The following is a 61,847-nucleotide window of genomic DNA, read 5'->3' as shown; positions in this document are numbered from 1 at the left end:
AAAGTTTGCAGGTAGTGGCTTCCAACAGTAGATATAAGGAAATCTGTAAGGATTTTGGACCTGCTATAAACTGAGAAGTTGTAGAATTTTCTACAAGATATATTTCTTCTATATACACTTTTTGCATCGGAGCTACCGTGCAAAAGCTATTGGCTAGTTTTGGGATGCCGTAAGGTCACTTACAACAGAACATCTATTTGTGACAGTGACAGTGTGGCTATTGTCATTGCAGTTGATATTTTTTGGGCTTGAGTTTGGTACATTGGTGCAATGTATCCTGGTTGTTCTGTCATCCATTGCAATGTATCCTGGTTGTTCTATCATCCATTGAGAAGTTGGATGGCACAAACTTCACCTATTGGAAGGAGCAAATCTACAATGTTTTAGTGCAGAAGAAGCAAGTAAAGCCTATAAAATGCAAAGGCATAAAGCCAAAGGACTAGGAAGATAATGAAGAGTGGAAGGAATTGGATGAGCTTGCACGCTCCACGATCATGCTCTCACAGTTTCAAAATCGGTGCATTTCAATGTGAAAGATATTATAGGTGGTGCCTATGGTGTGTGGACAAAGTTGCATGATCTTTATGAGAAGCAGAGTGCCACTTGTCAAGTGTATTGGCTAAAGAAACTCATAGATCTTCGCATGGAAGAAGGGACTTCAATGTCTAGCCATTTAAATGAGTTTAACACAATTTTCAATCAACTTTCAGCTCAGAAAATTGCCTTTGATGACTCAGTTAAGGCAATGTTCTTACTGGTCACCCTGGATAAATAGTATGTGCATTGCACTGACCCAGACTCCTATGAGTCAGCAAGTAGATTAGCATCAAGCGTGGAAGAATCAAGCAAATGAATGTACATGATATGCACAAGAATTGTTATCTACTTGTTGTACCAGTGACCACTTTGTATCTCATATTGTTCTTGAAATGAATAATTTTCAGCAAAATCTATGACAGATACAATAGTGTCACGGGGAAAATTGGCAAGGCATGTCCTAAACTGCTTATCTTGCCAATTGGCCATGAAATTGTGAAGCACATATTTTGGATTGGATTGAACCACGTGACCTATAAGCTCCCTTGGCTGAGTGCTCTTATATGACAGTAGCCATCTCTTTTCATCGGATCCTTCAACATTGATATTTTCAAATCTCATCCATTTTAGAGCAACATGGTTGTCTTCCCTCATTTCATTTGGACAAATGGTGAATGTCTTCTTCTTCAGCTTCAAACTATAATGCTTGCATGTGCAACGAATGCATTCAATCCAGTGCCACTCATGGTCTCCCTTTGGACAAACCACTGGCTCCCATAGAGACCTTAGGCTACAAAACCTGCCCTCCCTTGCAACACACGATGAGGATTCGGGTGGCCTACAGGCTACACATTCAGCATGGGCATTGATCCCCGTGGAGCAATGCTCAAACACGAGCAGATCTCAAGTCATTCATAGCTTACCAGGCCAAGTCAAAGTCTATGTGTGTTTTGCACAACAACAAACATCATGTCTTTGAGTTTCTTGATGTACCAGGGCTTACAATGCTCAAAGCTCCTCTGCCCAATTGAAATGTCTAGATTCTAATCCATAAACTTGAGATACAACTCCGTCTGCTGACCCAACATGCAGGAACAATAGAATAGTGACCCATCTTTTTGCTACTACTAAAAGAAGACAAAACACTGTCTAATTAAAATATAATGAAGCAAACCAATTTTCGACCACTGCACTGGTTTAGGACAATCACAATTTCAATCACCAAGTTGGTTTAGGATACGTTTAGGACAGTCAACCACCGGGCTAGTTTAGGACACATTTAGGACAATCAACCATCGGGCTATGGTTTAGGACACACTTAGGACATTCACAATTTCAACCACCGGGATGGTTAAGGGCACTGTCACAATTTCAACCATTGGGTTGGTTTAGCCTGATGGTCTCAAATTCACATATTAGACAATAACAAGTATATTGCTTTTCTTTTCTGAATTTCACAATTAGAAAATAATAATATATTACTTTTGATTTCTGAATTTCACAATTTATGTCAGTAACTGCTTGCTGTTTGTCATGAATTGGCACCAGGCTAGTTTAGGACAATCACATTAAGTCCAAGCCATCCCAGTCTAGAAATAGTGGTATATGACCCGAATAGCAAGAAATTAAATTTAACGAATTTAAGTACTAAGAAACACAATAATCTCAACCCTCGAGCTAGTCAATAACTAATGTCTATTCAACCATGCTGGTTCAAGGCAATCACATAACCGGTGATTGAGCTGAAGTAGCCACGGTTGCATGATGTTCCAACCACCGAGCTGGTTTAGTAAAATAACAATATTGTGAAATATGTTGTTGTTTATTTCTGCTCAACCATGCCACCGGGCTGGACAACAACTAATGTCTATTCAACCACACTGGTTCAGGACAATTACATAACTAGCGATTGAGCTAAACTAGCCTATGATTGCATGATGTTCAAACCATCAAGATGGTTTAGGACAATCACATTTAGTCCAAGCCTGGTTTAAGAAATGAAATAAGTAAACTATCCCAAAGCTCAATCACAAACAACCATCGGGGTAGTTTAGGGACCACTAACTTGCATTGTATCTAGCATGTGTATGATGTGCTCCTCAAACACCTTGTGTCCTGTCTGCTTCTTACAGATGTCCTTTCTATTTGGAGAAACTCTCGTATTTTCATGCCAAAACATCATCATTGTAGCAATGACTTTTGGACTTAAGCCGTCTCTCCTTTTCTTGCATTCTGTTGAAGCCCACAGACTTCTCAAATTGCGATGATTGCTTTTGCTCTACATTCAACCCCGCTGGAGCCACGTTGGTCCTTCTGATTGACAACATCTTCGACATTGTGCACCCAAGCCGTTTCTTCTTTGTTTCATAGATTGAGTAGTTGGAACTCCAAAAATCTTTAAAGATGGTATATGAGAAGCACAGGTAGCTTCTTCCTATGAGCTATCCATATTGAGTGGTTCCATATTTTGGTGTTGTAGAACTAGATCCTATTCATCTAGCCATTGGATCTGGATATTGGAGTGACTTGGGCATGATCAAAAAGTTTAAATGCCTCCACCTTGCATGCAACATCTTTCCATATTTTACACAGTTCCTTATTGGAGAAATCATAAAGTCGCATATCTATTAGAACCAATGCATATTTTCAAAAATGTGGCAAAAAGTATATGGACACATATGATTCAAACCTTTACCCCTTGATTAAAAAATATCTTCCCCCTAGCATTTTCCATAACTACCAAGGTCCTATGCATCAATTGCTCATAATTGAAATCATCTAAGGTAATAGTGTGGGCATTGATGTGATGGTATGGCATGAATCTCCCTCCCTATGCTTTGTGAAAGGCAACATTGAGGATGCAAATGTGTAGTGCCTCCAAAGTTTGATAGGAAATAGTATGCTAATTGCAATAGATATTGCCATGAATATAGAAAATAGATAGCAGAATCATGACAATGATAAGGAAATAATAGAGAAAATGCACAGATAGATTTCAAAGAACAATAATAAGAATATATAATAGATAGCATACTAGTTCTATTGCATTAATTGTCTTGTGAAAGACCCAAGAGGGTGAATACATAATAACAACCATACAACTGTCAAAGCTGCCATGTGAGATAGTTGCACCTCCTGTGATCTCTATCAGAGTATAATAAACATGCCATACAAATGGCACTCACGGTGGATTGTGCAAACCCACCATTGCAAACAACACAATGGAAAGAAAACAATGCAACATTCTGTGCATAGTACAATCATGTCTAGATAGACCAAGGCAGAGAATTGATGCTTAAAGAAAAATTTACTAAGAGAATATTTGTAGTTGTGTTTCCACCTCATTGTGTGCAAAGGCACTGTGGTTATGACAGTTTCTCCCATAGATAGAACAGAGGAAATTCCTAATCAAAACCAAACATCCACTAACCTATAAAAAGACTATGTCCTCATCCACTTGCCACACCACTTGAACTAACACCATCCCAATCCTTGGACCTGCAACATCTCTATCTCGTGCTTGTGTCAGCAACCTTTGAAATCTCTCACATGAGTGCCCACAATTTGGTCTAGATGAGAATTCTTCTCTAACTCTTGCAATCGCTGCAATGGATGTGGTTTCATTTAATCCACCACTCTAGGTTTCGGCCACCAATGCTCTTGTGGGGTAAGCACTCCTAAATTGTTTGATTGTGATCCAGATTCATTTGCATGTGCTCTATGGTAGTTGGTTGCCATTTGTAGACTTGAGGGAGTAATTAGGCAACCCCAAAAATGGTGTATGTAGGGCATAGTGCTGCCTCAAAAGATGATTGGCCACCCTCCACCAAGGTGGGCGAGCTGGTAAGTGTAAAGCGTAAAAATGAGTGCACATTTTTAGCCAAAAGTAGAGCTTACACACCCAGGACCATAGTCTCCAATTGTGCCTCCATACTGATATCACTAGTAACCATCGTAGCATAATCTTGAGACAAACCTCATATGTATGCTGCCAATCCTCTGCAGGTACCACATTTGCCACCAACCCCTTTCCCTTGTCTTCCCCTAGAACATTGCCTCTAGCTAAACCCGCACTGTGATGCATAATAGGTCCTACTATAGTGATACCCGTGGAACTACCGAAGTTCACATCTGATCCTCCTCCCGCACACTGGCATTTGGCTTCAGTCACCATAGAGATAAGTGCTCCTAGCATGTCATCAGGAACTATTGTGCACCGCTAGTGCTCCACATGGATGGTCTAGCCTATTGCACATCCCCTTGCAATGCAACCACCAAGTCTTCTATCCGATTCATATTGATTGATACATTTCCCAAAACCATTGCTCAACCATTGTCAAGTACATGGCTAGAGCATCAAAAGTTTGGTGTTGCAGTAAGTCCACATGTAGGTCCATGCCCTATTACACATCCCCTTGGTTGCGGCCACCAACTCTTTGAGATGATCCATATTGATACACTTCCCAAAACCATTGTTAGGTGCATGGCTAGAGCATCAAAAGTTTGGCATCACAATAATTCCACATCGACAGACCTCACAAAATCTTCATGTAGCTATCTAGCCGCCTCCACAAAAGCCTCCACACCCAAAGCCCATTCTCCAAGAGATTGAGCCATCCCTCCATCTACTGCATGTGCGCCATCTATGCCCACATTGCCAGATTATCTGCCTGCATGATACTGAGTAGGAACCATTTACAAGAGTTGGCAAAATTGGGCCACATAATCCTTGACATCCTGATCACCCTATTGCAATAGCCACAATCTCTCGAGAGTCTGTGGAATCATCTACTCCTTGGAAAATTGTCTCAACAATGTAGGTTTGATGAGGTCATATGTTTAGAAATGATCCACAGCATACTCTGTGGCCTTGCCACTAGAAGTTTACTAAAAAACAACCTCCTTCTAGACCTTGTCCACTAGGGGTCCACCACACCGAAAACATTTAGCACATAGACCTTGTCAAACTGTAGAGTATGCACATCCGGGTCCTCCTTTGACTTCCTTGTGAACTTTGTGTATTTGACATGAGCTAGAGCCACCGCATCAGACTGCCACCCACACTCAGTGGAGTTAGGGTCACTAAGGGCACAAATAGACCTCATTTTGGAGAGGGAGCTGCACTAGCACCTAGTAATGGTGGTCACTTAGCACCCAATGACTAGTTGGAGAGGGAGCTACACTAGCACCTTGTGATGGTGGTGCACTTAGCACCCAATGACTAGTCATAAGAACCCACATTGGAGGGCAAGATCATGATCAACACCATGAGTCTAGTGTTGTGACCTCACCCTGCAATGCAAAGTCAAACATCATGGGGATCAAAATCCCCTAACACATGAGCATGTCAGATAAGGAACGTCGACGCCACCATGGTTAAAATGTCGTGGGCACCAGTGGATTAGAAGATCCTTGAGAATGCATGCACATGCATGACATTGGGTTGCAATGTGCGAGTGCCCCACATCAGGCCCTGACAACAAGAGTAGGAATGGGCTGACAAAGAACTATGCTAATGCGTGCACCTTAGTGGAACACCCAAAGACGAAGGTAAGAAAACATTGTGGTCGCCAATGTATACTACCTCCGAAGATCAACAGGAAACAGTACATTGGTTGCAATAGATATTGCTGTGAATACAACAAATAGATAGTAGAATCATGGGAGATGATAAGGAAACAAAGAAAATTCATGGACAAACATCAAAGAACAATAGGAAGAATGCATATCAGATAGCATACGAGCTCTATTGCATAGGCTGTCTCATGAAAGACTCGAGAAGATGCATACATAGTAACAACCATACAACCATCACAACCACCATGTGAATAGTTGCACCTCCTGAGATCTCCTCCAATGTATAATAAACAACATTTTTTATGTCATAATAGAATGAGTTTGCAAAAGAGTGCATTGAGGTCACGCTTTTAATCTTGACAATCATGCCAAGAGGTTTGTGTTCAAGCAATTTGGAATTGATAATAAGGTAGGATTCACACATGTCTAGAGGCCTAGGCTAGAAAAATATGTTTGACATTGATGTATTTCACACATGATCGGACATCGTAGTGGTTTCAACCCATTTGATTGGAAAAAACATGAGATGATACCCTCAAACTTTTACTTTTTTGGGTTGCCCACAACTTGCACTGTTGAGATTCTTTCTCCCTCAGCCCGGGTCTGACTATAATCCCATGCCCAACTGGATGGAATTGTGCTCAGCTCATTAGGAAGATGCTTGCTCTTACAGTCCTAAGGCTCGCTGTGTTGGGCTTCCTACGTGTGTGGTGTAAAAACTAGATGCCAACAGTAGAATTCTATCAGATGGGGTTTGTGCTGTGTGGGCAAACCCTATGAAGGCAGGTGATAGCTTACTCAATTGAAATATGAGAAATATGGAGATGTGAAAAATTGCATTGGATTCAAATGGTATGTTGCATAAAAGAAGCTTGTAGCTGTGAAACTAAACATTGGACATCTTACCCACTTCCTCTTGCCTCAGCTAAGGCTTGAAACTCTATGAGCACATCAACTGAGACTCTACCTTTCCTAGTCCCTACACCACACAATAAGAATAGTTCCTTACCCATTTCCTCTTACCACAACAAAGGCTCAAAACTCTATGAGCACATCAACTGAGACTTTACCTTTCCTAGTCCCTACACCACGGAACAAGACTAGTTCAAGTAAAAAGCCCATTTACAACTCACACTCTACTCCTAGATACTGAGACTCTCTCTATCTCTCTCTCTCTCTCTTTGCTTGGATTGAGGTGGTCAAGTTAACTGCCTTCCTAGCTCATTTCTAATGATCGATGGGTCAATCTTGTTGATTGGCTTGGAGCTTCTCCCTGACCCTTTGCCTCTTTGTGAAATCTATAAGCGCACCACTTTACCTATTGGTGTCGGCCAAATCTATCATCATCTACCTATACGGTCTTGGCTGGTGCAACCTGCATTATAACTTGACTCAGGTTGTTTGCTAACCCAGGGGTAATAAGGAAGGATGAAAACAAATACTCTAGGCATGACTTTCATCCAATAATTTTGTGCAACGATGTTCAAATGCACCCCTTCATCCTCCCCTTGTCTAGACATGTGTTAATTTCAATAATGTTGATGACAAAGAGAGAAGAAATGTGCTCCCTGGGTTTTTCTTCTTCAAAATTATGTCATTTATGAAATCATCTTCTTCCATGGGGTGGGATCCGTAGACAAAGAACCATGCTCTGATAGCTCGTGTCACAAAAAGATAAAACAAAAAAACTTGAGAGGCTATATTTCCCTCCAATTGCAGATTCTTAGGAGTCCTCTGGATCATAACATGAATCATGATATTGTGCCTAGATCCCTTCACTTTGCTTTTTTTAAATAATCGGCAAACAATTGCAAAAAGATATGAAGTGTATGTAAGTCACATGGGGGTAAAGAGGAAACACAACTTAAAAATGGAATTGCAAGAGAGAAAGAGAAAGAGAAAGAGATGCACAATGAATTGGAAATGTTCTTCTTCTATTTCTTAGCCAAAATGGCACTCAATATACAACTGGCTCTACAGTCACAATGTACATACAGGTGTTGCCTTAGCAACAATAAGATAAACCAAACTCCTAGGATTTTAGGACTTTATATACACAACTCTCTCTGACATTCGTGGGGGTGGTGGTACTACCAACTGCCTTTACAATCATTTGCACCTACCTGTTAGAGGGATAGGTGCCATTACATTGTATCAGTGTAGATTGACACAATTGAAATTCATAGATGCTATGCTTGCTAGATTTCTTTGAGATTCACCAAAGTCTCTGACAATTTGGCCACCCCACCCCGCCTCTATCTTGTAGTACAATAGCTATCTTGGGTTGGGTTTTATGTAGACTATGTTGATTGATGGGAGGAGTTGCTTCCTTTGCTCATATGCTCTTTAGTTGGCTATTTCCTTCATTCACCCAAGGCATTCGACCAAGGCTTAGTTAAATCCCAGATATGTCGACTAGTAGGGTTCAACAATTGTTCCTTGGTCTTTCAAGTTTTTATACAAGGCTCATTAAAAACTTGCACAAGTGGTGGAAGCTAATTTTGTATGAGATGAGAGAAAGCAAAAGGCTGTCCTAATGCTTAGAAGTTTGTTTTAAAGGCACCCATCATAAGAGTTCCAGATTGGAATGTGATATTTCATCCGCACACAAATGCTTCTAGAGTTGCTACTGGCTTGATAATGACTCAACTAGATGGGAATCTTGATTTTTTCAACTTTTATGCAAGCAAAATGTTCAGTCACCTAGAGAGAAAATATAGAAGTAGTGAAAGAAAGGATTTGGGAATGGTATTAGTGACCTTTTTGTGTTTTATGTAGATCATTAGGCCCTTATATATTTGATCAAAAACATTTTGATGTGAGGGTGATTGATGAGGTGAATGGTACTAGTTTAGGGGTTCACATGTACTGTAATTCATAAGTTGGGAAATACTCATCATGCTGTAGACTAGAAATCACTCAGTAACTGCAACAACATTTTCCAAGGAGATGAATAAGAAGCGGCATATGCTTTAATCACGGATAACTATACAGAAAGAATGCAAATGGAGTCCCTAGAAGGGTGGTAATGAAGCATGAGAAGCGGTAAATTTAAGGGAAGCTCGTTAATGCTTTCTTCAAAAATAACATAAAATAAAACCCTTCAAGCAATTTCTGGTGGTGCATGATGTTGCACGGCTATCATAGGCACACACTTTGTCATCCCTACTTTCTAGAAAGAGTCAAATAACTACTTAGAGTAGGTCAGATGGTGTGTAGTCTCAACGATGACTCATGTGTCATGGCGATCTTGAAGGAATGCTGATGGAGCCTCCACTCCAAGCTACTCCTTATGAGAGCAATGAAAAGCACGAGTTGTCCACAAGTGTCACTCAAGAGGCTACCGGATTGTTGCAATGTGTTTCCATGAGAGAAAGAGGGAAAGGGGAGAAGGGAGAAGAGAGAGAGAAGGGAAGGAGAAGAGGAGAATGAATGGGGATGGAGTGGCAAACACAAAGCCACTACAAAGGAAACAAGAGAACACCCAAAAACACTCTTGGAAGAGAAGAGGGAGCTTGTATTCCAAACTTGTGGAGGGATTCTGTTGGAACTAGCACCTCAGGGTTTGAGTGAGCCGAGTTGAGTACTTGTGACCATTCAAAGAAGGGATAAGAAAAAGAAAAAGAAAAATCTAAGAGGTAAGTTAGGAAGAAGGTGTTTGTAGGGATTGATGTAAGATCCTAGTGGTGCTAGTCTTAGCAAAGTAAATAAAGTGCATTCTCATGCTCCCCTTAAGTCCCATATTTGATTTGAGTGGGACTTCTAATGGATTATCATTAGACTATGTCTTTGATATGCCATGTTTGAATGTCCAGAGTTGTGCATGACATTTTTTCTTGCTTCTCTGCATTGAAGTTCCTTTAAAATCCATTTATGGATTATATTTCATTGAGGGCTTTGTTTGGAAGTATTTGGGCCCAATAAGGTTCTGGCACCATCTGGAGCTTTATTTGTTTAAGTCATCAAATCGAGAGGAGTCTGATATACAAACCCCTAAAATGAGGACTATGGCTGAAGAGGTTTATAAAAGGGGGATTCTAGGAAAGGCTTCTAAGCTAGAACTGAAAGAAAAGAAAAATAAAGAAAAGAGGATGAGTAGAAGTTAGATAGTTAATGGTGATGTTAGTAAAAGAAGGAATGAGGCCCAAGCCTCTAAAATCTTAATCCTCAACATCAGGGTAGCTACACAAGAATTGGCCAAACAAGTAATGCCCATCACAATGGAAGTCCCACAAGAACCTTCCAATGTGAACAACAAATTATCTTCATCCCTGACAACTTTCTCGGCTAAAACTTGGGCTCAACAAAAGCAAAAGATCCCTGAGACATTGCGATCTTACTCATCACAATTGATACATAGAACATATATCACTTTATTACAATGAGCATCATAGAAGTGGAACATGTGGGAGATCACAATGTTCAATGGTGCAACACTGACAACAAGAAACATGCCAACAATAGATCCACAAGAACCTGCTCCTAAAAATGGAGTCACTCCACAAGAACCTGCTGCTGCTGCAACCAAGGATCTGAAAGAACCTGCTGCTCCAAATATAACTGTTTCCAAGTTAATATCCTTGGGCCTCTAGTAATCTTGTAGAAACCCAATGGTATTGCACCTTCCTTGCTGGATGGCATCGTTTTGTTCTTTGATATCAGGGTTTGTTATTTGCATGATAGGGTGGCTTTTGTTGTCAAAGTTTTGCTGGAACCCAAATGTATGATTCGCCTTCAAAGTACCCTTGGGCATCAAGTAGATCCTTTTGGACCTGCTTGGTTGCTCTTCTTCTTTATTTTCTTTGCTAATGAGGCTCTTGTGGAGGTTGAGAGATGGAAGTAGACATTGATGCTGATGCTTCAATATTAGGCTGGTTGGTAGTGATCGGCACATCTTGATGGGTGGATTCATCACCAAACAACCCTTTGTAAGTGTCTTGCATCCATCTTTTAGCAAGAATCGAGGCTTCGGTTAAGGTACCTGCAGGAGTTACAAAAAACTTACAAGGCAGAACGTAATTGTCCAAGGAAACATTCAACGTTAAAGAACCAATAACCTTAATAGAGGTACCCTCTTTGGATTGAATTTCAAATTCACATACTTCAAGGTGTACCTGGCCAAGATGCTTTAATGTCTCCTAGGAGATGAGGTTGTGGCTTGCTTTGCCAATCTGCCATGGCTTGTATTCGGGCATGTTGCACCTGCTAATGTCCACTCTACCCAAAGTTGAGATGGACTCATATCTATCTCGTTAGGATCAATGGCATTGTCAATTCCTAGTTCAATTTGATGAGGTAGTACCACTTTTATGGTGTAAAAAGGTGTAATGGAGTTAAGTTGTTCATCATCAAGGTGCATCATTTGAGTGCCCTGAGCAGTTGGTAGATCTATTGCCGCCAATGTATGCATCCAATTAAGTGAGTCTTCTAGTTTTGATAAAGGAGCACACCAAGGCTCATCAAGACTCTTCTTATTGTCCTCTTTCTCATATTTTTAAACCATTTTTATCGGCACAGACCTATTGGTGGTATTTGATTCAACTGCAAATAGATTTTTGGACATAGTGTGAGCCTTCCATGTTTGGAGATCAACCCTCACGACTTGATGATCTTTCCTTAGATAAATGTTGTTGGAGCACCAATCATGGATCAATCCTGCCAAATGCAAGAAAGGTCTCCCTAGAATAGCCTCATACCTAGGGTTGTTTTCAAAATCCATTACAACAAGGCACACCCGATATGTGAGACCAAAGGTTTTGATCTTAATGTCCTTGAGTACTCCTATGGGATGAGCCGTGCCTCCGTCAACTAATTTAACTACCAAGGAAGTACTCTCTTGGTCAGGACTTCCCCACTTTTCCCAACATTGTTTCGTGAGATGATGCTAATACCTACTCCTCCGTCTAAGATTGTTGTAGCTTTTGGGTCACCAAAGGAGATGGGTAACACTGCATCCATGTCATCACTCTCAAAGGATTGGCCCAATTTGTTGACTGGCACCCTTGGAAGTTCTTGAGCTTGATTGGGAGATTCAACATTCTCAGCATTAGTGGATTGGGGTGTCACTATTTGCCCATTCCTCCAATCTGAGAGGTCTCTCCATAGAGTAGGATTACCCATAATAGTGTCTTGATGGTCATCTTGATCTCAGTGGACAGGAATGAGGTTAATCCTACAATGTCTCGAGGACTAGTGATAGGATCCATGCCTATTAAGTCCGACTCTTCTAGGCCATATAAGGACATGTTGTCATCCCCCTTTAGTTGTTGCAAGGTGGGGTCTTGTTCAAACATCTATTGCATTAGGGTGGATCCCTCTATTGAAGGGCATGACACCCCTTCTTCATCAACCCTTTCAAGTATTGGCACGGCTTTTGAGGCTTGAGTGGTTACCTCATGTCTTGGATGAATTGTATCAGCACTCTTGCTTGCCTTGAGCCACATTCCTCTTGGCACTTGTGTACCAATTTATGCACCTCGGTGAGACATTGTTTCCCCACCCATGAGTTGGGATATTCACCGTGACCCTTAGGTGTTGTGGCTTGGCCATGGGCTAAAGCCCTTATTATTCCTTCATTTGCCTCTCATGCAGGCGCTTGTTGCTGTTAGCATTTAAGAAAATATTACTAGAGGAAGATGATGTTGCCATAGGATTGTCTATCATCAAAGATTTGATACGATGGGGGTTGATTTCCATTAGGTATCGTGGGACTTGGTTCCCTGAGTATTTCTTCTGACATCGGTGGTTGGGCCAGCACTTGAGGCTCTTTTGGTGCTCTAGTCTGCCGGAGCAAATGGGTTCAGCAAGTTAGTTTGGGTCTGTCAATTCAAACCTTCCCATGATGTTGGAAAAGGTTTCCCTTAATCTAGCTACTACTGTAGATGAGGTAGGAGAGTGAAGATCATAGGGGATAGAGTTCAGAGCTACTGACACTGTAACATTGGAGGGTTCACCCTCGGACTCTTTCGAGCTGGATAATTCACCTGGTGGTGGTTCTTGCAATGAGTGAGAACTGACTTTTGAGCTTGCTGATCTTGAGCTAGGTATGGAGGTCGACAAGATGGTATTTGAGGTACTATTTTTAGGCTCAGGGTGAGCTTGTAGGACTCTTCTTGATCTCGAGATCACGTGTTCATTGACACAGTTGAGGCCCCAATTCTAAATTGAATTCGCCTCGACGCGGGGTCAAGGGGCAGCAGCCCCTTGTGATTTTTTTGCAAAATGGGGTTTATTTCAATGCAATTTGCATGCAAATTTCATTATTTCTTGATGCTCGGGGTCCCAATTTTCATGTGCTTTTTCCTGATTCTTGTGTTCCCAGAGCTATCCCGAGATAGAGCTAAGGCAACGACCCATGGGGATAGAGCTAAGGCAACGACTTGTGGGGATAGAGCTATGGCAACGACTCGTGGGGATAGAGCTATGGCAACGACCTCTGGGGATAGAACTATGGCAACGACCTGTGGGGATAACAGGTCGACGGGATAGAGCGAAGGCGTCGGGTCAACACTTGTTTGACGGGCAAGATAGTTGATTGACAGTAATTAATTAGGGTGGTGGGTTAGGTACTGACATGTGTCAGGTCATGGGGATAGGGCTAAGGCGATGGGTCAATGCATGTTTGATTGGAAGGATAGAGCTAAGGCGACAGTCATGGGGATAGGAGCTAAGGCGACGACCCGTGGGGATAGGAATGTATAGTGTCACCGACTGGTTTTTGATGATTCTTGACAATTTTTGAGTTTCTATTCAAGTTCTTTTGTGATTGGGGGATGTTGAACTACCTAGTCTACCTACTTAATGCAAAAAACAAGAAAGAAAAACAACATTTGAATGCAAAATGAGAGATTTCTTGAAGAGGTGACGGCCAACACTCAACACCACTTCCATTTTCTTGAAGAGTTGACTCTCAACACTCAACACCACTTCCATTTTCAGCATGATTCATCATTCTTGGTTGTATTTTGTGAGTTTTGACACCATACGCTCCTTAGCAATCTTCCAAACTATCTTCCTACCAACTCAAAATACTAAAAAACATAAAAAGCAAGCCTCAAATGATCCAAAATGCTTTCCAACAGAAAATGACAGCTTCTTCTTTCTCCTTCCCAAACTCACACTTCTTCACTCATTCCACTCATCCAAAATGCTATCCTCGACCTACTAGACGTCATTTTACCTCATCCAGAGCATCATTCAAGTTGAGTGCATTGTGTTGCAGGTGTTTATTCAATGGTGTCGACATGTTACTCATTTGTATTGAAATGACCTACTAGAGGTCATTTCACCTCATCCCAAGTATCATTCAAGTTTAGCGTATTGTGTTGCAGGTGTTTGTTTAATGGTGTCGACATGTTACTCATTTGTATTGAGATTGTCCTCTTAATAGGATCCTTAGTGTGTCTCTATGTCTCACTGCCTTTGTAGTTGTAAATTCCTCAAATCATGCAATAATGCTCTTGTTTGAAGTTCGTTCTTGTGTCTAGATCATCTCACTTGAAAGACACATTACACTTAAACTAGGCTCCTTGGAAAACTTTTTGCTCTTAAGGAAAGCATGAGATATGCATGATACTTTAGGAGAACGGTTGAGGCTAATAGGTCGCAAAAAGTTTAATTAGTGAAAAAGGAGGGGAGGGGTGGAAAGGCATCCCTCTATTTATGAGGAGAGGGTCCCCCCTCCCCTCTTATTTATGAGAGAGAGATAATTTTTGAGGCTTATATTGTAGTAGTGGTAAGACCTTCTTAGTGACTTTTGGAGATTTCCCTTTCGCGAATTTTGAAGCAAGCTATCCACTTTGACCTTAGCTTAATGTAGATACTAGACCTTTTCACGTAAAAAATCAATTGAATCTCCAATTGAAAATAAAGGTCTTTTCAATTATCTTAAGTTATATGCATGGAATAATTTGTTGATATTAAGCACCTTTGCAATAAGTGGATGGGAAGCCTAGGTGAACAAACTAATGGAGGATTTACAGTGCAGATTCATTTATTGCCTGGGTGGCGGCCATAGGGTGTAAACGCCCTGAGGTAGAGCCGGGATAGGCTAGAAGTCCATTTGTGCATGGTCTCTTGTACTCCATGTGGAGATCAAGTGGTGCAGGCGGGGATGCTAAAATTAGGGAGAGAGACAAAGGCATAAGAGAGAGGAGCCATGGCGATGGGTATCTTGGAGCTCACATTTCTTGGCACTAGATCAGGAATACTCTCCCCTCCTGTCACTTCCAATGCCTTGCCGTTGAGTAACACAGTCTGCCCATATATATCACCATCCTTTGCCATCAAGTGGTACTCTTGCCTTTCCATGCTGCCCCCCTCCTTGACGGCATCGGCATTCCCGTTTGCTTCCACCTGAAAGGGTGTTCACAACAAACCGAGGTTTATTCTCAGATATATCGCTTCACATTTGAACTATGTAACTTTGAGCACTGACCTCAACTCTCACGTTGTACTGCTTGTCTTTGCTCAGATTGATTAGAAGTAGCGTCAATCCCTCCTGCCATCAGTTTCCCATTTCACATCTTTATCAGTTTACCCATTTCACATTTTACTTCCGCTTTATACTTCTTGATTTGTAAGGAGTCATCCGCAAGATGGAAACCCACCGTGTTTTTCGAACAGTGTGCATAAGCGCGCAGCTTGGTTGCATTCTGCACCTTCGTAGATAACGCTCGCCTGCCCATCAGGCGGTGCCACAGAAGAGCGCTGCAACACAACGTAGCGACTTCAGAGACGTAAAGAGCTGATGGCTAATCACGATACTTGTTACTCGAGAAGCAGGAAAGCTTTCTAGCCTGTAGTAATCTGGATTGGGATGAAAGGTAGTCGTGTTCAACAAGCCATAGTTTCCCCCGATCAACGTTTGCCGGCAATAGGTCTTCGTATCAAAACTTGCTGCAATACCCAACTGGTCCAAATACCTGTCCACGTTTTATATTCAACTTTACTATGAAGAAATGCTTGCTGGGGAAATCAAAGTCAAGAAAAGGCATCGGCTTGTTCATTTCCGAATTTAAGAAAAACGAATTCCAGATATCCACAGGTGTTGAATTAAAAGAGCGTATGTCTTTGGAGATATCACCAAAATCCTGAAATGAAGGAGTCCGTAATGAGGTGACGACCGCTGCTGGAAGAACCACCCCCCTCTCCAACCCAGGCATTAGCCCAGGGACCTGATTGTTTAAGAGTTTCCTGAACAGCTTGGAACCTAACACGCGCTTCATCAAGGAATGACACATTGAATATCTTTTGGGCCATGTCTGTGTCACTGCCTGCAATAAGAGGAAAAGGAAAAAGAACCCCATCCCTAAGCAGACCTGTGCTAATGCAACTGTAACATGAGATTAAATGTTAGATTCAGCTACCTGGTCCAAGATTATAGACATGATGTGTGACAACGTTTATAATGTTTGGCCCTGCTGCTTGGAGAAGCTCCTCGAAGTAAGACTGTTCAAAGGGACCATCCGGTGCAACTAACAACGGCTGATTTGGCTTGCCTGCATATGTCTTCTTTAATATGCTATGAAGCTCTTTTATTCCTGGTCCACACTGTTGTGGCGATAAATGTCTTCCAAACAAATCAAAGTCGTCCAATTCATTTCCTGCTTACGTAACAAGATCCCATGACAAATGTGGATAGTTTAGAGGATTTAAATTGCATTTGTTCTTATCATGAGCTTCGATGACTTGGCTAAGATATTCTGCTTTTGGTAAATATCTTGATGTATGGATCTTGACGGGATTCAATTTTGTTGTGTATGTACCCTTTTTGAACCCTTCGGTGCCCCTTTCATGCTTTGTTATGGGGACATATTTGCTCAACTCAACTTTATTCCTATTTGTTTTGGCCCATGGAGGCTAATTAACCTATGTTTTTCCATGGTTTAATATATTTAATGCATAGGTTAATTTTTTAATCTTATGTCTAAGAGGAGTGCATGCACATTATAAAGAGGGGATTCCAACCCTATAATCTTTTGTTTCACACACTTGAGCTCTATCACTAAGCTATAGAGTAGTATAGCATCCCTAAAGATAAATATAATTATAAATGGTCCCTCCTCCCCCTCCATGTCCGTCCCTCTTTAATACTCCCTTCATAAGTGGTCCCTCCCCTCACCTCACGTGGCTCCTTCTTTAATGCCCCCTACCTCCATTACTCTTTAATTGAAACTCCTTCTCTCCCCCCTTTATCCCTTAGTTTCATCATGGCCTTGCCTCTTCCTTTTCACCCCTCTTCTTTTCCCCACAACTAATTAACCATTTTTTAAACATCTTGGTGACATACTTGGAGCAGACTTACCAAACTCCCATGCTTGAATATTATATCCTTGGTCAACCGTATATTGAATGAAATTTTGAGCATTTGTTGTGTTCCAGCTTCCTGTGTGGCTTCCGTTTGCCAGCAGTTGCCGACCGTTCATGACATTGAGGCCAAACACTACTAAAGAGCTGCAAGAAAAGTGACAATCAGTTGCTGCTATAACCTGCTTATTTAATGTTAACCTTAAAATGACTATTTGTGGCATTTAAGAAAGGAAAATATATTTTGTTTACCTTGTTTTTTTGAAAAAACGGTTTAATGCATCCCATCGTACAGAAGGGAGGCATCCACCAGAAAATGCAAATGGATCAGATTGATTAAGTTGGAAGGGAAGACATGGTTCTATGGGAACTCCAACATTGTATACAACTCTGTCTTGCAAAGTTCCTCCGAGCCGAATCTTCAATGGGTTGAATGCTGCAAGAAGTATTCCACAGTTTTGTGGCAGTCAGGAAGGGTTCCAGCATATACAAATTTTATAGAAAATTTCAGAAACTATGGTTATTTCCTGTGAATGGCCTCCTCTCTAGTCAAGCAGCTGAAAGTGTACGTAGAATGCTTGCACATGCAAATGGTATCACAAAACCTTCCTTCCTCTAGCAATTACCAGATAGGACTATGCTACTCCTAGATGGTAGATTGTTAGTACTGGTTTACCCCTAGTTCAAGGTTATCATAATGTTTGAACTCACAGGGATCCCTAATATTTAGACAACCATGCCAGATCTCTGATGGAGTATTGCTGCTTGCAGTTTTTAGATGCAGAAGGGTGTAGAAGTTGCTAAATTATAACTATTGCTGTAATGATCTTTTTAGTACTAGATCACTACCATCGATTGAGGCCAGCTCATGGCCATGCATTGTAGCGCATCCATATGGGCAAGATAGATGTCACCCAAGCGTCCATTTCAGTCTAGATTAGGGTCAATCATAGGCCCCTGAACTGGTCAGGGGACAAGCCAACCATGCCCTCTAACAAGCAGCAAACTGATCAGCAGCAGTCAGCTTGGCTGGTCAGCCACCTGGTTCTACAGGAGTTGGCCCCTAACAAGTCTGATAGGTCGCCTACATTTGGACACATTTGGCCAGGCATTCAGAGCACCAAAGTAGCAATCAGAACTCAGATGGCCAGTTGTGTGAGCAGCCAAAAGCCCATGAAGAGGACAAGTCTACAGCAGGAGAGAACTCAGATCTTCAAAGGAGGACCATGATCTCATGCCTCAAGCAAGGTTTCTGGAGGACATACTTTCCTGCAGCAGCAGATGGCATGAATAAATACTCTTTTCACCAAAGGCTTTTCCACCCGGTGAGCTCTTACTCTGTCATTCTCTCTCCGTGACTTTCAGTTTATGCATGCCTTTGAGTAGCTTAGTAGCTTAGCTAGCACATGCATGCATAAGATTTAGCAAGCAGCCCTTATGCATGTTACATTGGTATCAGAGCCAAGACTGTTCCTAGGCTGTTGGGTCTTTGCCCGAATCCCCCTACCAGATTGGCCTAAATGGAGGGCTATCAGCCCCTATAGAAGGGGGCCATTGGAGCCTCCTTATTCATAATCTAGAGCAGGAAAGCAAGAGCATATTGGAGCAGGAAAAAGGCCAGCCAGAAGGGTTTCCACAAGTCAAAGGGAGGTGGCAAAGGACTTACAGACATAACTCACAGGAATGTGCCCACCAGGCTGGCATCCTGGGCAGCAAGGTGGATAGACCACGGCACGGAGACTAAGTCTACAGAAGCTCAGTGAGGAGCACGTGGGCTCAGGATCTAGAGGTGCTCAGAGGACGACTGTTTGGTGGGACTCAGGATCTCTCTTTTGTATTGTGTCCATTTGAGGATGGAAATATATCTTTTGTTGGTGCTGTAACTCTCTTGGATCACTGTCTATTTACTGGCTTGCACACACACACATGTTTGTGAAGTACACATAGGAAAGACGACATGAATTTCGTAGTTAAACACTTTTGCGTTAATTCCTGGGATGCTCTATCAGTCTCCCACTGCGGGATACTTTCTGTTGGGATCATTTCTAACATGGTATCAGATTCCTGATCGGAAGTTCTTGGGAATTGGAGCTTGAAGGCAAGGACCTTGCTGAAGCATGACCTTGATTCATTACTCGGGGGAATCTACTTCGATGTCTGAAGGATTGTGCCCTTGCGAGGAGGAGGGAGGCTCAGGTTCACATAGGTGTACGACACTCTTACTCTATCTCCTTTCAGTTCATTGTCATGGCCAACAGATATCAGATTCCTAATTTTGATGACATGGGCAAGCTTGTGGAACATGAATGTGAGGAGCCATTTAGTGTTGAGGGAGTCTTGAGAGATTGCGAGACAGGCAGAGCGTTAATACCCCAGGCCATGGTGACTCTAGCCACAGTGACTGCACTGATATTGACTGTACCGCCAGATGCTATTTCGAGATGTGGAGGCATTAGCCATTATTGTGGGCACTACAACAGATGCTGTACTTCCTCACATACGGACGGCGGATACTTCGAGAACTGGACCACTTCGAGAGGCATGTATAAGCTCAACAATGAAGTGAGTGTTTTGGACCTTGAGACGGAGCTATACGGCATGAGCATCGATGAGGGGGATATCACATCACCAAGGGATCAGTTGGCAAGTTGGTCAAAGAACAAGTTTGATCAGGATGGCTAGGCTATTGTTGAGCATGCTTCTAAAGAGCTGTAGTAGTTTTGTGACTATGATGATTGCAGGGCAGAGGGCGGTGCCAGTGACGTTTGAGGAGCTGATACCATTGCTTCTATAGCAAGAAGCTCCGGAGAAGAAATATGATGGAACCAATGATAAAGCCCTGGTAGCTCAGGACGAGCAAATTCAAGGGTAAGGGTAATCTTGGCAAAGACAAGCCCAAGAAAGACAAATCTGATGATGGAGTAGACTCTTCAGATGAAGTAAACAAGAAGAAGAGGAAGAAAGAGAAAAAATGCTCTATTGTGATGAGCCAGGACATTTGCGAAGGACTGCAGAAAGAAGAAGGCTGATTAGAAAAAGGGGGCCAGCTCAGAGTCAGAGGAGTCAAAAGCTAATGTGGTGGTCATAGAGGAGCTTTTTGATGGCGAAATTGTATCACTTATCCTAAAAGCATGAATGCACAGACAACTTGCAATAGACACGAAAGTAAAAATGTCTATTATTCTCTAATAATAAGAGCCTCAATCCTACGGGGTTTGTTGGCAATCACAACTGGGTGAAATTCGACTCTACTACGAACCCTATGCAGCTGCGACTTTGAGGCACGCTATGGCTCACGGCTCTTTGGCTCGTGGCCTCGACAAAAAGATGAAGCTAATCCCCTTCATGCTAGATATACTCAGCAATGTAGAGAAGTCAGTTGCCGCCTCTGAACTCGTCACCCTTCAGAAGATGCTTGCTGTCAACCAAGAGACGTCCAAGTGTCTTTGCAACTCTATGATTTGCGCATGAATGATAATGAAGATCTAGCGACATTCTTGAACCGTATGCAAGCAATATTGAAGCAGCTTCTCGAGATTGGATCCAAAGTTGAAGAAGATGATCAGAAAGCAATACTATTGAAGAGCTTGCCCTCCCGATACAATGAAATTGCTCGAATTTTGAGACTAGATGATGAGGCGGATATTATTGATTGTGTAGGATTGCTTCTGAGTGAGGATTGAACCGTATGCAAGCAATATTGAAGCAGCTTCTCGAGATTGGATCCAAAGTTGAAGAAGATGATCAGAAAGCAATACTATTGAAGAGCTTGCCCTCAAAAAAAAAGAAATTGCTCGAATTTTGAGACTAGATGATGAGGCGGATATTATTGATTGTGTAGGATTGCTTCTGAGTGAGGATAAGCATGAAGAAGAGCTTTTTACTGGAGACACTGCCTATGTTGCTAAAGATAATTGAAAGATGCAGACACGCTCATGTAGTATTGTGGCAAGCCGGGCCACATCGAAAGGTTTTGTGTGAAAAAACATGGACATGGTGGAGAAGAAAGAGAAGACGAAGGTTTGTGTTGCTGAAGGATCTACACCACCAGAGCACACTGCGGGGTTGGTCTCCGATGACTTACCCGATCAGGACTGGGTGTTCTGATCTTTGATAGCTCTGATGCTTGAAAGGAGGTTGTGGCTGAGCTACGATGCTCATCAGTGTTTCTGGTTACATGAATGATGATTGTTCTTGGCATCGCAATTGTGACTTTGATGTCACAAGGTCTACAGGGATAGTGAACTAGGATGTTCATCATCTCTTGATGTTTTTTTCCCCTGTTCGGATTATGGAGGGCATGTTGGGGACTCCTCTCAAGGGGTCCAACTATTGTGTGTTGTGCATGGTCCTCGTGGAGTCGGCTGGCTGGTCGCATGATCACGAGGTGGCCACTTGAAGCTTATTGGACCATGCATGTGTCTGAAGCTCAACCAATTGCTTCAGGTTGGCTTTGGAATGGCACATCTTGACTCCGAATAAGGCTTCAAGAATTGCCTAGTTTGCTGCTGCATTCTTCATCACGTCCAGATGATGGAAATACTCTTCTCCCAATGCTCTACCCATCATACCAATGGATTTATCATTATCCTTCTTCCATGTGCGCTTCTCTCCTTCGCCAGACATTGGTTCTTTTTCAGTATTAGAGACAATACCCCACATGCCTTTTTGCATAAACCATAGCTTAGTTGACAACTGCTAGCTCACAAAATTTCGTCCAGTAAACACACGATAGATGCCTCAGTCTTAGACTTCTTCGAATTCATTGATTTGTGATAGAACACCCAGACAAGCTTGGAAGCAAGCCTTGGCCAACACGTCTAGTCCAATTCTTCCTCGTCGACACCGTTTGCTTCTAGGTCTTCTAATATCTGACGGAAACACAAGTGTGCAGCTGCTCCTCTGACAATGGATCTCTTTGACATGCATGCAGAAAAACAAAATCCTTCGATCAAACAGGCATGCGATCAAACCCGCTTTGATACCACTGATGAGGGGTGGCGGGCGGCGGCGGCGGCGGCGCTGCGGAGCGCCGCCGCGGGAGGGGGTGGGGTGGGGTGGGGTGGGGTGGGGGGTTTGAGCAGGATAAGGGGGGCGAGGGGGGGTAAGGAGGAGAGAGGGGGTAAGGGGGAACGAGAGGGGGAGGGGGGTGAGGGGGATGGGGGAACGAGAGGGGGAGGGGGGGTGAGGGGGGTAAGGGGGAACGAGAGGGGGAGGGGGGGTGAGGGGGATGGGGGAACGAGAGGGGGAGGGGGGGGTGAGGAGGTCATGCCATCTGGTGCTACCAAAGATAGACCTGTGTACCAGGGAGGTGTGCTTATGGGTAATCGGACCCAGCGGAGCAGGAGCCATTGGATGAAAAGTCAGGAAGCGATATCGACAATGCAATGAGCCAGAGAGGGCTTCGACATGGGAGCTATTGAAGCATCATCATCAACGGGTTGGCATTGGGTCAAGATGTGTCGGTGAGAGGGGGTGTTGGAAAAGGGTTGGTCACCTCCCCATCTGTAAGTCTCCAAATGAGGAGAGCAACGGGGGCATAGGGTGATGTGGCTGCCACATGGACAAAACTTTGACTCAGTGTGCCCAGAAACGCCGTTTCTGGGCACCTGAAATGGTTCGCCGTTTTTGAAATCAGAAACGGCGTTTTGGATAGGCCATTTAAAAATCAAAATTGTTTTTTAAGGTTTTGTGCTTTTGCAGTGCCTCTGGAATTTATCCAAGAAAACTTATATAGAGAGCAGCAATGTAAGAGCTTGTAGACACCAATGCTCAGCTATAGAAGCAAAAGTACCAGCACACACACACACCCGCCTTAACCACCAAGTAAGAAGTTAGAACCCCATCGGTGGGTAGGGCAGTTTTTGCTCTCCCTCTCCAGCCTCTCCTCTTGCTCTCCTCTTATCCTACAACCCTCCTTTCAGCCCGCTGCCCCTCCTCCTTACTCTCCTCTCTAGCATATCCTCCTTGCTCTCCTGAGCCGTTGCCCTCTTCTCCTTGCTCTCCTCAGCCCTTGCCCTCTCCTCTCCTCCTCTCTAGCCTAGTTGTATGACATATGTATTAATAATAATTACATATATAATATATATTTAATTAACCTTAAAAACCGAAACTCCGCTTCCACCGTTTCTTCTGGTGCCCGAAACTCTGAAACACCGTTTCTAGCCCTCACATGATTGGCCTTTGGGATCTACAGCTCTTGAGGTCTATCAACCCCTTTGTATAAAACTGTTTTATATAGCGTTTCACTAAGCTTATGAGCTTTATTGGCATGCCTGCTTTTATGGCTCACCAGATTTTAGACGATGGATTGAGGGGCCTTATTTTTGTGTGATGGTTTGAGTAAGGATGTGCAATGGCACTCGGGCTGCAGGTATCTTTCTCCCGCCAACTCAACCGGTCTCCGGCACTTTGTTTTTTTGCTTCCTTCTAGCTGAGGACTGGCGATTCCTTGCAGCTTTGTTCCAGTGTTCAGACGGAGGACTTCTTCTAATGCAGTGCGCTTTACAAAGCGCCTGATTTTGCCTTGTCTGTTAGTGGAGGGTTATCTATTGTAAGGTCGATTTCATGGAAGGGAAAGACAGTAATCAAATGCCCTCTCTTGATCAATGCTTCATGGAGATCTATGACGAAGCTCAGCTTGAGTTGACTCCTCGATGACCAAACATAATTCTTCGGGATCTGGAAAGCATGGAGGAGCTATGGAGAGCTTTGGAATACGACAAGATTCGCAATCCATCTATGGAAGACCTGATTGGAAGCCTATCGTAGGCACCTCCACTGTATTCAGCCTAATTATTCATCCACGATTTTGTTTTGGTACCATTGGTGGTTGGATTCTGATGTTTGTAAACCACCACATTATCTTTTGGGGGAATAGAGCATAGTATATTTCTCTAATTTTGTAATTGTCTATTTTGTATGCCACATATATTGACGATTACTTTTTCTGTCCACGTCTGGTGTTACTTGCATCGAGTTTTTTAAGTGCTTCTCTTTTGAATGGGAACTTTTATGCTAGTTCCATTGCTTTTGATTATTATGTGTGTTCCCAAGTTAATGTTCTTAGTTTATCGACTAGTATCCCAGACATAAATCTTTCTTTGGTCTTTGGACCCATCCAAACCGATGTCTCCCTAATGACAGCTGGATTGGATGGGGTTGCGTAGTATGGGATGCATAATCTTACCTGGGATTGACTAAGGTCAATGGGTACAAACCAGGGCACAATGATTGATTTGTTTAGCCATGGATTTGCCAAAGATGTCTTGAATAGTAATAGGTTGGACAACCTGCTATTCTGAAGGGATACTTCAGAGTGGATGATTAGGATTTTTTGGTTATTGGATGAGAACCTTTTTAATGCTTGATATCATTAAGTGAGATTCACTTGCATAGTGGCAAGCTGGTAAAGGAACTCACCAAGGTGATCTTGAACTTGGATTGTGAACGAGAAGGGAACATAATCTAAGACTCTATGTTCCTATGAACACAAAGGAATTTTGGGTCTCAAAGTGAGAATTCATGATTATTAATTGTGAACGAGAAGGGAACATAATCTAAGATTCTATGTTCCTATGAACACAAAGGAATTTTGGGTTCTCAAAGTGAGAATTCATGATTATTAGAGAAGCAATGCAAGAAGTTGGAATGAGGATTTCTTTTGGTGGCTTATGGGAAAACTCTAGATAGAGTTATCCTTATGAGAGGGTTTTGAGTTGTCGGATGACATCAATCAGCCTAGTGGATATTTGGCTGAGTTTCCACCCGCACCTCTACCTCAAGGCCAAGATTATGAAAGACAAGTCTGGGATCCCTTTACAAAAGAGAGGGAGATGATTTTCTAGAGATCTTAAAATTGGATCTCTGTAGATCTTAACTTGAACTTGGATCCTGCCAAAAGTTGGATCTCAGTAGACCTTAACTTGAACTTGGATCCTGCCAAGGTCTATACCAAAGATGACCCAAATACTAACACAAGGATGGGTGGTCTGCAGTAGTATGGGATGCTGTAGATGCTATTTTGGGTGCATCAGAATTCCTTAGTGGTAGGGAATTTAGAACTTCTACCATTGGGCCCGCATTTAGTAGATGAAGGTTCATTCTTTGGTGACGAGGGTCACCTGAGGAGTTCAGGGTTGTAACTTGTAGTTGCTAGATACCACGGTGTATCAGGACAAAGGGATTTGTTTCAAGTGGGATTTATAAACCAATGCTGGTTGTCATTGTGACAGCACATGGCTAGCTAGCATCCATTGCAAGCACAAGGTTGCCAATTACATTGGTCTCTTCCTTTTGATCTTGTGTAGCTTTGAACATTTAAGACGCAAGCGCATGGCTAGCCATGCATTGTATTGGTTTCTTTCCCTTGAAATGGATTGGCTTTTTTGCAACTTAAAGGTCCTTGACACCAGCCTCCTCCTTTTCATCTATCCCTTCGAGCACCAACATTTTAAGAGAAATGAAGAGGATCGAGCACATAGCTGGATAGCGAGATTGAAATGAATTGTACACACTTGAAAATACAAAGAAATAGAAGAAAATGAGGATCTGGTCCACTCAGAGATTCCTTGGTCCTCTCTCTCTCTCTCTCTCTGTGGTTCATGTCGTGGTGTGAGGAGCTCTTGCATAGTGAGCTGGATGATGATACTGTTGTTTCTTTGGATGCTTTCCATATTAGGGTTGGCCATTGGTGAGTGGGTGTGGCCAAACCTACCCAATGGGTTACCCTAAGGGAACTGGGTGACGGATGACCCTAGACTTGCTGATGAGCGAGTGGGTCAGTGTGGACTTTCGAATGGAAGATTGTGGGCTGTAAATTGGTTATGGCTCAAGTTTGTTTTCCTATCTTGACTTATACCAGTATGTGTCTTATTTTAAGGAAGGAGAATGTTACACCCCCACTAGGATGTAACCAGCTATGGGTTTACAAACCCTAAGCTGATTCTGACATGGTCTTGGACTAGACCTGGGGAGCCAACGTGGGGTCTAGCTAAGGGTTAGCACTAACCTAGGGCTAAGACAGCAAAAGAGGTCTAGAAGAGCTGGCCTAGCTTCAAATGTGGCTAAACTTGGGTGGAGTGTTCCCCAAGCTAAGGCATAGCCAAATATAGCCTAGGTAGCCCTGAAGTAGGAGTTACTGGCTATAGATGGCTAAAGCCACATAAATCAGGATGCCTAGCCTATAAGTATAGGCTAGGGGCTTAGTTGATGCTGTCCTGAGGATGCGATCCTCAGTGACCAGGACCTGCTAGTTAGAGAGCAATAGCTAGGGGAAAGGGCTTGTCGTATGGGACACAAGTCTGGACTTTGAGGCTGGCTGGTTCTCTCCAGGTGGTTTAGACCTCTAGCTCGGGGGTGGCTCGGGGGATGAGCCCATGGATGGAGGTGAACTGCTAGTGCCAACCCTTATTAGTTGAGTCTAGGGCGGATGCCCTGACCCACATGGGTGGCTTGCCTGTGTTCTGATAGGGTTTCTGGATATGGAGCTGATGTGGATACCCCACCAGGGTCTCGGGTTGACTAGACTTGGCAAGGGTTGTTACAATGTGTATAGCATGTTCAAAACAAAACACAAAAAGATGGGGCTGCCACAGGGGCTGCCATGTTGGCAGCTCAGAGAGGAGTACCTGGCAGATCGAGCCTCATCTGGAGGCAGCGATGACATCAGCAACAGTACGGAGCAGTGCAGCGGGCTGTACAGAAGTATTTACCGCAGATCTGGAGCCTGAAAGAGGAATGGAACAGATGTGGAACCTCAGTGCAGGATTGCACAATGCTTTGGTTTGGAGTGCCAGAAAGGCCTGGATCAAGTCAGGTTAGGGCTGAAGGAGCTTGGGCTAGTGGCAGAGCCTGCCATGTGGCTAGGCAGGGACAGCCCTCAAAGTATGTGTCCCCACCAGAGGGAATTCACAGACCAGCAGGTCGGTGGGAGGAGGCTGTTGGGTCGACCCAAATCCCCCTACCAGGTCGGCCTACATGGACGACTACCAGCCCTTATAAAAGGGGGCCACTGGGGCCTCCTTATTCATCATTTGGAGCAGAAAAGCAAGAGCAGATTGGAGCAGGAAAAGGGCCAGCCAGAAGGGCTTCCACAAATCCAAGGGAGGTGTCAAAGGGCCTGTAGACATAGCTCATAAGAAGCTGCCCACCTAGGCGGACATCCCAGGCAGCCAGGTGAAGAGATCATGGCATGGAGACTAAGTCTACAGAAGCTCAGTGAGGAGCACGTGGGCTCAGGGATCTAGAGGTGTCAAGGAGTTAGTAGTACAACTTTTGGTAAGATCAGAGGACCACAGTTTGGTGGGACTCTGGATAACTTTTTTGTATTGTGTCCATTTGAGGATGGAAATACACGTAAGGAAAAAGTTTTGGATTCCGTCGTTAAACAGTTCCGCGTGTAATCCAGAGACACTATATCGGTCTTCTGCTGCGGGGTACCCTAACAGCGGGCACAATCGCAGTCTGGTCTTTTCTTGGCTCTTGTTCTTGTTTGCAAGTCTCCGGGGTGTGCTGGAGGCAGTTCTGGGCTTTTGTTTGCAGGTCGAGATGTGCTGGAGCAGGTCCGTCAGCCTTTCAACGGCCTTGGGGGGCAGTGCGCCTGTGCATTGTTCCTTGCAGCAAGGGGAGGGCTTAGGTGGCGCCTGTGGCTGCTCACAGCAGCAAGGCCAGGCCTGGGGGCTGCACATAGCAGTCTCAGAGTCAGGACGGCCAAGCAGGGCCTAGGTGGGGCAGGAGACTGTCCCGTCATGGCCCCTTTGGAGGCGTGATAGCAGGGAGCTGTCTTGTGGTAGTTCTTGGAGGCGGGACAGCAGGTAAGGGGGTGGGGAGGGGGGGGCTGGGGGGAAAGAAAAAGAAAGAAAGAGTTTATTAACGTCTAAAAAGACCAAAGGGTCTATAAGACTGAAAAGAAGCCAGATACAATGAAACCCAAGGGTGGGGCCACTAAAAACGGTACCCCCTACGGAAGGGTGAGAGGGAGAGAGGGAGGGGAGGGTGACATTCCTAGATATTTCTAGTTTGGAGGACAAGTTTTGTTTCTAGAAGCATCCTGAGACAAGCATTTCTAATGGTTCTTTTTGAAACATCCTTGTGCCACTGGTATATCATAGAGTGTATAGGCACAGCCCAAGAAGAGCCCAGAGCAGCTTACCAAGACCTGGTCTTGAAGGTTCCAAGGGGATAAGTGGTATGCAGCTAGGTGGATGGAGTGCATGAAGAGTATAGCTTTGCTGTCTAGAGTTGGTTGGCTAGGAGTGCGGACAAATAGTTCCTATGAAGGTGGTTAGAGAGAGAGAGAGAGAGAGAGAGGGAGAGAGGGGGGCAGAGGGGAGTTAGGATCATGTTCCGGGTGCATGTGGCATTAACCATGCATGTATATGTACCATGTACCATTCTCCATGTAATTCGGCGCTTGATGTACCATGTGGCATTAACCATGCATGTATATGTACCATGTACCATTCTCCAAGAAGAGGCCCAGAGCAGCTTACCAAGCCCTAGTCTTGAAGCGGCGCTTGATGAAGGATGGAGCAGAAGAGCTGGAGGTTTTGTCCATCTGTTTGTATGTCAGAGTGGATTGTGCACCATCCTTTGAGGTGGATTGGGAGGGTGTGTACTCAGCCCTCAATGTTGAGTTGCACTTCCAATAGAAATAGTCACCCTTTCAGAAGACATATGTACTTGTAGTAAATGCACCTTGCATAGAATTGAGATTCTAATGGGACATGGAACATGTAAAATTTAAAGACTTGTGGCCTGGACTCTGGGTTGTGTCATTAATGAATCATGACGCGGCTACAAAAACAAAGCATGTATGATAATGGCATGATGTAAACACGAGTGAATTGGTGATTGCTGATGTGCAGTGAGATGCTGCTGGAGAGGTCCTGTTGCCTGCATGACAGATCTTGCCCATGAAGGCATGCTAATAAAGCTCAACACCTAAAGGGAAGCTATACCTTGAAAGCATTCTATTCTCTCTGAGGGTAATATTTTTTTTACAGCCAATTCCAGTATTTGACTATTGGCCATTCTCAATCATTTTTTTAAATGTTATCTTTTGCAAGTTTACAGCTTGTACAGCTTTGTGATTTTTGTGAATGTTATTGTCCTTTTATGTTTCCTCCTTTGGAGTGTCTTGAAGGAAAACCCTAGAAGCTTGTCGCATAAAAGTTATTGAAAATTTTGTTCAGAGAAAAGCACACTCCTAGCCATACCTTTGACGGCATTTTGGAGCAATGGGTTTTCCAGATCCTGCAAAGCACATATTGAACAACGTTATAAGCCTTTGATGTCATGTTATGCAATGTGGTAGTTATGTAAGATCTTTGAAAAGTGTCATGCAGAAAACTCTATACAGTCTGATATGTTTGAAATGCTAAAGAGTATGAAGAGATCAACCAGCATCCTAAATGCCAAGCAGCTCAACTGATGAGTTCAGTACAAGCGTGATGAGTTGAATTGCCTGTTTGCGAGTGTTCCTCCCTTCCTATGTTGTCTCCTTGTTTCCGTTTGTTTCTAGGAAGTGGCAGAGAAATACAAAGCTGGCTTGTTCTTTTCTAGTTTCATGACCTCGTCCTCTTCACCTTACGGAAAGAAATTGAAAAGGAAGAAAAACGAGCTGTGTTCAGAGTCCTGCCTACAGAAGTCTGTGAGATTGATAGAAAGGGATCCCTCTTTTTAGGTTTGTGGGCTGATGTGGCTGCTTGTTAGCGTTTTTGCATCTATTTCTGCCTGCATGGATGCATCACTCCAGATTTGCATTTTTCAGGGGCTGGTATCAATCTTTCTTAAAAATATACTAGCTTAGGCTAGGATACTAAAAAGACTTCGAGCTGCTTCTTCTGTTTGAAGGTAGTTGCCCATTTCTCTTGTTAGATCTTCTGCTGCCTTATAGAACTACTGGGATTACATAATGAAGATGCTTTATTCTCAATTAAAAGTCAAAGATGCAACTGAATGGATTAGCTAGGAGAGACCTTGGTTCTATTTCTCGCTACTCCCTTTTCCTTGAAGAGAAAAGGTTAGCCACCACCTTTATTTGTTCTGCATAGTTCGTAGTATTACATTTTTGCTTGTAGACCGTAATTTGGGTATGCTTCCTGGTTTTGGAAGAATGGGCTGTTATCCACTTCTCTCTCTCTCTCTCTCTCTCTTTCAAGATATTTTGCTACCCTACTATTTTGTTCACTAGCTTAGCACTTTAGCACTCAGCAAGGGCCTTAGTGAGCCCTTTGCTTCAGCCCCTAGTGGCTTGTATGAGTTACCTTTTGGTTTTGCATTGTCTCATAGGCCCGCGAGGCCTTCTGCAGACGTTGATGCACATCTCTCTCTCTCTCTCTCTCTCTCTCTCTCTTTCTCTCTCTCACAAGATGAGTTTGGATCTTCACCTTTGCAGCTTGATGCAGCATTTCATGCCATTACTTACCTATAGAGAGTTAGAGCATATGGAGATCACACCTCTGGATGTAGTAGATTACTGTGGTTGGCATTGTCCTCTTCCATGATGCTATCAGAGGTAGGCGACCAGAGATGTTAGTTTGCACACACAGTGAGATGGTTTGAGCCACTGGGGTTACATATGGATAGCTTCCTCCCTTCCAATATAGCATTGATGTGCCTTTTTCACAGCGTCAACTAGGTCATATGTGAGGATCTCTTGCACCTACACACATTTTGGGCCTGGTTGGAACCGAATTAGCTCCAAGTAAAGCTCAACTTCTACAAAGATCATTGCCTACATATCTCGAATGAGAGGTTTATTAATTCACCAGGATATACATGGGAGGGCCTACCCAAGGAGCGTCGTTTATGTACTTTGTGTGACCTATAGGAGGTTGAGTTGGAGGAACATTTCATCTTCAAATGCCTAGTTTACAATGAGATTAGAGGATGATTTTATTGTCTATTCAGAGGTAGCTCCGAATTGTCATTCCGATTTCTCTCTTTCCATGTTAGAGGTGTCTGGTTGCGTTCATTCATGAGGAAGTTAGGCATCGTGAGCGTCTACTCCGATCTTAGAGATAGTAGGATTGTACCTTGGTAGACTCTTCTTAGAGCATGATCACGGAGTTCTTCCAATCGGACCACACAAACTCCCCTCCTACAGGACCTAGGCATGATTGGCACCCAAAGCCAGTGACACAGGAGCGTAGGCAGAGGGTTGATGTACAGATTACACTCGGAGACATTCAGAGTGGGAGCACGGTCGATTGGGGTGACTATTACCCTTGTTAGACGTAGAGTTGCGATCAAGAGATAGCGTAGGATTGCATCTACAGGGAGTTGATGGCACTCTATATCTAATTTCATGCTATCGCTCTTTCACTCGTGACGAGGGGGGGACCACAGTGACCTTGGAGCACGCTTCACTTTGTATCATGATTGATAGTCGCTCTGATGATGATGTTGATGATAGTGATGTTGTAGATGACTATGACTATGCAGGATATAGTTTTTACTTTTGTATGGATATGGATGCTCGATTTGTAGCTCCACCATTTCTGCTGGCTTGTATTAGGCTTCTCACAGTCTCATAGATCATCGGTCTTCCAAAGAATTTAATAAAGTTTTCTTCTTTCTCCACGACCCTTCGGTCTTTTGTAGATATGAATAAACTCTCTCTCTCTCTCTCTCTCTCTCTCTCTCTCTCTCTCTCACTCCAAGAGATCGGTTCAGTTCCAAAGAGTCACAGTAATTTAGGTCTGGTTTCTAGTGCGTCTCTCTCTCTCTCTCTCTCTCTCTCTCTCTCTCTCCCTTTCACTCCTATATATACTCCATACTCTATTACACTTGAAAACAAGAGTCAACACGTTGCAAAGGTGAGCATCCATCGTGGATCAGCTTCTTAGCCCTAGTTAGCCCGAGTTCGGGCTAGACGAATCTTGGCCAAGGTGGTTGTTACCCTCACGACAGGTGCCACCACCATAGCAAGATGGCTTGACCTCTAGTTCCTCTTAATCACTTTTTTGTGAGATATGCGCTTGCATCATGACATCCTCCAATTATTCTCTAGAAGAGCCTCGTGAGCATGTTAGAGGTGTGCGTTATTGACTTGTTATTGAGCTGCTTCATGTTGAGCCAAGTCATTGATGAAATGGGAATGATGAACAATGTGGTTTATTTGAACATACTTAAATTAAAAAAAGCCTCCTATTATTAATATCTAGGTGTTCAAATCCTTGTAGTCTAGACCGGAGCAGTGATCATCCCTTTGTTCTCCTCTAAAATGAGATAGAGATTGGTATGTGGCAGACTATTGTGGCACAATACCATATAGCTAAGCCCTAATACGAGCGAGTAGGTGTTTTGGGAGAAGGATGGTCTTTGAAGGATCTGTGGAAAATTTTGTGACAGCTAACAAGACAAATTCCCTTAGCCCTTGAGGCTCGCTCGAGTACATACATTGAAAATGTAAATTATCCAAACTCTCTTCTCCTATCTTGTGAGAAAAAATCCACTTGGTTGTTCACATAGTCTTCTTGTCCAAGTCTTGATTTAGAATCCTTCATGCTTTAGGTATGGCTATCAAGCTATTGTCTCTTCTGACCAACTTAATAAGGGTCACATATTGGTGTAGGGAGCAATATAGATGCTAATGACATCTGAATAAGGTCAAGCCAATGGAGCCACAACTTTGAGATTGGCAAATACCATTGCCCTCATTGGGATTAGACCCCATCCAAGGAGAAAATATATATGTCTATTATGCCTTCTGATGAGGTCTGGTGAGAAATGCACTTGACATTTAGATGCACATTACACTAAGTGAGGCAAGTGCATCAATATGACCTTTTCTAGAGAGGCTCAAGTATTCCATCACCTAGAAGTAATGCAATCTATCCACGTTGGCATATTTTGATGACTGCTCACATATGCCACATATGCCACTTTATTAGATCCTTTCCATAACATGGACCATCAAGTGGATACATCTCTACCTTTGAATCATAGTCTTCTTATGAGCCTCTAGAGTTGGGGAGATTCAATGCATTGAGTACTTAGCCCCTGTCTAGTAACTAGGTTCGACGAGAGGATTGATATACAAATTGCATTCTACCTTGGAGTAGCTAACATACTACCCATCATTGTCTTCTTTCCTATGGCATAAGCAACGGGATTAAAAAAAGGCCAATTCACATCAATGATAGATGATAGACGTGCATTTTGCAAAATAGCTCAAGCGTGTTTCCCTTTACCATAATATTATTTGAGTAATAGTGGTATTGCTTGCTAAGTCCCTTGAGAGAGGAGATGACATGCTTGCATCTCTTTAGCATTATTTGGGTAGAACCATTGGACATATTTTCAACCTATCTATATATAGGCATAGTTTTTTAGGTAAGGAAAGAAATATACGTGTGAAAACAATGATTTTATCATGTAAAAGATACTCTTCAACAATGCAAAGCAAAGCAACAATGCACATGCTTGGAATTGAGAGAATGAGACAAGCCTTGTTTCATGGTATAGGTACTTGTTTTGTATGTATGCTATGAGTCATGGAAAAAGACTTCAAAATATGGTTCTATTAATAAAAAATCCCAAACTTTCAATTAAAAAATTATCAAAGCATAACCAAATGGATGAAATTCTAATTTCATGAAAATATATATGCTCACACGAGTAATAAATCATGCCAACTTGAAGTGCCAATGCTTATGAATTCATGTGCACGTCGTTGAGAGAAAAAGGAACAAGAATATTTGACACAAATTGAGCGACCAAGTAGGGATGGTTAACATGAGGGGTCAATGTAATGTGGCGTGAGAGTGAAAAGAAGACACTAGAAGTTAACTAGGATGACATTGAGAGAGAGAGAGAGAGAGAGAGAGAGAGATGATTTTTGACTTAGTAGAAACAATGCCAACGAGCCAAATTGAGTCATCTGAAGTGATTACTAGGAATTGGACACGCACTCACACCACGACATGAACTAGATCATCAACCAACAAGACCCACACGAGTTTTACAAAACTTGGTGGGGAAGGATGGCTTATACACACAGAGAGATCTTTTAAAGAAAGTGTTTCTCCAATTTTATTTATTTGCCCATTTCACCTCCTATCCTTCACATCCACTAATATTTTAAATACAATTTTTTAAATGTAGTTGGACACTTTAAATGTGACCCCCATTAAAAGAAATGACCTCTTTCCTTGATGCTCCTAAGCTTGTCTTGCTTGTGCCCCTTTTCACCCCATACCACTCACACCATCTAATATTTAGAAATTTCAATTTTGTTGAGTAGGGAGACACACTAGACATTGCTCTATTTTTGTTGAGTGGGGAACATATTGAATATATGCGTATGAGGACATTTTACAATACCTCGGTCCTCCACTCTCTAAATGGGCTTAGGAAAAAGTATGATGGAAAGGTCAAGGAATTATAGGAGGAGCTTAGGAGAATTACAAAGGCTCTTCATGAGGGAAAATTACATAATTGAGATACAGAGATCATCAAAAGGAAAGTTCAATAGTAGAGGCACCTTGCTTTACTATGGTCATGGTCACAATTGAATAGAAGCAAGTGGCTACCTTGGGCAAGTGAGAGGCGACCTAAACGAGTTTCGAGGACCTTACTTAATTTGAAGTTGGCACTTGAGCTCTATTCTTAAAATTGCTACCTATAATCTATTTGGGATTGCACATAGACAATACATGCCATAAAAGCCAATATCTATTGCTTTCTTCCTATTGGTAAGAACCATAATTGAATGCTTAGAATAGCAATCTACATAGTAGCAAATATAAATAGGAAGAGTTAGGATACTCTGATAGTTAGAATAGTTGTAGATCCTCTAAGCACTTAGAATACTCTAGTAGTTAGAATAGTTGGTATGCACCAATAGATGGTATCAGAGCTATAGTGGGTAAGAGTTCCTCCACTAAGTGAAGTGTCTCTTTGTTAAAAGAATCAAGCTTCTTTCTCAAGTCTACATGCATCAATGCAACAATCTTGAAGGAGTTTATGGCACATGCACTAGTGATTGATAGCAAAGGATCTTATGGGTTTCTAAGATAGGATAGCTGAGAGAGAAAAGAGCGTAGCCTAGACGTAGATAAGATAGTGCAAATTGAGCACACCAATCGAGAAGAAGGATGAGCCCTAAATTGTTAGAGAATCCATGTGCATCAAAGAGAGTGTTAGTTGCAAATTAATTTAAATCAAACATGCGAAGGTAAATATTAGTTGCTCTTACTATAGTCAAAAAGACCACAAAGATGAGCATTATTGGAAGCCTAGATTTGCTGAAGACTTCAAGAAAGAAAAAGAAGATTTGGTGAATGATACTTCTGCATCGATTTCTATTGATTCACAATATGCAAAAGATCCTCCTATGATAGATGAAAGGACGTGCCCATTGAAGGGCGTGCTATTTGATTATGCTATTTGATCTTGATTATGCTAGTTGAAAGGACGTGCCCATTGAAAGGACATGCCTACTTATGGCATGCTATGGTTCTTTTATTTTTGTTTGCTTGATGTTTATAATCTTGTTGATGGATGAACCTCTTTTGTTAGACAACTTCATTGGAACCCTTGTTCATTTGAGGGGGGATTGAAGGTGTAATCAACTTGTCGGTGAGACGAGTCACTTGTAGTCACGTGTTTATGTATCACATGGTTGGGTTCTTCCATTGGTAGAGAATGTAGGTGCCTAATCTACATGCAATTATTTAAAAATTTCTCACTCTAAGGTGACTTTAATCAATGAAGAATATGTACTCTAATCAATGAGTCAACCACCTTTGTATTCGTAGATTCGTTATTGCTAGCACTTAGAATAGTTGGTATACCCACAGGCAATTCGTTGGCCTAGCTTGTCAAATGTAACCAAGCCTCTACTAGGAACCATTTTCTAGGTAGTAATTAGTCTCTTAAATACTGAGCCCCCTATGCCAATATATAGCCACAATCCACATCTCCAATTAGTATACCAACCCCATTCCATTTTCGATCTCCATGAAAATATAACATATGTTAGGATTACTCATACTAACCTCCTAAATCCATGTGCTAGGGTCTAGCTAGGAATGCAACACATTTGCTAAGTCAAATAGTATGAAGAAACTTTAAGGAGTTGAGACACTTGTGAGATAACAATTTTTGAGATGTAACTCTTGACAGGGTAAAGCCATTGCTCTAGTTTAGCTTTTCCGAAGCAAGAGGGGGTTAGTGACTCGTCAAAGTTTAGATGGTCTTTATAGTGAAAAAATAAGGTAGTAATTAGTGCATGTCGAGAAGGATCTTGCTATTGAAGCAAGGGAGGCCCAAATTAATGAAGCATGGATACTTGAGATGTGAATAGTATGTTGTGCGCTTTTTGAGGAAAGGAGAGCTTCCTAGAAAACTAGTGATTCATAAGATGGGGATCCACTTGGGATAGCGGGTTTGTGGATTCATGAGATAGATTCATGAGATATTTCACCGAAGAATAAGGGTTCCAAGCTAGTCGCCTGGAGCTGGAGCTGGAGCTTTGACCGATACATGAGAGAGTAGATAGAAATAATGCTCCTACCTGCTTGCTAATTCACATTCTCTTCCTGTAATGACTAATGTAATTGGATCTCACTCTCTCCTGGACTAAACTTTCTCTGTAACTCACCCTGACGTCTTGCTGATATCTCACCCATGCATATTGTAGGTCCTCGACAGGAATACGAATTTCCATTTGGGCGAGGGGGGATTAGTTTTCCCACCATTAAAAATTTGCCAAAAGTTTAAAAATTAGTATGGGAGATAGAGGAGCTCACGAGATTGAGGAGCGAGGAATTGCCCCAACTGCAAGTTCCGAAGTCGCATTTTGTAGGTGGCCACCAATCGAGGTTGGCGCAGATGAAATCATCGTTTGTCTCTGCGATGGAAGCGCTACCGTTCACTGCTACCTCTGCAATCTCTTCAGCTACAGGCTTGTCCGCTTTTGCAAAGCTTCGAGTGGAGAGCAGCAGGAGGCAAAAAACGAGAGCTGATACAGATGTCTTCATGCTTGGCTGAACGACGCCGAGGAAGGAGAGCAGGTGGAGTAAAATTTTGATGGGTTTGAGTTTTTCTCAGGTTCCAAGGGAAGATTGTGCATCTAACAAGATGAGCGGCTTGCGCAAGGATTGGGGATTGGGACTGAGTTCAAATGCTGTTGGAGATTGAATCTTGGACTCATCGCCGGAGAGCCGGCAATTGGCTTTTAGTTTCGAACATTGTTAACAGAGACACAGGTTTTATTCAACTTTTTGTTCCAGTGACTTTGTTGCGCAACGGTGTTGCCATTGAGTCCATTTGGGGTTTTAAATTTCTCGTTTCTCCCTAGTTTGGAAAAACTCGAAATTCATAAACTTATGGTAGGAGTTTCACACGGGGTGCGCTCAAGATCCCCCTGAGTGCCTTCAAAGATCCCTTGGATGTTCAGGATTGGATGCGCATCTTTCCTGGTCCACCATTTCTCTCAATATGCTCACCGTGCCGTGGGCGGCAATTCACCCTCGGATGACTTTTGCTCTTGCTCCTGTCCAGGCCCAAACCTATAAGCAAATGGAGACCTGCCAATTTAGACGGGCACTCCTGTATTGAGAGTCCATTTAGATTGGTGTGAAACCCACCTTAAAGTGTGCTCTTGTTTTGTTTTTTGATTTTGAGATTTTCATTCATTCTTTAAGTCATGATTCCCACGCGCTGTGCATTGCCTCGAAATCTCTTTCACATCACCTTCCTATGCGGCCATTCCTAACACTATTGCTTCCAACTTTTGCAATCTAGGATAGCGACTTGATTGCTTCTTCCTACTATTACTGCTTCTTCACAACACCCATGATCTACACATTATGATCTTGCCATGCACTCAACATCCAAGAGATATTACATTGTGGACCTTGCAATTTGACTTCTTAGCATGGCAACAATTCCCTTTTGTAAGCTAAGTTCAGTTGTTAGTTTTGATCATGTGGTGATCACTAGGTACCTCTCTACAGAAGCAGATTGGATACCATATATACAACAAGTAATACTTATTTCATTGAGCGTCGACAATAAAGTGTAGCTTTTTCCAAATTCCAAGCATTTATTCAATTTCATGATGTCTACTAGAGATGACTAGCCCTTTATGTCCAATTCTTACAAAGTTTTGAGACATTTATTAATGGTAGCTTTGTACTAAGCAATCTTGTTTGCAATTCTCTCTCATGTATGTGGTTTTGCCATCTAGGCAGTCTTGCTAGGCTTAGCATGTTTGTCCCTACTTGTAGTTTCCTCATTGGGTTGTTGTACATTACGTTCTACCATGATCCCATCATTGGTTGGGCAGGCAATTTGTGCTCTTGTCCATAGAATGCAACCATGTAGGTTTGAACAGCTTGGGTTTAGCTACCATGGCTTGTGAGTTTTCCCAAAGCTTGAAGTTATTGGGAACATTGAACACTTATTATCTTTATCACTTCGAGATTGGAAATTTTGATTAAAGGGCTTTCATCTTCGCATTGTACCATTCTAGTTGTAATGGTGTAGCTACACCTCCTAATGGAATCAAATGGATCAAGTTGCAACATTCATCATAGTGTCTCCCTTGACTATTTTATTAATTAAATAAAGCAATGCATGTGATCGAGCTAGAAAACAAATGGGTTGGCAAGTAAATAATGACTAAAATTTTGAACACTATAGACTAAGCTAAGGGCTTCTCACTCAGTGGTACTATAATTTCACTCAAGGGGGTCATGAGGCACTTGCCACAGTAGACAAGGTAATTTATCCTATTATCCAGTATGCCAAAATAATATTGATTGCATACCTCGATGCATGAAAATCTGTGGAAAATTACATCCCACCTAGGTTGGAACATTATTGCGGATGAAGTGAGAACCTTGCATGGGTTATCAAAAAAATATTCCATTTAAAATCTTAAAATTAATTGATACTTTTTAAAAGTAATTTATTTTTGCATAGATTTATCTCTAAAAATATGCTGCATTTGGCCAATAAAAATGCAAAAAGTCTACTTCTCTTATCTCTTCTTATCTTATCTTATCTTATCTTACTATATATTGGGAGGCACAAGAGGATGCCACTTGACGATCGATAGAGAACTCTAAGTGCCACGTGTCACATGTCGCGTGAGGAGAATGAGAAGGCAAGTTGTGTGTCACAGGTGAGAGGACAGTGGGGGAGTGGAGCATTGAATGTTTGGGTTTTTTAATCCATGGCGGCCAAGTCTTTGACAACCTCCCACACTCCTCTCTGACACTCACCCAATGTGGAGAGGAGTGATGAAGAAGCTAGAGGATGTTGCTATTGTTGTTGCTCTCCGCATTCTCCTGCCCAAAGTGCCTTCTTTGCTTCTCTCTCTCTCTCTCTCTCTTTGGGCCTCTGCTCTGCGTCTTTCTGCTACTTTGAAATATGCAATTTGATGGAGGACTGATGCAAGCCTTGTATGGGGAGTCATAAATAAGGATTGTCCTTCTAGCATCACATCCAAATGCCTTTGAGATGTTTGCTAAGGGTTTGAACATTTCCTCAACACCAACCTTGTTCATCTTGCCATAAGTGTAGCATCCTTGCTGAGACCATATAACAAAGAAAGGGAGGCTCTCATTTGCATAATTTTACAGCTTTCCTACCATATCAGGGTCAACATTTGCTTGGGTGTAGCCAATCTCGAAACTCGGCTCAAGCCTTTCCGTTATTGGAGCATCTTCACTCTGACATCCAGGGTTTGAAAATGCATCTCCGACAGCGTTTGTAGGTTTGCAAATTGCACTCCATAGTGTGTCTTCGGGATCCCTCTCATTTCCATCAATATTCTTACATCCTAGGCTGGTTGGTGAGTTTGGCGGTGGGCCCTCGAAGGTATTCTACTCGAACAAAACAGACGTGTGTTTTGCTACCGAGAAATCAAAATCAATTTTTCCACAAGAAGGAAACATGATTTCTTTGTGACATGCTTTGGTGGTTGAGATAGAAACAATTCCATCGATTCCAGCAACAATTGAGTCTTTGTTGGAGGTAAAATGACTCACCTCTTCATGAAAGTTTAGTGATCTAATGATTTTGAAGTATTCATCATTTTGCATGAGTATTTGATTTTCAATAGGAATGATGAATTTGTCGTTAAATTGTTTTTGATTTTTTTTTCATGTCTAATGCGATGTCGTATTTGGAAAAATTGTGTTCCTGCATGTCTTGATTTTCAGTTGTCGTGCTGGTGTTGTTTCCAAAATGATCATTTTTTTATTTTTTTGATTCGTCGGTATCATCTTCTTGTGTATATAAAGCCTTATTTCATATAATGGTTTGATATCAAGAGTCGTAAACTTTTTCCCAAGATCCATGTGTCAATAATTCATGCTCATTATTTTTACAAGGACAGCACAATAGTAGTTGCTCACGATAATAATTTCTTGGATATTTACTTTAATTGAATTTGACAAATCTTATGATTCTTGTTTTTTTCCTTTTTTTGATTTTATTGTCTTTGTGGCCATACTCTGCACCAAATGTTGCTAGGTAGATGTTGTCCATATTGTCTCTGTTTTGTATTACCTATAATAGTTTGACATGTGATTTCTGTTGATTCGAAGGGAAGGTGTTGTAGTTGTTGTTTTCTTTTAAGAATGAGGGATCTATTTTTTTGTTAATTTGTATTTATAAAGCAGAAGTCTCTTGTTGTTCTGTGTAGTGGTAAAGATAAAGTAATAAAAGATGCTAGCTATGCACTCATTAGTTGTGCATGCAAGCATACATTTCCCATTGCATGTAATCTATTGTGTGTGTCATCATTATCTCGTGTGCATGTTTCCATTGCTTGACGAAGGCTTGCTATTATTGTGTTATCCATTTTTGTAATATATGAAGTACAATATGTTGTAGCTGAGTATGGATCCATAATATATTGTATGTCCATGTTTGATTGCCATAAAAAACTCATTTCGCTAGTTAAAAGCATTTGTAAAAGTGTCTTTTAGTTGTCTTTTTAAGAATTGAGTTGGTTTTGATATTGAGGAACATAGTGCTAGTATATATGTTGGTATATCTACCCCTATATTGTCTATCCATTCAGCAAATGTCGATTATGAGTCTACTTCTATATAGTCTATATTTGTAGAAATGGTTTCGTATGTTTGTTTGTAATATTGGATATTACTTTGCTCTATAGGTTCCAATATTATCGGGTGTTGGAGTATTTCATTGAATTTGTAGGGGAACAAAGTACTTTGGTAATGTATTTGCATAAATTGCTGTTTTGCATTCTATGCAAATATGTTTTGTTTTTTTCTCGAATGGTATGTTGAGTTGTCTTTTGTTCATTATCCAAGTATGTGTATCTTCTTTAAGATATATTGTTTTCTTTCTAAATAGCAAACGCTCACAAGATATGCATACATATATTGGAGTATCTTCAATTGTTTTAATATATGTACGTATAAATTTAGTAGGAGTCTTGACCATTTCTGAAATTTTTTTAAATGTTACATAGTCATTTGTTATGTATGGATGCTTCCTTTTTTTGGTTTGAGAAAATGTTTGTGTAGTTGTACTTTGTTCACCTATTGCCGTTTGTAGGTTATAGTGTTGATGGCTTGTCTCATGTTCATGAGTATTATCTTGGTTGTTCGACTCTTGTGTCGTTATTCCAATTGTATGTTGGAGTCTCTTTTTTAGGTTGACAATTTTACGTCTAGTAGTGTCAGGGCTTATTATTATTAAAGGAAATTGTGTGGACAAGTTGCGCACATCATTTGTGGAAGTGTAAATGTTTTTTCCCATAATTTGTTCAAATGCAGTGGTCATGTCTTTCATCCAGCGTCGTGTGATTTTGTTTTTGACTGATTGAGTTGCACATACAAAGGTAAACATTTTAGGATGTTTGACAAGAAGCTTCATTTGTTTTAGCTATTTTGAAACCTTCATGGATTCTGAAATACTACAAAGGTTTCAAGTTTGAAACCAAAAATATTAAAAAGAACATGTCGTATAAATAAATCTTTTGCAATGTAGTCAAAATCTTCATGCGAGAAACTTTAAAAGGATTGTTTGATATTGGCAATGTGTGAATAAAGTTCTTTGAAATGGCTTGATTCAAAAAAGTGTTGTCCCCATTTATCATGCGTAAATGAACATGTTCGAAGTAACTTCTTGCCTTCTAAGTAAACCATATTTTTAAGTGCTACAAGTGTGATGTGAAATTGCAACATGTAAGATATACATGTGAATACGCATTTATTTTGTGGGTAATGCTTGTAGAAGAAGCTATCAATTTGTATTTCTTTGAAATTATTTGAGGTACTCTTTTCTAAGTGTTGCTTCTGTAGTTTAAGTTGGTACGTATATTTGTTTATAGCTACATTTTCCTTCACATGAATGTTTATTTGATTGTACTAACGTTCCATTGAAATCGTCGAGCTTGATATGTCAATCAAGTGTGATTATAGTTGTATGTTGTCAAAACGTCGAGTAAGAGATTAGGATTTAATGAACAATTGATTTGCTTGCCATGAATGTATTTAACTCTTGTGAAATTTGTGTATGAATGAGAGGAGTTGATTGGAAAAAGCATATAATGGAGGAAGAGAGGTGCTTGTACACTTTTTTGTTACAAAGAAAAATATTGTAGATGTACCACAAACATGTGCAATATGTTTTTATTATAGTATTGGATTGCGAATGGATGATCATTAATTTAATTATAGCATGCTATGTTGAGATAACATGTTACTGAATTTAATAGTCAGATTAATTATTGCTTTGCAAATAAAATATTACACTTTAAGACTTTAATGGAATAAATTACCTTAAAGGTTGTTGCGAGTAAAGTTAATTTCCTTACATTAGTTAATGGTATTTTTACTTACGAATAAGTGGTTTCCAAAGCCTAAAATATCTCAAAATGTCTAGAAGCTAAGAATATAAAGTGAGGATAATTACATTACTTTATATAAGAGGAATGGAACATTATAATTAAAGTCGTGAGTATAATAGAAATTTTGTAACCTAAAATATTTTTCCAAGAGAATGAAGCATGTATAATTACATTGATTTGTATTAGAGCAACGAAACATTGGGATTTAAGTCACAGGTGAAACAAAAGTTTTAGAGACTTTTATTTACAATTAAGCACTTATTCAAGGATATCATAACTCAAAATATGTAGAATATAAGAGTACGAAGTAAGTAAAATCACATTTATTTATATCAGAGGAGCAACACATTACAATTAAAGTTGAGAGTAGAATAAAATATTTTTAAATTAAACAATAGTTTACTTTATATACTCGTAGTAAGTATGAGTCAATACTTAACTTGACGAAATGATATATTGTAGCGTGTGATTTAGAGTAGCTAATGGAGCATACACAATGTGCAAGTTTTTTTCTATGTTCAATTTTTTTTTCATTGAAAACAAGTCATATTTACAAAAGGAGATATCATATCCTTCTCCCAAAAGCAAAGCATTGTAGTATGAATTAATCAAACTGCAACATTCTCAAAGAGGAGCAAAGGCGATGTTGTGGAGCTGTACAGTGGATCAAACCAAACTTGAGTTGCAACATTCAACTGTACAAGAGGAAAGGAACATGGAAAACTGGCAGACTATGGAGAATCTGACATACAGTAGAGGAACTATCTATGCAATGACATCTAGCAAAGGAATAAATCCTGCGACTGCACCATGCATGTTCACTAAAAACCTGCCTTCAATTTTCATGTTGAAGAGCTCGGACTTTAAATACTGTGTGTCTTCTTCTAGCATTTCTATAAATGGATGAGGTAAGTCCTACACCTTGTCCACCCATATGTCCTTCAAGATAATGTTTACCGTTTCACCATCCAAACTTGTAATAACGCCTTTTACTTTGGGAATTTTCTCTAGAATTGTAACTTCATTGCAGTTCAAACAACGTGCCACAGTATTTTCCTTTGAGATTTTCCCTTCTTTACAAAAAGTACATACAGGCTCATATAGTGTTGAGTTGATTCCGATAACACATAGGACACCACTCACTTGCATACAAAATGATGGCAAAGTGAATTATCAATAGAATGAGTTAAATTTACTAAAGGTTACAAAGTAGTAAAATGTACTTGCTTGCCATAGCCGATTTATTGAATATGTCGATGGAAAACACACGCCAACCTCGCAGAGATCGAGGGTATTCATGCCGGGACCAAAATGGTTAGGTCTAACATATTTAATGAGATAGGATGGCTATTCTCCTTCACCCAACATTCCTTAGTATAAAATGACAAAAACCAGCAGCTTTGAATCTCTCTGCAATCTTGATGTAATCAAAACGTTTGTTATTCCAAAATGTGAGTTTTTAAGAAAAAGTGAAAATCAAAACCGATTGTATAAGAACAAAAGAGAGGTCAGAATTCACTTTATGTACATTGATTGGAAGGAAACCAGTTGTTATAAATGAATACCGTTATTAAGTCCTCTGTGTCCTCACCATCACCAACAATCAATTCATCCATCTGGTGGATTGAGATGCCAAGCTTGATAACTGTATCCACAACTGTTGCTAGGGGAAGATAATTCACTTGTCCTTTGTTTATAAGCTCCTTACACTCCTCCTTATATGTAGAAATACTTGTTGTCAGAAAAAACATTGGATCAACCATGAATGGCTCACATCGTTTCATCCTAGTGGAAGGATCAACAAAAACTAAGGTGAAATCAGTAGTCCCCCATCGTTACGAGTATTTCTATTGCGAGAGTGATGCAGCCACTCCCCTCTATATCAACTAGATCTAGCTTTAAGCCTTTTGGGTAGTTGACATTCTATAAGGGCCATGTGCCATACTTACTTTAAGAACTCTCCCTTCAAATATTCCATTTCTTATGGAGAGCACTCAGTCTGAGTACTTGCTTGGTCCGATGATTCTATGTTAGATTTGCTCAATGCCCCACCCTCCTGGTAGCCACCAGTGGTCCAAGGTGCTCAAGTTGTAAGGCTCCCATATGAGGAGAAGCCATGTGTGAGCTCGGGACAGTGGATGGGGATCCTGAATTGCATGTCAGATGAGGTTTATCAGTGACACTGTTGATGGTAGAATAGTGATTGTGTGGGAGTCCCTTATTCTTGCTGGGGCCTGGGGGCTAGCTAGCCCCCCTGGTGGGGGTTCGGGGGTAGGAGCCCACGAGGCAACGGTATAGGGAATCCACCGACTACGTTGATCCAACTACCGCCCTCATAGCTATAAAGAGGCGACCTCCCCAGTCCATTGTATCAGATCAGTTCAGATTAGATCTTCCAGCTAGTAGCTCTTCACATAATATCTGTCTAGATTGCCATCTAAGCTCCACTGTGGGAGTGCACAGGTGGACGGAGCCATCATTTGTACTACATCAGTATTGAAGGAAAAGTTTGTTCCTCTCCAGTTTGTTGTGTACTCTCTATTCTTTGTTCAGTTTCTGTTCCACTGCGCCGTGTAATTTAACATGGTATCAGAGCACAGACGGCTCTAAGGGTCGAAGAATATAAGAGAGGCAAGGACTTCAATAGCGACGGAGTGATGGAAACAAGAAGCGGCTCAAGTTTAGCAGCTGCTGCTGCACAAACAATCCAGGCGTTGAGGATTCGCCCACCAGCCTTCACTGAAGGCAAGCTAGATGGTACGAACTACACTCTGTGGAAGTTTAAAATTACTGCTATTCTAGATACGAGCTTGGAAACGTAGGAACACAGATGCTCTGTGTGCCTTGGTTACAAGTACTAGTGATAGTGTTTTGACCTTGGCCTGGAACATATTGAAGAGTCAATATGAGAAATGGAATCAGACAAGGATCCAGAACCTAGAGAATCAGCTCGCAATAGAGAAATTTAATGAAGGAGAGACAACGGAGGTGTTCATAACCTGAATCAAAAATCTACGTGACCAGATGGCTAGTGCTGGGATACAAAAGACTAGAGAAAAGCTAGCTCGGCAGTGTCTCTGGATATGTCCACCAAGGTCAGATGGACTGGTAATAGCGCTTAACACTCAAGTGAGATCCCAACCATTGTAATTTGAGGAGTTCTATGCTTTACTTATGGAGAAGGAATTGAGGCTTAAAGCTCGAGATGGAACTAGTGGTGACAAAAAGAAGAAGCGCGGCAAGAAGAAGTTTCAAGGAGAATGCTTCTATTGCAAAAAGAAGGGCCATATGATTGCAGATTGTCAGGTCAAGAAAGCAGATGAAAAGAATGGTATCCCAAAGAAGACAAATAAGGGGAAAGAGACAGCTAACATAGCGAAAGCAGAGTTGGATCTATTTCTGGCAATTGAGGAAGAGTGTTCCTCAGTTCAAGAAGCTTCAAGCACTGATTCATGGATATTGGATAGTGGTGCCTCCCGTCACATGACTTGCAAGAAGGGTCTATATTGTTCCATGCAGCCTGTACAAGAACCCATCACCATGACGGTTGTTAATAATGCAAAATGCCCTGTTGAGGGTACATGTATGGTTTCGTTTCTGTGAATGGAGATGTTAAGAAACTATCTAATGTGCTGTGTGTTCCACAAATCAAAGAGAAGTTTGCTATCAGTTGCTTCCATAACTGACCTTGACCATGAGGTGAGGTTCAACAAGACAAGAGTAAAAATTCTGGATAGTGCAAGCAATCTTGTTGGCATAGGAGTAAGGAGGAACAACCTGTATGAGCTAAGTGCTCTTACATCCACCACTGGAGTGGGCACAAGCAGACTTTGGCATGAAAGATTCGGCCACATTGGATTTGTAGTGCTGAAGGAGATGCAGAAGCAAGGTATGGTTGCTCACTTACCTGCAGTCATAGAAATCAAAGAACTGTGTGAAGCTTGCATGATGGGCAAGCAACAGAGAAAGGCATTCCCACAAGAAAGCAAGAATAGAGCAAACGCTCCTCTAGAGTTGGTGCATGTTGACTTGTGCGGTAAGATGCCTACACAGGCCTTGGGGGGATCTTCCTATTTTTTATTGATTGTCGAGACAAACTATAATAGGAAGTTGTGGGTGTACTTTCTTCACAAAAAGGCTCAAGCTTTTGGTAAATTTAAAGAATGGCTATAGCTTGTTGAAAATGAAACAGGGAGAAAAGTGAAAATCAGATCGGATGGTGGTGGTGAGTTTGTTTCTACAGAGTTTGGAGATTTTTGCAAGAGTAAAGGGATCAAGCAACAAACGACGACACCACATACACCTCAGCCAAATTCGATTGTTGAATGCCGAATGCAGACCACGGTGGAGATGGGTAGGTGTATGTTGAAAGGTGCTAGACTACGAAACCACTTTTGGGCTGAGGCCATTAATACTATGGTTTATATCCTTAATCGCAGCTATACAAAGGCACTCAAAGGTAAAACACCACATGAGGCTTATAGCGGTAAGAAGCCATCTGTCTCCCACTTCAGAACGTTTGGGCATGATACCAGACAAAGAGAGAAACAAGCTACAACCAAAAAGCACCAAATGTTTCTTCTTAGGCTATTGTGATGAGAAGATGATGAGAAGAAAGCCTATAAGTTGTATGACCAAGAGGCAAAGAAGATCATAGCGAGCCGCGATGTGGTGTTCAGAGAGCAGTCACATGTAGTGGAGGCAGAGAAGAGCTCTTCCACTTTATCATCAAGCGAAGAGGTAATTCACTATGGAGCTGTCCCAAGAGCTATAAAGGAGGAGGAAATATCAGATTATGAAGGTATAAGTCACCAACCTATTGTTACACCACCGAAAAAGCCATTGCCATGATGGGTAAGGCAGCTCTATGACCATGATAACCAGATGCCTATGTCTGTTGAGCAGCATGCAGATGGATCAAGGTAGTCTCAGAGAATCGAGGAGCAAAGGATGGCTTCTATTCACATAGTCAATATGGCCTTGATGGCTGAGATTATTGCTGAAGTAAAGGAGCCTACGAGTTTGGAGGAACCACTTGTAGACCGAGATTGGAAAAATATTATATGACAGTATCATGAAGAATGAAACTTGGGAGCTGGTAGATTGACCACCTAATAGAAAAGTTATTGGCACCAAGTGGGTTTGAAAGGTAAAGTACAAGGCCGATGGGACTTTGGAAAAGTACAAAGCCAGATTGGTTGCACAAGGATTTTCGCAAGTTGAAGGTTTTGATTTTCAAGAATCTTTCACTCCGACTTCCAGAATGACCACTATTCACATAGTACTATCAGTAGCTACTCATAAAAAGTGGCTAGTTTATCAAATGGATGTTAAATCAGCATTCTTGAGTGGTGACCTCAAGGAGGAGGTGTACATGGCTCAGCCACCTGGGTTTGAGTCCCCCCATTCTAAGAATAAGGTATGTAAGCTGAAGAAGGCTCTGTATGGGTTGAAATAGGCCCCAAGAGCATGGTACCAATGGATAGACAAATTCTTTCATAAATTAAACTTCAAAAGATGTGCCTCAGATGCTAACTTGTATGTGTACAGGAAAGGTGGAAAAACTGCTATTATTGTTCTATATGTGGATGATCTCCTTATTATTGGTGACTATGAAGACATGATCCAGCAGACTAGAAAGGCATTGAGCATGGCGTTTGAGATGACATAGACTTAGTCTTGATGCATGACTCAGACTGGGTTGGAGATGTTGATTCCAGGAAATCAGTTTCTGGATATTGTTTCTCTTTAGGTTCAGGTATCTTCTCTTGGATCAGTAAGAAACAACCAACAGTGGCATTGTCTTCTACCGAGGATGAGTACAAGGTAGCATGTTTTGCTACATGTAAAGCAGTGTGGCTGAGGAGAATCTTATGGCACATGGGAATGTAAGAGGATGAGGCAACTGTGTTGAGGTGCGACAATCAAAGTTGCATGGCCATTGCTAAAAATCCACTGTTTCATGCGCACACAAAACATATAGAGATTCAGTATTGCTATGTGCATGATTTGATCAAGGATGGGATAGTGGAATTGGTCTACTATCCAACAGAGCAAAATGGAGCAAATATCTTCACCAAGGCACTCGGGAAGGATCAGCTTCAGGGTCATCTTCAGAGACTTGGCATTGGGCCAAGAAGGTAGTTCACCTACGGGTGGACATTGAGGGGGTGTGTTAGACATGCTCAATGCCCCACCCTCTTGGTAGCCACCAGTGGTCCAAGGTGCTCAAGTTGCAAGGCTCCCATATGAGGAGAAGCCATGTGTGAGCCCAAGACACTGGATGGATCTTGACTTGCATGTCAGATGAGGTTTATCAATGAGACTATTGATGGTAGAAAGGTGATTGTGTGAAAGCCCCTTATTCTTGCTGGGGCCGGGGGACCAGCAGTCCCCTGGTGGGGGTTTAGGGGTAGGAGCCCCCAAGGAGATGGTATAGGAAATATTCCTTGAATATTCCATGGATGACTAGTCAGTTCCACCGACTAGGTCGACTGGTCGACTCCACTGACTACGTTGATGCGACTACCATCCTCATAGCTATAAAGAGGCGACCTCCCCAGTCCATTGTATCAGATCAGTTCAGATCAGATCTTCCAGCTAGTAGCTCTTCACCTAGTATCTGTCTAGATTGCCATCTAAGCTCCAATGTGGGAGTGCATGGGTGGATGGAGCCATCATCTGTACTACATCAGTATTGAAGGAAAAGTTTGTTTCTCTCCAGTTTGCTGGTGTATTCTCTATTCTTTATTCAGTTTTTGTTCCGCTGCGCCGTGTAATTTAACATTCTATGGATAAGATATTTGGAGATCTCTTAACTTTTAGGGCCTCTAATTTGATCCTTTTGTCATCTCTCGCATTAACATTCGGGGGGTAGCACTTTATAGAAGATTTGCTAATGGTTACCATAGCACACGACTTGATGATTCTACATCAGCATCATAGAGAGCAATGCCTTCACTTCGCATGTAGGAGCTATTCGTCTCTGTAAAAAAAACACATCATTCTAAACATTTCACTATCTACCAGTTATTTTAAATTTGTCTTATGAAGCATTCATCGCAGAACTACTACTTTAAGATGCAGTTTTATAATTAAGATTTCAAGATACTTCTCACAACACCACTTTTTAAAGATAAAAGCTGAAAATGTAAGAATATGTTTAGCTTTTACATTTAAAGATCCTTGCCACACAGCATCATAATAAAAGTAAAACTATCGAATATGAAGTCAGAGATAATCACAAGTTTTGTCTCCTCGATTGCTTCAAGAACTAGGCATGGAAATGTGTACAAAATGTGATACTTAACTGAAATTACTTACATCAAAGTGTTAATTGTACAAGTGCATGTGCGTACTCATAAACTTTGAGAAACCTAACGGCCTTGCAGTTTCATAGTACCAAGGCTTTCTCACAACCTTGTTTCTTGTTTTCTTACACTTCATAATCTTCTTCAATTTCTTCTCTCTAGCTTTCTTCGACTTTGAGCTATCAGAAGATAAGACTCTTGGGGGCATTTTGAGAGGAAACTTCTAAACACTAGAATTCGCTCTTGGTATTGGATGATGAAGTCCTATGCTCTCAAGGCCATGTGCAATGAATGGAATAATAGATAAGCATACTCGCAGAGCTTGGGTAAATGAAACTATAGCCACAATATGCAACTACTATTACCATAATGCTTTCACTATGGATGGTAGAATGAGCTTCTCATCAACTACCAACACAATGTAGGTGAAAAAATAATTCTATGTGTGCTTTTGATTGTTAACATATTCATGACCGCTAAGTTTGATTTACCATGTAAGACAAGGATAGAGGCACGACGTGCAATCAATTCAAGCTTTCCATGAGTCAAAATAGGCATGGATGCACAAGTGACATATGAATCAGCCATTGGTAAATCTAAAATTCAAAGAGTTTGATTTATATCATATTGCTAGGAATGAATAGCTAATAAAAGACCTGCTGATAAAAAAGGTCTCTCACATCAAGCAACTGCTTCGAGTGAAAACAAAGGATACAAACATGTACACCAATGGCTGCTCGCTGCTATTGCGAATGTTACAAAAGAAGAAGGATGACAAAAACTAGTCCAAACAGACTAAACAAATACTTTAATTACAATACTTCGTATTTCATTTCTCTAGGAAGTATGTTTGTCACAACGCAACTTCTAATGAATTTCAAGCACTTCATAGTTTACATGATTTCAATGAAGAACACTGAGTTCTTTTAAGTATAAAGAACATGATAAGACATACTCTTACTACTTGGCATCAAACAATTAAGTTTTGAAAAATATGTAAAGTTGAAAATCACCTTTGCGTCTCCATAGCTAAGGATACTGTTGACTCTGTGCCAACATGAACTTATGTAGAAAGGGAATGTGATACAACTTTGTGTTACAACTTTGTGTTACAACTTTGTGATACAACTTTGTGTTACAACTTTGTGTTACAACTTTGTGATACAACTTTGTGTTACAACTTTGTGATACAACTTTGTGTTACAACTTTGTATAACAACTTTGTAATACAACTTTGTGTTACAACTTTGTGTAACAACTTTGTGTTACAACTTTGTGATACAACTTTATGTTACAACTTTGTGATATGACTTCGTGTTACAACTTTGTGTTACATGCAGAGAGAGAAGCTCTCCAACTTGTATAAATACCCCATAATGGAATGAAGCCTGCACTCTTTGGGGCATTGTGTTGAGTCTACTTTGGTATTCCAAGAATTTCTCTCAAGTGTCCATGCTCCCTTGCACTGCACGTCCAAAAGCATGTCCTAACCTTGCAACTCGTCCTCCCCTCTCCTCCAACCTTGCAACCCAACCTCTCCCTCTCCTCCTCCCTCCTCCTCCTCCCTCCTCCTCCTCCTCCTCTCTCCTCCTCCTCCCTCCTCCTCCCTCCTCCTCTCTCTTCTTTCCCCCATGCTCTTACACCTTCTTCCTCTCCCACTCCTATGCTCCCCTAAACCCTTTGTTCCTCAACCCTTAAACTCCATGATCTATGAGGGAGACGAAGGGCAAGGAGAGTAAAATCTTTTTCCATTTCTAGCCAAACATATCAACCCCAAGCATCAACCTTGGGTTACTACCTTAAGAAATTTTCTTTATTTCTTAAATACAAGCCATATGATATACAATCAGGCTAGGTAGTGGACACGAATGCGTAGAGCTTGCAATTTTGATCATTTTACGTTTTTATAGAAAAGCAAACCGAGCTATCCATAAAGAGTTATGGCTCGGGAAGAGTTTAGGGTTAAACCCTAAACCTAAACCCTAAACCTAAAATCAAAACCTATAAAAACCAACTCCACCCCCTCATTCTTCATCTTTCACTTTTTGCCTCCATTCTCTTCTTCATTCCGAGCCCCACGCAAGACACTCCTCCCTCTCCATCAACTACCACCTTACTCCCATCCTCGCATTGTAAGTGACTTCGAGCCCATCTCGTAGCGATAACCTAGCCATCCACCCACCGTCCATTGTTCCACAACAATCCCGTTACATTGAGAAAGTCTTGGAGAGCGTTCAAATGACCACTTCTCCCTCCTTTTCGATTTCCGTTCGTCAAGTTTTTTTTTGCTCTCTTTTTTCCCCCCCTCCATTTCCACCACCCCCACCCCCTCCCCCCTCCATCTTCACCTCCCCCTCCCCCCTCCCCCTCCATCTTCACCTTCCCCACCCCCTCCCCCCTCCATTTCCACCACCCCCACCCCCACCCCCACCCCCACCCCCTCCCCCCTCCATCTCCACCTCCCCCTCCCCCCTCCGCCTCCATCTCCACCTCCCCCTCCCCCTCCCCCCTCCATCTCCACCTCCCCCTCCCCCTCCCCCTCCCCCTCCCCCCTCCCCCTCCATCTCTACCTCCCCCTCCCCCTCCCCCCTCCATCTCCACCTTCCCTTCCCTCCTCCATCTCCACCTACCCCTCCCCCCTCCCCCTCCATCTCCCCCTCCCCCCTCCCCCTCCATCTCTCCCCCTCCCCCTCCCTCCTCCATCTCCACCTCCCCCTCCCCCCTCCCCCCTCCCCCTCCATCTCCATCTCCCCCTCCCCCCTCCCCCTCCATCTCCCCCTCCCCCTTCCCCCTCCCCCCCTCTCTCTCTCTCTCTCTTTCTTTCTCTCTCTATCCCTCCCCCTTTCTCTCTCTATCTCTCTCTTTACCTCCCCCTCTCTCTCTCTTTCTTTCTCTCTCTCTCTCTTTGTTTCTCTCTCTATCCCTCCCCCTTTCTCTATCCATCTCTCTCTTTCCCTCCCCCTCTCTTACTTTCTCTCTCTCTTACTCTCTCTACCTCTCTCTCTTTCTCTCTCTCTCTTTACTCTCTCTCTCTCATTCTCTCTCTCTTTTCTCTCTCCTCTCTCCCCCTTCTCCCCTCTCTCTCTCTTTTCTCTCTCCTCTCTCCCCCTCCCCCCCCTCTCTCTCTCACTCTCTCCTCTCTCCCCCTCATTCTCTCCCCCACCCCCTCTCTCTCTCCCACCTTACCCACTCCCCCCTCTCTTTACCCCGGGCCGGCCCGTGACAGTGCCATCGGAGCGTCCCCGCCCGCGCTTGGCACCCACAGTGCCATCGGAGCGCCCCCAATCACTGCCCCCTCGTCGCTCGCCCCGCCCCACTCATCACCCCCACTCATGCCCCCTCGCCGCCTGCCTCGCCCCGCTCACCCCCTTGCTCTCCGCCCCCGCTCGCCCCCGACGGTGCACACAGCGCTGCCCCACCTTGCTCACCCCCTGCTCTCTGCCCCTCACCCCCCGGCCCCTCCCGCCCCTCACACCTCGCCCCCCCCGCCCCTCACCCCCCGCCCTCCCTCTCCCCTCACCACCCGCTCTCCGCCCCTCACCCTCCGTTCCCCCCCGCTCCTCACCCCCCACCCTCCCTCTCCCCTCACCCCCCACACAGAACCCCCCCTCCGCCTATGCAAACACCCTTATGCAACCCCCCCTCCCCTGGGCTGCCGCCGTCGGGAAGCCCCCCCACAGGAAGGAAAAAAAAAACCCTAACCTACAACTAACCTCAGGTTAGTTACTAACTGCGGTTAGGTTAGTTGGTTATTCTAGGTTAGGTTAGGTTAGTTGGTTAACCCTAGGCTAGTTAGTCTAGCTCAGTTAGATTAGGCTAAGCTAGGTTAGTTAGCAGAAACCTAGGCTAGGTTAGTTTTGCCCTTAGTTCAGTTAGTTTTAACCTCAACTAGGTTAGCTTAACTATCAATTAGTTACACTAACTGATTAGTTGAACTAACTATGGTCAGTCTAAGCATCACTAAATTAGGTTAGACTAATTGTTAGGCTTCTAACTAGACAAATAGGTTAGTTAACCTAACTGGATTAACTTGGTTCCAACCCCTCAGTTGGAATTCAAGTCCATTCACACCACCTTTAGGACCCCCCCCAAGGCCAATTTTACCCCTACTTTGACCCCTCATAACTCATCCGTTTGGGACCCAAACTGAACCCTGTTTGAACCCAGATTTCACACATGGAAACACCTTGCTACGGGTATTTTTCCAACCCATTTCACACCATTTCGGCATCCCTCGCACACGTTCATTTGTGCCCTCGTGTGGGCCTCGTTTTGTACTAATTCACTCGTAGTTTCACGCAGTGACCTCCGATTAACAATCCGTCTGCACCGGCACATTTCCTTACACATGTAGGACAACCTTAGGCACATTATTACCATGAAGGTCCCTACACAAACTAACACCACTCTAACTCTCCTAACAAAGCTACATCAACACCCGTACTTGGGGCAGTGACACCCTTGGCAAATCTAGCGCAATCTACATGCAGCTACATTTTGGCCAATGCCTTCAACTCCAATGCTCACCACATCCACATATAACTCCGCTGCAACAACCGCCCCTACCAATCCTCTACCCCAAATCCCCCCCTGAGATTCAACCACTCCCTTTAACTCCACGCCCCAACATGGCTGGACGCCGTCATGACCATGATGGGGATATTGAGCTTGATGCAGAGGCTGACAACTTCTTCCATCAAAGAAATCATAATAATCAAGGCCGACACCCCTTGGGAAAATTGGAACTTCCCAAATATAATGGTAGGGGAGACCCAGCCCGCTTCCTCTAGCATTTTGATTCCGCATGTCGAGCAGGTGGTGATCAATCCCATGAAACCAAGGTGGCTTGGTTTCCAATGGCCTTAACTATTGAAGCGTTAGAATGGTACCTCAACCTTCTCGTGGAAGAACGTGCCACATGGACCTACTTCAAACCGAATTCAAACGACGCTTTCAAACGGAGAGGCTACAAGACGATCCTGCTCTCCAACTCAGCAAGATCAAACAAGGCTGGAGAGAAAATATACGCACATACCTAGGAAAGATGAAGAGATTGATCGCCAAATGTGACCCATACCCAGATGCAAAGTACCTCACAGCATGGTTCATAGCAGGTCTAAGAAAGAAAATCCGAAAGGATATGAAAAAGATAAGTAACTATGAAACATTCAGTGCTGCTCATGTGGCAGCCATTGACATTGAAGATGGCATGACAGACTCAGACACTAGCAGTGATGACGACAGATCAAATACACGAGATAAGTGCTAAAAAAAGGGTAAATCAAAGGACACTGCCGAAACATCCAATGAAGATTGCCTAGAGGCCATGACCTTGAAGCTGAAAGAAGATATGATGCAGGCCATGGATCAAAAACTCCACTTGTCTCAGCCGCCAAATCAAACATATCCACGGCGAGAAAATGTCTGGTGTCCACACTGCCTGGCAAATCATACAGCAAATGAATGCCCAGTCCTCAAAGCTAGGATCACTGCACAAGCAAATCCACCGCCACGATTGTGGTGCCATATCTACGTTGTCGGTGGCCATGATGAGAATAGTTACATCTTCAACATGCGCAACAATCCACCTCGACCTCCACAATACCAAGCAGCACCCATGCCAGTATACAGGCAACGGGCACTTGCACAAGCGCCACCAGCTCTGAGGCTAAATCCTATTCCCGTTCGGACACAAGTCCCACTACTCAGGAATCCGAATCCACGACCGTATCCAAGAGCACCAAATCTAGCTCCTGAGGCAGTTCCCATACATCAATTACAAGCTGAGGAAGTAGACTCGCTATTTGAGTATGAAGCAGAGTACCCAGTGTACTATGTAGAAGGTGCAGAGGGTCTAATACTAGTTTATGCCAATCAAGTACGACCCAACACATTTCACGCACCAATCAAGTGTTACGGTTGTGGAGAAAATCATCGGATTGCAGAGTGCCCTCATCGTGGTAGCCCAGCTACTTTCCAACCACTCTGCAGAGATTGTGGCATAGGACATGCCTATATGGATTGTCCCATGAAAAATAAGGTCCCAGAACAAACAGAGGTTAAGCCTGACACGTCCCCATCGGCATCATTGGGGTGGACCATCAAAGTCTGGGTCCAGCAAGTGTAAAGTCACAACTTGTCAATGTAATTACACGCCAACAGAAAGAGGCCACCAAGGACCCTAACATTCCAATCCAACCAAAGCAACTTCTGAAAAAGAAAGCACAAGTGCCTCCACCTCCGCCAAGCAATGAGCAGCCGAGCTCATCCACATCAACTCCCGAGCCTCAAATCAAAGAAGCTCCATACCCGCATGCAGAGGTGGAGAAGGCTCGTTTTCAGGTACTTTAGCAATGGGTCCAAAATGAACAAGCTCAATTTGAGGCTGAGAAACAAGCTCACGACCCAATCCATGACTTGCTCCCACAAAGTATTGATACTGTACTCGAGCCTTTGTTCCAACAACAGACTCCACAACAGAATGTACCGCCATGTCAACTTGAAGGAGCTGCACTCTCTACCATCCTGAGTTGCCCTGTGTCAAATCCCATCGAAATCCTCTTGCGGAACTGTCTGAATCTCTGGGAGAGTTTCAAAGGATGGTGTGACATGAAGTTGGGGGTAATAAACTTCACGCACCTCTTCACTTCTTGCTGCTTTCCAACTGACAGCCAAAGATATTTATCATTGAGAATGGGACATTAGAAAAAAAACTTTTATGCCAAGATACCACACCATACTTTCCTCCCTCAGATGAGAATGAAGATGGTAACATCCCAAGTGATATTGTAATCAAGCATAGGGAGAAGGAAAGGATCAGCAGAGGCCATAATCTCAGTGAGCCGATCTGCGCCAAAGAGAAGAGCGATACGTTGTTGAAAGAAGATCTTGCGGCTCAACATGACATGAACTGATATATATCGAGGAGTTTGAAGGGGCTGATTAGGTCGGATGGGTAGATTTCGAGGAAACATTGCACCTCCTTCATAGACACCTTTATACTTAGCTCAAAACACTCTACAAACTATCATTAGACACAGAGGCCTATAACTTTCAGTAGAGACATGATATCAAAGGTTCAAGCACACAAAGAGATGCGCCTTGAGATGGGCTTCGCGCTGATATAAGTTTCATTACAATTGGACTACCGAGCAGAAAGTTATGAGCAAAACACTAACAGGGGGTCAAACTGTCATGAAAACCACACTCCACCCAGGCTAATTTCGCCTGAGTAGGATGCTCCCTCAAGACTCCACTTTCATCAACGATCCACCCCTCATAGATTTCTCTTAGAAGAGGGAAAGAAGTTTGCATAGTGGCTCGGGAAACAAATGGACCATGTGTGCACAGTGAGCAGCCGAATAGAAAGAACTTTTAAGGCTTTGAAAGAAAGAAAAGGGAAGAGACACTCAAGAGAGAGAGAGAACCTGAAGTGACCTTCATTACAAATAGAGTGAGAATCCACCTCAACACTACAAACACAAGGGAGAAGAAGAGGTTTCATACATACAAGAGGGAGCGGAAGCTCCAAGACTACTCATAGAGAGAGAATAAACTAGAGAGAGAAGGACTCAAGAGTCTACATAAGAGAATATCTACAAGAGGAAGAGAAGGCTCATGGAAGAGGCTTGGGGAGACTAGAACTACAGCAACATAAGGCCCAATGGTGGAAGAGATTCTGATGAACAAGGGAGAGGAGGGCTCCTTTTATAGAGATTTTGTTACCCTCCTTCACCCATTTACAATTGCTGCCTGTAGATTCTTTTCCCCATCAACCACATAAGCACGTATGTCACCATCCATGTCCTTTTTGGCTACTCTTGCCATGTGTCCCATCAAAAGATGCTCAAGACTCTTAAAATATTGAGAAAGTCAAGAGTCTCCCCACATGGAGCCCATAGGGACCCTCTCTTTTCCACATGTCCACATCCTCCTTATTCCACATAGGAGTTCTAAAAGGATTCCTCTTGACTTCACACTCCTCCACACGTGTGGGGCTGATATAGCTTATAGCCCCTGCTTTCTGAACTATACCCTATCTTCTAAAAACTCATAATATCCCATACACAAATAACTCTCACCCCATACCAAGGTATTTATAATTCATACCTATGGTATTTACAATGAGCCATTCCACTCATCCTCTCAATCCCATACAATATCATAGAAAATAGAAATAAGTGAGAGTCGCTAGGCTATCACTTGTGATACTCAAACCCTTATCAAACATAGAGAAAAACAATATCAATGCCAAGTTAAAAATATCAATTTTTAGCGTCACAGATGGGTTGAACTCACAAATCCGCCTCCACCTATGAACGACATTGAAGATATCCCTGTGCGGATGGGTAAGAGAGATGACATACGCAACATTACTGTGCCTTTGATCCACAAGGCATATAATGAAGTCCAAGCCATAGTGGATGGTGGAGCAGGTGTCAATGTCCTATCAAAGGAGCTCTACGAAGAATGGGGTCTCCCACCAATGCAAAAGGCTAATTTCGACATATGCCTTGCCGATGATTCACAAGCTAAACCCTTGGGAATAGTGAATGGCATGTCCACAAAGATCGTAGGAGTCCGCTTTTCCCTTCAATTCACAATCTTGGATCTCCCCAAAAAATACTATCAAATCTTGTTGGGACGTCCTTGGTTACGGGAAGCATCAGTCCTCCATGACTGGGGAACTGATAATCAAGAATCAAGACACTGTTGTCAGGGTGAATGTGGGGACATGAGCTATTAAACCAATTGTGCCTAGAGCATTGGACTCACACGCCTTCCACGACAATCTCGAGCAAATTAGCTCCCTTGCAACAGCATGCCATAGCAGGTGACTCATAAAGCAATGTCAATAGAAAATATGCAGATAATTTTGTCGATAAAATTTCAAACCATAGTACTGAAACTAAATAGATTTGCATCTCAGCTCATACTAAAACTAAATAGATTCATGTGTCAGTAATAATTAACTCTAGGATCAACACATCCATAGGAATTCTCTAAACGCAAAGGGCATTTGGCTTTAGTAATCGCATCCACAATTTTCTGTGAATTCGAGGATGAAAATGCCAAACCTGATACAAGCTAAATACATTCTGGTCCCAATTTTGTGTGTATAAAGTTGAAAGCTATGTTTTCATTTTCATAGCGAAGCATACTATAGAAATTGAAGAGATTTGAATGTCAATTTTGTCAATAAAATTTCAAATCATAATACTAAAACTACACAAATTTGCATCTCAGCTAGTACTAAAACTAAACAGAGTCATGTGTAAGTAATAGTTAACTTTAGGATCTGCACGTTTATAGGAATTTGCTAAACGCAAAGGGCATTTGGATTTCGTAATTGCATCCACAATTTTCTGTGAATTCAAGGATGGAAATACTAAACCTAGTACAAAAGCAAAATACATTCTGGTCCCAAATTTGAGTGTATAAAGTTGAAAGCTATGTTTTGGTTTTCATAGCTAAGCATACTACAAAAATTGAAGAGATTTAAATGTCTAATAAATAACTAATTACAATACTCGAACTATACAGATTCGAATCTCGGTAGTAGTTAAGTTTAGAGACTAAAGTGTAGAGTTTTCATGTGCAAAAATTGCAAAAATTCCAATGCCTAATTCAAGGATGTAAACTTGAGTGAAGTCTAGAGCAGTAGCAATTGAGCTGAGAGACTAAAACACATAATTTTCATATTATTGACCATAGAATTTTTGAATGATTACGGTGCCAAAATTAACACTCATAGATTTCTAGATGTAGTAGCTCAATGTATCACATAGACACCATGCTTGCAATTGACAATATGTGGAAATACTGATGAATTTTTAGATTTAATAGAGCAACATATCATACATAATAAGAAAGAATAAAATTCATATTATTTTACTACAAAGTGGATGTTTAAACATCCCCTTTGAAATAAATACAAAATGGTCAAATTAAAATATGTTCTTGTACAACCTTGTAGGCAACATAAATCCTCAACCTTAGCAATTCCTCTCTACATACAAATTGCTGTGGAACTATCATAGTAGATTGCTCCTCTGATGTAGTTCAAGAAGGTAAGCATATTAGAGTGGCTTTTTTGGAATAGTAAGGAATGTTGGGTTTTCTAGAGACTTATCTCCCAATCATATTGGGAGATGTCACCATTAGAATACGTAAAAGTTGTCACACAAACACATTTTCCTAATCCAACCATGAGAACTCAAGATAATCCTACAGTACTTGCAAGATCAAGAAACATACAAAAGTAAACTGTAACATATGGTCAAGAATGTGCAACAGACTCAAACAAGTATCCAACCACTCACATGACTCGAACGCGCAACACTGGAGCAAACACATTTTACTAATCCAATCATAAGACCCAGGATAATCCTAAAGTGCTTCCAAGCCCAAGAAACATACAACAGTAAACTGCTAGCATGTAGACAAGAATCTGCAACAGTAGACTCAAACAAGTGCCCAATCACTCACATGACTTGAACACAACATTGGGCTATACACAGAGTTGCCATTAGTGGTTGGAGGTGTAGGTTGAAGCTTCTGAGAAAGAAGAACAAGGGCCATCATTTCAGAGGAACACAAATCCCTTTATGAACCAGACGAATCGTCTGAGAGAGAGTTAATGAGTGGTTGGGGCTGCAGCTTCAAGCTTGCCAGAAAAAAGGAGGTCTGTCGTTTCAGAAGAACAAAAATCTGTTTATGAACCAGACAAATCTTCTACGAGAGAGTTAATGAGTGCTTGGGGCTGTAGCTTCGAGCTTGTTAGAAAAATGCCTCTATAAACTAGATGAACCAATCGTGCAGAGAGCCAAAATTTTAGGGTTATCCTATGAACCACGCACTGTCAAGAACAAGCAAGTTGGATCTCCATCGGAATGACAAAAACTGGCTTCCAAATCTCGCCTTTTGGCGGCCATGAAAGCTTGCAGTTCAAGAAAGCTACGATGGCAGATTTATTCAGTTTAAATTTCCTAGGAAGTAGCTCTGTCAGTGGCAAAGAATAGCCAAAACCGAAAAAGAGACAGACAAGCAGAGAAACTATGCACATGATCCTTTTCCATTGCAAGGATTGCGTGCGTCTGTAGATAGTTTTCGTGAAAGAATAGCTGGAACCGAAAAAGACACAGACAAGCAGAGAAACTACGCACTTGATCCTTTTCTATTGCAAGCATTGCATGCACCTGCGATACTTTTAGACAAGCAGAGAAACTATGCACATGATCCTTTTCCATTGCAAGGATTGCATGCGC

General features: G+C 42.2%; 1 protein-coding gene across 2 annotated transcripts; it reads right to left on the bottom strand.

The window, feature by feature from the left end:
* Positions 1-15,198: 15,198 nt before the first annotated feature.
* Positions 15,199-37,522, bottom strand: LOC147903986 (heparanase-like protein 3). Of its 2 annotated transcripts, none has more exons than XM_087372820.1 (10): positions 37,182-37,522; positions 29,640-29,676; positions 17,674-17,857; positions 17,420-17,568; positions 16,482-16,718; positions 16,199-16,388; positions 15,912-16,037; positions 15,723-15,822; positions 15,551-15,613; positions 15,199-15,468 (listed from the first exon to the last, which is right to left on the bottom strand). In XM_087372820.1, the coding sequence occupies exons 1-10, from the start codon at positions 37,410-37,412 to the stop codon at positions 15,208-15,210; spliced, it is 1,578 nt and encodes a 525-aa protein (XP_087228946.1). In that variant the 5' UTR covers positions 37,413-37,522; the 3' UTR covers positions 15,199-15,207. The 2 variants fall into 2 exon arrangements, with proteins under 2 accessions (XP_087228946.1, XP_087228947.1); XM_087372821.1 differs by having other exon boundaries at positions 15,563-15,613.
* Between the last annotated feature and the right edge of the window lie 24,325 nt (positions 37,523-61,847).

Source organism: Dipteris shenzhenensis, chromosome 3 (assembly GCF_047967505.1).
Source record: "Dipteris shenzhenensis isolate YYH24624 ecotype China chromosome 3, Dip_SZ_1.0, whole genome shotgun sequence".
Lineage (NCBI taxonomy): Eukaryota > Viridiplantae > Streptophyta > Polypodiopsida > Gleicheniales > Dipteridaceae > Dipteris > Dipteris shenzhenensis.
This window is presented reverse-complemented; position numbering and strand designations above follow the sequence as displayed.

Bases quoted from the DNA above. Each gene is read 5' to 3' on its own strand.
- LOC147903986 (XM_087372820.1), bottom strand. From the start codon at position 37,412: ATGAAGACATCTGTATCAGCTCTCGTTTTTTGCCTCCTGCTGCTCTCC. The intron at 16,038-16,198 runs GTGATATCTCCA...AAACGTGGACAG, and splicing joins TCCTTCATTTCAGGATTTTG to GTATTTGGACCAGTTGGGTA. The intron at 15,614-15,722 runs GTGGGTTTCCAT...AACTGATGGCAG, and splicing joins CACACTGTTCGAAAAACACG to GAGGGATTGACGCTACTTCT.